This window comes from Arachis ipaensis, chromosome B9 (assembly GCF_059453495.1).
Source record: "Arachis ipaensis isolate K30076 ecotype BB chromosome B9, ASM5945349v1, whole genome shotgun sequence".
Classification (NCBI taxonomy): domain Eukaryota; kingdom Viridiplantae; phylum Streptophyta; class Magnoliopsida; order Fabales; family Fabaceae; genus Arachis; species Arachis ipaensis.
Window position 1 is genome coordinate 42,559,370 of NC_142444.1, and position 72,089 is coordinate 42,631,458.

Genomic DNA, 72,089 nt, shown 5'->3' on the forward strand with positions numbered 1-72,089 from the left:
AGGAAGTGGAGGTTCATCAGCTGATTTCAACTGAGCTCTATAAGATTGCTAACAAAAATTCAAAAGAGGCCAGGTTGGCTTATCCAAGCGTGATTTCTCTGCTCTGCAAGGACGCTGGAGTAAGGATGGGAATAACTGAATATATCCTAATTGAAAAGTCAATCACCAAAGCATCAATGGAGAGACAACAAGCACAGGAGGATCCTATCAAGAAGAGAGCACAGGAATTGCTCCCAGAGATTCCTCAAGCGGAATATTGGGAATATCTTGAGACGTCTGTCACCAAGATACAGGAAGCTATGGAGCAAATAATAAAACAACAGAAGGAACACAGTCAAATGCTGACCTATATGTTTAAAGAACAAGAGGAGCAGGGGCGTGACTTAAGGGAACTGAAGCGCCAAAAGTCTTCTCTTGTAGGACCAAGCATCCCAAGGATCAGAGGAACCCCCGTTCCCCCAGAATAAAGGTTGTTAACTTCCAATTTCTGCCTTAACTCTGTGACAGTGTCTTTATAAAAGTTTACCTTAGAAGTCATATAATAGTAATTAGTATCTATTTGATTTTATCTCCAATTAAGCTATAGTTTATTTTTCTCATCATCATTAAACATGAATAAAATAGTAGATCTCTTGAATAAGAAGCAATAAAATTTCGAGTTCAATAAAAGAAATTCTAATTGGTTAAATGTGGTGGCAATGCTTTCTATCTTCTGAATGAATGCTTGAACAGTGCATATGTCTTTTGAATTTGTTGTTTAAGACTGTTAAATATGTTGGCTCTTGAAAGAATGATGAACATGAGACATGTTATTGATAATCTGAAAAAATCATAAAAATGATTCTTGAAGCAAGAAAAAGCAGCAAAGAACAAAGCTTGCAAAATATATATATATAAAGAAAAAGCAAGCAGAAAAAGCCAATAACCCTTAAAACAAAAAGGCAAGGGCAATTGAAAAGGATCCCAAGGCTTTGAGCATCAGTGGATAGGAGGGCCTAAAGGACTAAAATCCTGGTCTAAGCGGCTAAACCAAGCTGTCCCTAACCATGTGCTTGTGGCGTGAAGGTGTCAAGTAAAAACTTGAGACTGAGCGGTTAAAGTCAAGGACCAAAGCAAAAAGAAGAGTGTGCTTAAGAACTCTGGACACCTCTAATTGGGGACTTTAGCAAAGCTGAGTCACAATCTGAAAAGGTTCACCCAGTTATGTGTCTGTGGCATTTATGTATCCGGTAGTAATACTGGAAAACAAAGTGCTTAGGGCCACGGCCAAGACTCATAAAGAAGCTGTGTTCAAGAATCATCACACTGAACTAAGAGAATCAATAACACTATCTGAATTCTGAGTTCCTATAGATGCCAATCACTCTGAGCTTCAATGGATAAAGTGAGATGCCAAAACTGTTCAGAAGCAAAAAGCTACTAGTCCCGCTCATCTAATTAGGATCTGAGCTTCAATCAAAAACTCTGAGATATTATTGCTTCTCAACCTATTAGTCTTCTATTTTATTTGTCTAGTTGTTTGAGGACAAGCAACAGTTTAAGTTTGGTGTTGTGATGAGCGGATATTTTATACGCTTTTTGGGGATAATTTCATATAGTTTTGAGTATGTTTTAGTTAGTTTTTAGTCTATTTTTATTAGTTTTTAGGAAAAATTCATATTTCTGGACTTTACTATGAGTTTTGTGTTTTTCTGTAATTTCAGGTATTTTTTTGGCTGAAATTGAAGGAGCTGAGCAAAAATCTGATTCAGGCTGAAAAAGGACTGCTGATGCTGTTGGATTCTGACCTCCCTGCACTCAAAGTGGATTTTCTGGAGCTACAGAACTCGAAATGGCGTGCTTCCAATTGCGTTGGAAAGTAGACATCCAGGGCTTTCCAGCAGTATATAATAGTCCATACTTTGCATAAGAATAGATGACGTAAACTGGCGTTCAACGCCAGTCCTCTGCCCAAGTCTGGCGTCCAGCGCCAGAAAAGGATCAAAAACTGGAGTTGAACGCCCAAACTGGCACAAAAACTGGCGTTCAACTCCACAAATGGTCTCTGCACGTGAATTGCTTAAGTCTCAGCCCCAGCACACACCAAGTGGGCCCCAGCACACAGAAGTGGGCCCCAGAAGTGAATTTCTGCATCATCCATCATAGTTTATCCAATTTTTGTAAACCTAGGCTACTAGTTTAGTATTTAAACAACTTTTAGAGACTTATTTTGTATCTCATGACATTTTCAGATCTAAACTTTGTATTCTCTGACGGCATGAGTCTCTAAACCCCATTGTTGGGGTGAGGAGCTCTGCTGTGTCTCGATGAATTAATGCAAGTATTTCTGTTTTCCATTCAAACACGCTTGTTCCTATCTAAGATGTTCATTCGCGCTTAACTGTGATGGAGGTGATGATCTGTGACATTCATCACCTTCCTCAAATCATGAACGTGTGCCTGACAACCACCTCCGTTCTATATACGATTGAATGAGTATCTCTTAGATTCCTTAATCAGAATCTCCATGGTATAAGCTAGAACTGATGGCGGCATTCATGAGAATCCGGAAAGTCTAAACCTTGTCTGTGGTATTCTGAGTAGGATTCAAGGATTGAATGACTGTGACGAGCTTCAAACTCCTGAAGGCGGGGCGTTAGTGACAGACGCAAAAGGATAGTAAATTCTATTCCAACCGGATCAAGAACCAACCGGTGATTAGCCGTGCTGTGACAGAGCGCGTGAGCGTAGTTTTCACTGGAAGGATGGAAGGTAGCCATTGACAACGGTGATCCACCAACACACAGCTTGCCATAGGAGGACGTGCGTGCGTGAACAAGAAGACAGAGGAAAGCAGAGATTCAGAAGACAAAGCATCTCCAAAACTCCAACATATTCTCCATTACTCCATAACAAGTAACCTTTAATCCATGCTTTATTGTTTATTTGCAATTCAACTGATAAACATAATTGACTTCCTGACTAAGATTTACAAGATAACCATAGATTGCTTCAACCCAACAATCTCCGTGGGATTCGACCCTTACTCACGTGAGGTATTACTTGGATGACCCAGTGCACTTGCTGGTCAGTGGTACGAGTTGTGAAAAGTGTGATTCACAATTCGTGCACCACGAGGCGCTATGAATTCTAAAAATAAAAACTTATATATATAATACAGTTGAATAAGATTTATTCTAGGAGCCTTTGAAGAAAAGTTAAAATCTAAAACGGTAAAATGAAAAGCGCAACACTCACGACATGTAAACGATAAACAGAAAAAGATAAGGGAAGCTAACATAGATATAACTGAAAGAGAGTTCCAAGGTACAAATATCAAAGCTCAAGACATGACTCGCGAAGATAAACCGGCCTGAGAACCTAAGTATATATATACATAAGAGAACTCAAAATAAGCCCAAAATACAAAGTTACAGAACCTATTTCTCCAAAATAACCTCTGAGAGGAAGTTAATACGTCAAATACATAAGCAGTGGAGAAAGAGTATCTACATATATACATATATCCCAAAATAAAGCCCCAAAGACAATGATCTCCACTATCAGAAACTTCCAGCATGCCTCAGCGAGGTGCCGCCTAACCTGCATCTGAAAACCACAAATATTGTATGGGATGTGAACCGGGGGTTCTCAGCATGGTAATGGTGTCGCATACATAATAAATAAGGTCCTGAAAAAGCCAGAGGCAATCCTAGAACGCCGACACTTAGATTATAAGACTTAAAGAATTAGAATGGAAACCATAAACAAGGGTGGTTTTCTAAGGTTCTTAAACTTAACCAAATTCTTACTAAAATCCTCAACTATCCTCTTGATCCTCCATCCTCTAAGACAGCATCAGAACAACACAGACAAACAAAGCAGACAAAGCAAACACAAGTAAAATACAAGAAATGCAAGTAGCAAGTATAACAGGTAAGCATAATAATCACATAGGCAAACCCAATTAATTCACAATCAAACAAAGCACACATATGCATATGATGTATGTCTATCCTACTGGCCGTTAGCTCACGTGTCGGTTAACTACCAGAACCCGACACATCCGGTAGCTAATTCGGATACTGTCTCTCGACTGCGCATCTCCAAGAGGCATAAAATCAGGGGATTAGTGCCCTACCACCTTCTCCTGGAAGCATACACTAGGGAAAATAAATCGGGGATTAGTGCCCTACCAGCTTCCACTAGTGAGGCCTGCCATACTAGTTGAGGAATTAGTGCCCTACCACCTTGCAGACAGAGAGAGAAAGAATGTAAGAGAATACGTCGGGGGATTAGTTCCCTACCACCTTCCTCACATCCCACAAAACACATTCACAATAAATGCGGGGGAATGAATTGAGGGACTAGCATCCTACCACCTTTTCCACTTCTTACAAAACACAATCACAAGGAATGTGGGGGAAAAATATCGAGGGATTACCGCCCTACCGCCTTCCCCGCATCCAATACATCAGTATCATCATTATTCCTTTACATTCATTCATTATAGCCATGGCATCACACATATTGCTCATGTATTCACATTTTTCATATATAAATCATCACTTTCCAACCTTACTTCACCCCCAAGATACCTCATTTTCCCTAGCTTCATCTCATTACTAGGCCTATTACTAAGATCTAGGGTTAAAAGAGTGAAAATAGAGGTTTAGATGTTCGAAATTGGGTTTTAAACACATAAAATCAAGTTTACTGAAAATAGAGGTCACGCGTACGCGTGGGTCACGAGTACGCGTGGGAGTGCATTACTGAAAGGTCACGCGTATGCAGGATGCCTAACTTGAAAGAGTTGGTCGCGTTGCGTGCAGGTGGTCGCGTACGCAAGACCTGCAGAATGCAAAAATGTTGAATGCTGCAGAATTTTCAGTTTTGCACTCCAAACTTCCAATGGCCATAACTTTTTCGTTTTAAAACATTTTTCATCCATTCTTAGAACAGTGTAAACTTCACGGACCAAATGTTCATAGGAAAAAAGTTTGAAACAATTTAGGGGTCTGGAAACCGAGTTATGGCTCACCAAAGTTCAGCCAAAAATCAGATTTTCACAAAAATACTCTAACCTCTATTTTCAACAATTCACCATTCAAAACCATTTTCCTATGCTCATAATCAACAACAAAATATACCATATCACAAAAACATAGCCCCACATCCTACCACAACCAATCATACCTCAATTTTAAACAATCTCATACATGAACTTCTCAATTAAACCAACAAGATCATCAATAATTCGTCACACACACACACACACACACACACACACACACACACACACACACACACACACACACACACACACACACACACACACACATATATACATATATATATATATATATATATATATATATATATATATATATATATATATATATATATATATATATATATATATTCATCCCCATCATCCTCATCATTCATCATTAAAATCATCATTCTTCAATACATTCTCACCACAATATCAATTGCCAAACTTCATATTCAACCCAAATCAACAATTATCGTCAAGGATACTAAACATTTAACACAATCATGCATTCCAATCTATCCTATGGCCATCTAGCCTAAGTTTTCACAACACATTATATATTAAATACGAGAAACAAAAACCATACCTTGGCGATTTTTCGATAAACCCGAAACACCTCAAGCATTTTCCACACCCCATGATATCAGCCTCAACTTTCAAAATATATCACTATAATTAGTCCCTAAACTCAAAATCCCAAGAATCCACAAGAGGGTTAGGGTTCTTACCTTGCCCATAGCTCAAATAAGTCAAACCCAACAAAACTCACGAGCTAATTCAAACCTAAACACCAAATCATAGAAAATTCAACATACTTTTACATTGAATTTTCAAAATTGGGAAGGAAGAAATTGAAACTGAGAAGTGGTTTCCATACCTAATCAATAACTGGCCTTTGTAGAGCTTGTCGCGTGGTCGCAAACGGTGTGGCGATTGGAGCTCCGAATCAAAAGTTATTTGGATTTGAATCTAATCAACAGTTTGTGTTTTGGAAGAGTATTTTTCCCCCTTTTCCTGAGTTTCCCAACGCGGAAATGATGATGAAGAAGGGAAATGAGCTGAAGCTCATTTTATTCATGGGTTTTTTTAGGGCTTTGGGCCTATTTTGGCTCTGGTTCAATCGGTTCGGCCCGTTTGGCCCAATTTTGGACCAAATTCTCTAAAATTAGTGTCAAAATTTTATTTTAATTAGCTCTATCTTATTAAACTATAAAATTCATATTTCTAACTTCTTTTATTAAAAATTAATTTATTGATTAATTAATCGCTGAATTTACGGGGTTTACAATTGCCTTTTTTTGTACCCCCCACAATGCTTTGTTGCAGCCATACCACGTTCTCATTCACCACTGGTGCTTCTACCTTCTTAGTCCATCTATTTTTATTTGGGTCTTTATCTAGTGCAACCCTTCTAGGAGACTCTACATTCTCCTCTACTACTCTTTGTCTCCTTTCAATATGAATTCTTCTTCCACCACCATTTCTACTTGTTTCCTCTTTGTTGCTCTTTGTGTTCTTTATATCGCCCCCTTCTGTACTTCGCTTCTCCAACAAAAATCTGTCTTCCTCTCAATACCATATTATTCATATCTGCAATAGCCTTTAAAGCTCCAGTTTTCGTAGTATATTGTATAAATGCAAACAAGTAGATCTGTTCATTCTTATTCTTTCGTGACAAATAGATATCTATAATTCTATCAGTCCATTTAAACATGCTAAAGATTTCTCGTTTTTATATATCTTCCGAAAGATTGTCTGCAAAAACTGAGAAAGAATCAAGCTCCAATCAATGATACTCCTCTTTGTTCCAAACCCTGGGATCTTTACCATGATGTTTTATGTTCCCAGCCCGATCTCCCTCTGTGTTTTTCCACCTCGCTCTCTCTCGCTTTCTCATCAGTTATGTTTACTCTTATAGTAATATTATCCTATAATTTATACTGGCCAACTTAATAATGAATATGTCAACTTAAATCAATTCTATAAACCAAAAATTAAATTAGCACAAATATATTAAATTTTCATACCTAATATCCAATGGAAACATGGGTATATTCCTGATGCTTGAGCTCTAAGAAACTTGTGGTATATTTAGGACACCAATAAAAAATATATCTGGCAGTATGTGTCATGTTGCGATGGGTCGCACTTAATAGAGTGTTATATTCATGCAAGAACAACCAAACTCTAAGATAGCTATCACTAACGATATCTATCAAAGTTAGCTAATAAAAGAGCTACCTCACACAGTGATAAATCCAGAAGTTTTAAGTTGTGGGGGCAAACATATAACATATAAGAATAACAAAAATTTTTACATAAATATATCGAAGTATGTATAATTAAATAATACAAAAATATTAAATATTTAATAATTTTTTATTATTCATATTAGTATATTATTCATATTTAAAATTTAATATTACTAAATATTAAAATACATATAATAATAGTAAGCGTGAAATTAGTATAGCAGATTGATTTTTTTTAACCAATAGATTTTTTATTTAGTGAAGCATGTCTTTTATAAATTATTTGTGATGAATGATATATTAGAAAAAAGGTGCACCAAATTTCTTATATATTTGTTATACATTTTATATATTACTTAATAATTATTCAATCATTTAATAAAAAATTAAATTTGATTTATAATAATAATAATAATAATAATAATAATAATAATAATAATAATAATAATAATAATAATAATAATAATAATAAAGAAGTTGGATAGACAGGTAGATAGATAGATAGAAGTACAAAATTTTTTATTAACAAATTTTTTAAATAAATTTTATTCAACTTATGTTTGAGAATTAATCACCAAAATACAAATGTAGTTTATTAGTAAATATTGAAGTTGAGTAAAAAAATATAAACTTCAACTAAAATAAATTTATTATTATCACAATGTTCTATTTCTTATTAAATTAGTTTAATATATAGGGTCTTGATAATATCCTAAAGATATATTTTAAAAATAAACTATGATAAGTGTATGCCAAAATTAACTATTAGTATAAAATATATATTAAAATAAAAAATACATACTAAAAATGAATTAAATTATACATATATTTATACACAATACACTAGTAGATGATTTTAGTGTACATAGCATTTTTGTTTAAGAAAAATATAAATTTTGTTACTAAAAGTAATTAAAAAGATAAGCTATTTTATAGTTTCAATGTATTGAATACATTAAAAAATTTAAAAATTTTATTGTTACATTTTTAAAATGTTCTTTAAAATATAAAATAGTTAAATTCATTAAATAAAATAATTTTTTGACAAAAAATTTAATAAAATAAATTTTATTTTTAAACGGGGACAAACACAATTTTATAATGGGCACATGTATATATGAATGTATACTTTTTTGTACATTTTAAAAATGCTAATGGGGCACTTGTCTCCACAAACTCAAATGTGGATCCATCCTGTTCGGCATGAATAAGATTATTTGAATTGTCCATCATAAAGTAACCCAATTAGCATCATGATGTAGCATCTTGTATATTGCCACAAAATATACGCATCAACTCAAAAAATAAGATGTTAAACTTTATCTCTAAACTATGTCAACTTGATAATGAACACCTCCTTCTTTCATATGGTTACATGAAAGACCTGGCATTAAGTAGGTCCTCTACCCATGGCCATGTCAGATGTTGGTGCCATGTTTAAGAATCTCTCGTGCACCTTCAACTAGCTCTTCATTAGTATATAGGTTGAGGTGAGTGACAATGCACTCACTCCAAGATAAATAAAAGATACGAATTTGCAAGCTCTATCGTCTAACAAATGCAGAGATCACGATATTATCAAACAAGAAATCCTTGAACTACAGTATATGGCCAAAATTGGCCTTCCTAAGAAGGCACTTCTAGTGGAGCAAGAATATAGTTAACACGCCTAAGTAGCAACAGACAAGGTGTTTACTGTGATAAAATAAAATTAGTAAAATTCAAACAAAACAAAATAAAACTATTTTTTTTAATTTATTTCCCATTATAATCTCTTTCGTCAGTCTATTGATATCTACAAGTGAACCATAAAATTTTCTTTTTAAAGAAAAGTCACAAAAATTAAGAGAAAACTATAAACTCACAAAAAATTCACTAAAAATCAAGATTTTTAACTAATGCTTGTTCTGATCTCATTTGTAGCAATATATAACGGACTTTAACATTTACATCATTCACATTGTGATCTAGATATATATACACACTTACAATGATATACCCATTTACAATGTAACATTACAAGAAAAATGCTGAGTACCGTCGAATTTACTATTAGAAAAAGAATTAAAATCTGACGGTAATTAAATTACTGTCGGATTTACCATCGAAATAAATCAGACGGTATAAACCTCGCCGGTAAATGGTTACCATCAGATTTTTTTTTGTCCAACGGTAATTACCGTCGAATTCTGTGACAAAATATAGTTAGTACGAAAACGAAATTTGATGAACGGTACTGGCAAAATATTTCTGACGGTAACGTTGGTACCAAGTCATACATCACCCGCCAACTTATTTACATTAATTATATTCAGATTTTAAATTTTCTTTCTTTGGTTCACCATCCTACTCTTCCGAGGTAGTTTCCTGATTATCATCGAACTCGTCTACCTCTTCTTCGTCACCATCGACCCCGTCTTCTTCTTGAAGATCGTCGTCCACTGCTAGAAGTGCGTCGACATCTATTCCAACGTCAATGATGTCATCATCCATAACAGCGGACCTAAGGGTGATTGGCTCACTGGTATCAACCACCATTTTTGTAGGAAATGGGTCGTCAATCTGGTAAGGTTCTTGACCCTCTGTCCTATCATTAGAATCGATGCGGCCTCTTGACTTAGGCTTAACCATAACCACCCAACTAGACTTACATGAACTCGGATAAGGCAAATAGTATACATGTCGTGCATTTTGAGGTAGAATAAAAGGATCGTAGTGTCTATATTTCCTTGTTACATTAACTTCAGTGATATTGTAGCCCTTGTGCTTTCATGTTTTTTATCACGAACTTGGATCATACCATTCACATTTAAACATGCACACCTTGTAAGTAGTACGAAAGAAATACTTTAATTCAATTATGTTGTGCAACACACCAACCAATCTGAGTGACCCCTGCCTGAATACCCGCGAACCCAAACTCTGGTGTTATCTTTTTTCTTTCTAATTGATCATTGTAAGGCATGAAATTGATATCCATTAACAGTGTACATCAGATAGCTAGTGCCCTTATTCATTGGACCCTAACTATGTGCAACTAATTCTGAATTTGTTGTATCAGTTAGCTGCATGCTGACATATTCTCTGAACCAACGTGAAAAATTGTTCAATGAGTTATTAGAATTTACCTCTTGGAATAACCAATATGATTCATCATAGGATAAAGAAGTTTTAATTAGATTAAGAAGTTAGTATCTTACTAATTGCAGTCTTTACCAAGACTTAAAAAACTCACATGAGGTAGGGTAAAATTTGGTCACAGTTAAGCAACACATGCAGATGTGCAGCATCGATTTCATTCTGCTCTAACCAGTAGTCACTGTTCGCACCCATTGCAGCTCCTTCCAAAAAAAAAAGATTCGGTATGTTGTTTCACTTGACGAGGATTCTCCCCTCTCATCGTTCCTTGCAACCTTTGTTCTATGTAACTCAACATGAGACTGAAAATAGAATGAGCAAAATGTAGATTTTTTTTAGCTAGAAATGCTTCGCAGATGCTGCCCTCAATCTGAGCTCTATTCTTCATGGTGCGCTTGAATGAACCAATCATCCTCTCAAATGGGTACATCTACCTAAATTGGACCAACCCACAGTTTCTTTCTTCATACGATAGGTGGACTGCTAAGTGTCATAATGTCAAAATAGGGTGGAGGGAATATCCTCTCTAGCTTACAAAGTATGATGGAAAAGTTCTTGTCCATGATTATGAGGTCATTAATGCTAAGTTTTGTAGCACATAACTCCCTAAAGAACTCACTTATTTTTGTGAGGGGTTTCCAGATGTTGGTTGAAAGTTCTCTAAACGCGAAAGGAAGCAAAGACTTCATGAAGACGTGACAATCATGACTCTTTAACCCAGCAAGTCTACCATGTGACACGTTTGCACACCTGCCCAAGTTAGAAGCATAACCATCAGGAAACCTTAACCCTCTAATCCACTAACAAACATTTAGTCTCTGCTCCTTCGTTAGAGAGAACACCGCCTTTGATTTATCCCACTGCCCATTATCAAATCTCTTTAAGTTCAGATCTGGCCACTTGCAAATGTCCACCAAGTCTATCCTAGCCTTATCGTTGTCCTTTGTTCGCTCATCGTCCATTACTGTGTACATGATATTATCAAACACGTTTTTTTCAATGTGCATCACATCAAGACAATGTCGAACCAAATTATCTTTCCAATAAGGCAACTCCTAAAATATACTCTGTTTAGTCCAATTATGCTCCTGGGCATATCCCAGAAATCTGAAACCTGTCCCATTATCGACGATCCTTGGGATTCTATGGACACATTGCCAAACTTGCCTACCATCCAACCTCACAGGATCCTCTTCGTGTTCAGTTTATTCTTTTTGAATGAGTTCCTGTTGCGCCGAAAAGGATGATCAAAGTCGAGGAATCTTTGATGGCAATCAAACCATGAATTCTTACCGCCATTCGGCAACCAGAATGCCTTCATATCCTCCATACATATGGGGCATGCCATTCCACCCTGAGTGGACCAACCTGACAACATGTCGTATGCAGGAAATTCGTTAATGGTCCACATCAACGCAGCCCGCAGTTGGAAGTTTGTCTTCATCGAAATATCATACGTTTCTACACCATCAATCCACAACTCCTTTAACTCATCCACCAAGGGCTACAAGAAGACATCTATTTTGGCCTTAGGATTGCTAGAACCAGGTATGATGCAAGTTAGGAACATGTATGGGTCCTTCATGCACATTTCGGGACTCAAGTTATAAGGCGTCACGACTACAGGCCAATAAGAGTACATGTTATCGAAATTGGAATTCGATGCAAACCCGTCAGAGCATAAAGCTAGTCTAACATTTCTGGGATCTCTCGCAAATATAGGATGGACCCAATCAAAATGCTTCCATGCTTCTCTGTGTGATGGATGCGTCATGATTTCATCATCTCTCTTGTTGTTACTATGTCAGGTCATGTGAGGGGACGAACTCATCGATGCATACAATCATTTCAGCATAGGGATTAAGGGCAAGTAGTGCATCCATTTCATTGGAATTCTCTTTAACCAGCATTTACCGATCTGTTCTCTCTCGACTTGGAACCTCGGTGATGTACAAAATCTATATTCAATTAGGACTGCATCTGTCTTGTAGTACAACATACAACCATTCAGACAACAATCAATTTTTACCGCATTTAGACCCAAATTTGAAACTAGCTTCTTTGTTTCGTAGTGATTTCGGAAGATGCCAATGGACCCAACAAGTACTAGTTCGTTGCAAAGGGTAGCCCACTTATTGAAGGACAAGTCCGAATGAACGCACCCCTTGTACAAACGTTTCGCAGGAGATTCTAACATATGATAAAATGTCTTCGCTTCCGAGTTAGGCTCTTCTTCAGCCTCTTCCAATTCTGTAATATCTGTTACATCATACACCATCTTGCTGTATCTCTCTTGGTTAGCCTCCCAACTCATTTTATCCATTTTTAGGTTTCTCACCACCCGAAACCTCCTTGATTGACAACCGAACCTATTCAAATTAGAGGCAGGCCGATTAATTCCCTATTCGTCCACTTTTCCGTGTTTCGTCCAAATCTAATAACCATCTTTGAACCCATTACGGTAGAGGTGAAGCGTTATGTGCGCAGGTCCTAACCACTTAGTCAACCGACACTTTTGACACGGACACCTAGATACCCCTTCAGACCTAAACAATTCCATGCTCAAGATATGCACGACAAACGCGTCAACCCCTTCAAAGAATTTAGACTTTAAACCCCCCGACCACCGTTATCCCTCTCATACATCCATAAACGATGACTTGGAATCATATTAAAACACACATCCTATAATTCAACGAACAACACAAATTATTCAATTTTTTAGAAAATTTGGTAGAGGCTATCCTGTAATTAGACTCTCCCGCCGAATACAATTATTTTTTTCTGACAAACCAAACATGTTTTAAACAATTTGAACAGCAATTCGACAGAATTTCTCCTTGATTCAAAGACATCCATGAAATAAATATAACATGTTTCACATAAAAAATAGCTACAGGCATAAATTATAACGTACACGCATTCAACAAAATATGAAATCATAACCATTCTAGTGCGCAGCCTCTTATAACTCAACAATTTTTCAACAAACAAGGGTTTCGAGAAGGTGCTACTACGCAACCTTCTCTGACTTTCATCTTAAAACTCTATTCTAGGAAAAGTAATTCCAACTTAAAATTTAAAAAAAAATCATTATATTCAGAGATTAAAAAAAACTAACCTAGAAGATTACTGCAAAAACAACCAAAAAAAAAAAAGCAAACTCCAACTGATCTCAGAGAGAATAGCACCGTTCTTATAAAAGAACAATGTATTAAATTCACAAGCTGAAACTAAATCAGAAACAAATTTGAAAGAATAAGTAAAATTTATTAGTCCAATTAATTATAACCTAATTCTAATTTCACCAAACTAACTAGAAACATGTCAAAAATAAGCATCATAAGTTTAATGCAATTGAAAGAAAACTCATTCATTAAACTCCACTAAAACCTTCCAACAACTCAAGCACTCTTAATCTCACCTTATTTAATCTGCTCTAACATTATTTTATTTTTACATCCATTAAATTAACACAACAAACTCTAATCACCCACTTTGTTAAACAAATTTAACCACCGATTTAAATTAAACCCTAACAAAATGATAAAGCCACAAATTAATATGTGAAAATGAAATAACCATACCAACAATCAATTCGATGATAGTGGCTGCATGGTCTCTTTAACGTGGTGGTGACAAAGGCGGCAGCGACGGTGACGTGAACGGCAACCACGGCGGAAGCTGTCACAAATACAATAGCAGAATCGATGGCGATGTGCAGCGGCGGCTTCAGTGGGTACTCCAGGCAGTGGAGACGACGACGACGAGGACTTCTCGACGGCGATAGAGAGAGCACACCAGAAGAGAGATAAAGAAGAAAGAGAGAGGGTTTGGACAAGTGAAGAAGAGGGGTTCCGCATTTGAATTTTAAGCAACATTTATCGTCGTATTTTTCCGACAATAAATCACCAAAACGACACGTTATATTAAACTGTTATATACCGGCAGATTATCGCTAGAAAATCCGATGGTAACATTGGTGCCGTTGAGTCTTATTTTTGCGCCAACAATTACCAGCGGTTTTTGCGACGGAAAATATATTCCGACGATAACCTTTTCTAGCGACGAATTTCTCTTCCTTTCCGTCAGAGAATCTGCCGGTACAACTCGACCCTAAATCCAACGGTAATTTCGACGGTACTCAACATTTTTCTTGCATTGTAAACGAGATATGTATCAAAATAACATTACTTGTCTCATTTATATTATAAAGAAAATATGTGTATATTTTTCTCGTCCCACAATAAACAAAATATGTGTATACATTTTTTGGTTCCACCTATAAATGAGATGTGTAATGTAAGCGAAAATGAAAATTTTCCCACATTTTCATATATTGATAATTATTAAATTTATTTTAAAAATGTCATGCATCTTTTTTTTAACTAAAATGGCCCATCCTATATTCTTCCGACTCGAATAAGTCATGTCAGCGAATAAGCCGTAGTTGAGACAACATATGTCCCTCTCCTTACTAAAGAGGTCTTAGGTTCGAACAATATCTAATGTAAGTTGACCAAAAAGAATAAATCATGTCTTACTAATTTAACTTGCTCGTCTGTTCAAGTCAATCGAGCTTACTTAGGAGTTGAACTCATTTTGATGATTCTCCTAAATAAGGTTGTTGGACTATGGGTTGACCTATATATAAGCTTTAAAGATATGGAGTAGACCCAATACTGACTTCTTGACCTCATTCTGTATCCTAATCCTAATAACTAATTGGTAATTACATTTCATTTTCCATCTTTGTCTTTCACACTTTTCATTAGCATGTTTTGTTGAAAGATGTTATTTGACATCAAATTACGAGTTTAAATGTACGTATTTTATATAATTTATAGTTTCATCAATCCATTCTTTCACGGGTGTTATTAAGGGTGTTCATGAGTCGAATAAATTAGATTTATTTTCGTCTGAACCCGACCTTAAATATATACCGAATTTTTTTTGGATCGTAACCTAACTCTACCTGATGAAACCTCATCACTTTCGAGCCACAGTAATATCATATTAAATTATATTATCTTAGACTTAAACTAAATTATATATATCAAGATAATAACATATATATATATATATATATATATATATATCTAGAATACTAATAAATGCGATATATTAGATACTCACAAATAGCAATATAAAGAAGATATCATTATTCATTAAATATTATTATCTTGATATATATATATTCTAATATATTAATAAAATATAATATTAGAATTATTAATATAGAAAATATTACTTTTTATGAATATATATAAAATTTTAGTAAACAATTTCTACTTAGTCTATTTAGTACTTAGTCTATTTATAAAGTAGAACATTTTTATCAGTCTCTTTTTTTTATTTAATGAATAATGATATCTTCTTTATATTGCTATTTTCGATTATTCCAATAATAAAATTTCGAAAGCAAAAACATAAATGTACTCCTATGAATGTGGAAAATCTAACAGAAACAAATTAATAGATGATTTTCGATAGGGATTCAAAAAAATGAAGCCCTTCTATATTCATCTGTAATTATGAATTGAATCTTTATGAATGACTAACGAAATTGAATCAAGAAAACTCTAAAAGAAAAGAATGGTTCCAAAGATGAAAAAAACCTAATGGATTTTAAATTTATGCAAAATTCTTTTCTTTCAATTTCAAATTTCTAAAATGTCCAAGATATGTTTTACATCTTCTATCCGAAAATCTTCTATTTTCATAAAGTTTTCGTGACTGGTATTAAAAAGGTCCAATAATGTATGTATATTGGACCTTCTGAGACAATTATAGATCCTGGGAGACAATTCTAATTGGTCAATAAAAAAAGATTTAAATTCTATCTCTTTTTTGTTTTTTCTTAGTTTAGCCAATGTATCATGAAAAGTGAAACCGGGTAAAGTAACTTCGATTTCTTCGATGCAGTCTCATTATTGTATATTTCTAGCCCAAGTGTATCTTATTTTTATTACGAATTATTTTTCTTGGTTAACAATAGTTGTACTTTTACCAATAGCCGGGGGTTCCTTAATATTTTTATTTCCTCATCGAGGAAATAAGGTAATTAAGTGGTATACAATTTGCATATGTTTAATCGATCTGCTGATAACAGCCTATGCATTTTGTTATCATTTCCAATTGGATGATCCATTAATCCAACTAACAGAAAATTATAAATGGATTAATTTTTTTTATTTTTACTGGAGATTCGGAATAGATGGACTCTCTATAGGACCATCTCCTCTGAGATAAATCATATTGATAATGACTCTTTAACAACCAATTTGTCCATTGATTCATTAAAAAATTGGGGGAGGGGTTCTTGGATATAAATTTAAAATCAAATATTCTTTGTATTCCAAAAAAAATAATCTTTTATTTCATTCTTAAGAAAAGGAGATTTTCGATGATATGCAAAAACATATTTTAACTTATATATGTTAATAACTTGGGTTTCAGTATGCTTTATATACTGCTTTTGGGCAACCCTCTCAACAACTAAGAGATCCATTCGAAGAAACCGAGATAATATATAAGCCTGATCCATGCAGCAACATAAAATTAAATATATTCCGTTTGAATTGGAATTTTCTCCATCATGATTATGATTCTAAATATTGTGAAAAAATGATTACAATAATTAGCCTGGGACAATTTATTTGTGAAAATGTATGTCTATCTCAAACAAAAAATGGACTAGAACTAAAATTAAAATCGGGACAAGTTTTAATTGTTAAAATGGATTCCAGATCCCACGAGTGAATAGAAAGTTAGATCTACATTAGATCTCACCTGAATCGCCCCATCTATCCTCCTGAGGAGAAGTTTGGTTTCAAACTCCGGTTCGAACAGGAGAAGTATGCCATGCTAATGTGCCTTGGATGATCCACATCTCAGGGTCAGGCACCGATGAGCACATTGAACTATCCATGTGGCTGAGAGCCCTCACATTCCAGGCACAACGACGCAATTATCAGGGGCGTGCTCTACCACTGAGCTAATAGCCCGTCGTGTGGGCCTCCCGCTGAGGCCCGCTATGCCAAAAGCGAGAAAAACTCCATCCCTCTCTTTCTTTCTTTTTTTCGCCCCCGTATGGCAACATGGGGCGAAAAAAAAGAAAGAGCTCCTATCAACTTGTTCCAACCTAGGATAATAAGCTCATGAGTTTAGTCTTACTTCACCTCCGAGAAACGAAAGAAAACTTCCATCTCCAAATTTAACTCAGACGTAGCTATCCACTCTCAGGTTGGGCAGTAAGGGTCGGAGAAGGGCAATCACTCATTCTTAAAACCAGCATTCTTAAGACCAAAGAGTCGGGCGGAAAGGGGGCTCTCCGTTCCCGGTTCTCCTGTAGCTGGATCCTCCGAAACCACAAGAATCCTTAGTTAGAATGGGATTCCAACTTAGTACCTTTTGAGATTTTGAGAAGAGTTGCTCTTTGGAGAGCACAGTACGATGAAAGTTGTAAGCTGTGTTCCGGGGGGGAGTTATTATCTATCGTTGGCCTCTATGGTAGAATCGATTTCTTCATGTTACAGAGGAAATTTTTAGCAAATAGTGAGTTCGTTAAACTTTCTGTGATACAAACATGAAGTTCCTTTTTTATTTTTATTCAAGCGTAAATAAATAAAAAAAGAATTAATTTAATTTGAATAAAGGATATCACTCTTGACAAAGAAAAGGTTGGTCCATCTTTTTTTTTATTTACGCATCCTATTTTTTCTATTTTTTTTTGAAGGGGGGAGGGGGTTACTAACTCAATGGTAGAGTACTCGACTTTTAAGTGCGACTCCATTTTTTACACATTTTTATCAACAATTTGCTTGTGTAGGCGGAGATCCTGTATTTTCTGAATCTTTGTGCAAGGAATTACAAAAAAAAAAATTTTCACCAACGATGTGAATTAGGAAGGATTGGTCGACGAAATCTGATTTTAAGTGATTTCAAAGAAATAGAAAAATTCCGAAATTTCTTTGTATTTGTATGTAGTAAAAGCGCTTTCTTTTTATTTTTTTATTATGATTAACGATATACTATTATCAACATTTGTATCACAATCTTTTTTTCATATCCACAACTCGGATACTGATGGTACACTCAAATATAATACAAATCGAATAATAAAAGGATTTGTCAGTGGAAAAAACGTAAGAATGAGGAAACAATGAGATGGTCCTGATTTTTCTTGTCTATCAAAAAATCTCAATATTTTCCACTATCACCCCCAATAAACCAAACTCTGCCTTACGTAAAGTTGCCAGAGTACACTTAACCTCTGGATTAGAAATCACTGCTTATATACCCGGTATTAGTTCAAACTCTTCGATACTGGGTAAAAGATCCACCCCTTTTTCATTTATTAAGATTGTCTCTTTATGAGTATTGTAATTGGAATAGTCTTATTACTCAAAAAAAACTTATTTTGACTTTTTCAAAAAGTAATCCAAGATTTTTCTTGTTTCTATATAATTTTTATGTATGTGAACACGAATCCATCTTTCTTTTTTTACGTAAAAAATCCTCTTTTTTATGATTAAACTCTTTTAGCGTTCTTTTTGAGCGAAGAATGGAAAGATAGAAATAAAATGACTACAATTTTAGGTATTCACTTAATCTTGTTAGGCATAGGTGCTTTTCTTCTAGTATTCAAGGCTCTTTATTTTGGGGGTATATATGATACCTGGGCTCCGGGAGGGGGGATGTAAGAAAAATTACCAACTTGACCCTTAGTCCAAGTATTATATTTGGTTTACTAAAATCACCTTTTGGAGGAGAGGGATGGATTGTTAGTATGGACGATTTGGAAGATATAATTGGGGGCATGTATGGTTGGGTTCGATTTGTATACTTGGTATTCACTTAATCTTGTTAGGCATAGGTGCTTTTCTTTTAGTATTCAAGGCTCTTTATTTTGGGGGTATATATGATACCTGGGCTCCGGGAGGGGGGATGTAAGAAAAATTACCAAATATGGAGGCTGACGCCAACCCAGTGCCGGAAGTTCAAGGAAGTTGGTGACCTGATGACAGGGGAGCCGGTGACCGAAGCCCCGGTGAACGGCGGCCGTAACTATAACGGTCCTAAGGTAGCAAAATTTCTTGTCGGGTAAGTTTCGACCCGCACGAAAGGCGTAACGATCTAGGCACTGTCTCGGAGAGAGGCTCGGTGAAATAGACATGTCTGTGAAGATGCGGACTACCTCCACCTGGACAGAAAGACCCTATGAAGCTTCACTGTTCCCTGGGATTGGCTTTGAGATTTTTCTGCGCGGCTTAGGTGGAGGGCGAAGAAGACCCCCCTTTTTTACTACTTTGAAATATTCGAAGATATTAGAAGTATTGTGCAAAGATTTAAATAATTTTATTTATATGTTCACTCTTTTTTTTATTAACTGAAGCCTTTACAAAAGAGATAAAACCGACGAATAAGAAACAAAACTCATTACGAAAAAAAAATATTTTATCTTTTATTCTTTTTTATGGAATATACACATCAATCTTTAGAGATCATACCTTTCATTCCGCTTCCAGTTCCTATGTTGATAGGGGCGGGGTGTAAAATATATCTTTTCTCACCATCCCCATAGATTATGAGACAGATGTATGCATTTCGATTAGGGTCGTATTCTATGGTTACGATTCTACCATATATGTCTTTTTCATTCTGGCGAAAATCGATTTTACGGTATAGACGCTTATGACCTCCCCCTCTATGCCCTGCGGTAATGATTCCTCTGGCATTACGGCCTTTACCACAACGATGTTATCCATAGATCAAATTATTTCGTGGATTGGATTTGACTTGACTGTCTACGGCTCCATTGCGTGTGCTCGGGGTAGAAGTTTTGTATAAATGTATCGCCATGCTATTAAGTATTTTGATTTAAATTCATTTCTTTCTAAGAGGTGGAATAGAATAACCCGGTTGAAGCGTAATGATCATACGTCTGTAATGCATTGTATGTCCCATAATAGGTCGCATTCTTCATACTTTTGTATTACCTCTTCTTACTGCTGTATTTATGTTAATGCACTTTTCAATGATACGTAAGCAAGGCATCTCCGGTCCTTTATAGAGAATATGGATCCTAGATATTTCTAATCAATCATTTTTTATTTTGGGGAGGAACAAAAGTATTTCATTGCTACAAATATGGATTATTAAAAAAATAAGACATGTATTTGGATATTTCCCTGCAACTTAAGACTTAACAAAATTAGCGTCTTATTTTTTTATTTGACATACACGAATAGTTGAGAGGGATTCTCCGAAGAAAAAACGGATTATGGGAGTGTGTGACTTGAACTACAGCCTGGCAAATAGACATCCATAGGAATTAGCTTATCAACTCCCCGAACAGTACTATAAGAATCGGTACTGAACATACCCCCTGTAATTGTACAGGCTCCCATAGCAATAACATATTTTGGTTCGGGCATTTGCTCATATAATCTAACTAAAGAAGGAGCCATTTTCATAGTTACTGTGCCCGCTGTTAAAATAAGGTCTGCCTGCCTAGGACTAGATCGCGGTACCAGTCCATAACGATCAAAGTCGAATCGTGATCCTATTAATGAAGCAAATTCAATGAAGCAACAACTGGTACCATAGAGAAGCGGCCATAAACTGGATAGTCTTGACCAATTTGAAAGATCATTTAATGTAGTTGAAATAACTGAATTTTGGGTTGTTCGATCAAGTAAGGGAAACTCAATGGAATTCATAACTGTCTAAATATTTTTTTTTATCTAAATATTCAAGAATTAAGACCATTCTAATGCCCCTTTTCGCCATGCATAAACTGAACCAACAATTAGGATAAGCACAAAAATTAAGTTCATGGATTCAATTTAACCTAGGTATCCATAGAGCAATAAATGATTTTTATATCTGAAACTCATTAGAAAAGAAGGGAAATCTACGAGAAAAAAAAAATCATTATATAAATGAGAAAAGCCTCCAAGGTCCCATCCCCAAAATGCTAGGAGGTGTTTGGAAATGGTTGAAGTAGTTGAATAGGAGGATCACTATGACTATAGCTCTTGGTAAATTTACCAAAGATGAAAATGATTTATTTGATATTATGGATGACTGGTTACGGAGGGACCGTTTTGTTTTTGTGGGTTGGTCCGGTCTGTTGCTCTTTCCTTGCGCCTATTTTGCTTGATAACAAAGCAAAGTAAGTTGATCAGTTAATTAAATAGAAATAATAAAATAATAAATCGGAGTTAGTACTCTAGTTTGTACCATCCAAACAATTCAATTGTTTAACGTACTCCGAATGGGATAAGAAAATTCCGAATACGTATACGTATTTATTCCCTTTCTTCTATTAATTGAAGAAATAATTTGAAAATAAATCAGCAAGTACAAAAATGAGTAATAACCCCTAGTAGAGACTGGTACGATTCAATTCTACATTTTGTTCGTTTGGGTTTGATTGTGTCGTAGCTCTATAATTCAGATTAGGTTTATCGTTGGATGAATTGCATTGCTGATATTGATCCCAAAAAAGAAACAGTGGGTACTGCTAGTCCGTGAACAGCCAACCATCGTACTGTAAAAATTGGATAGGTCCTATCTATCGCTCGTTGGATCAAATCGTTTTTGTTTACATGTTTTGTAATTATAAGAAAGAAATTCTTTTTTATTTGCTTGGAATGATGATTCATATCTAGAAATATATGAGTCTTTCTTATCTTTAATGGATTGATATGAAAAAAGATCATATTCATATTGTGTGTTTTTTTTTAATGAGCCTAATTGTTGGTTTTTGTAAGGAATTGATCTAGTTTTTTCATATGAATCACATTTTTTTAAATCTTTATTTTGAATGACATGACGTCTTCTCCATATTACTATATCTCTAGAGTCAATAATTTTATATGAGGAACTACTGAACTCAATCACTTGCTGCCGTTACTCTTCAGTTTTCTGTTGAGGTCTATCCTGTGGAGGTACTCAAATTGGATCAGTGATCGATTTCTAGGTTTCGCCGTAAACCTAATTAGTTGCTTCCAATTACGTAAATCAATAGTTCAAACCGCACTCAAAGGTAGGGCATTTCCCATTTTAATAGGAACTTCTGTACCAGAAACAATAGTATCTCCAATTATAGCCCCTCTGGGGTGTTAAATATATCTTTTCTCACCATCCCCATAATGTATGAGACAGATGTATGCATTTCGATTAGGGTCGTATTCTATGGTTACGATTCTACCATATATGTCTTTTTCATTCCGGCGAAAATCGATTTTACGGTATAGATGCTTATGACCTCCCCCTCTATGCCCTGCGGTAATGATTCCTCTGGCATTATGGCAATCGCCTGAATCTTAAGACGTTCTTCGAACCAATCATAGACTTCATTGAGATAGGTAAACCAAAGGAACTCCCCTTCTGAGAACCGTATATGAGAATTTTATCTCGTACGGCTCAAACAGAAAAACCCAATACTGGTTGTAACAGAAACGGATATGTTAAATAATAAAAAATTTTAAACTTCTTAATTTAATCCTATTATTCCAAATCTTATTTGAAGATAAGAAAAATATATAAATCCTTAAATTGATCTGTGTAGGGTTATAATGCCAAAATCTCAAGTCGGCGCACTCGTCTTTATCTTGATCTTTACAGGCCTCTTGAATATTCTATTTACTTCATTTTTTCTTTGATTTTTTTGTAGAATGCGACTTTTTTAGTAAACAATTTCTACTTAGTCTATTTAGTACTTAGTCTATTTATAAAGTAGAACATTTTTATTAGTCTTTTTTTTTATTAATGAATAATGATATCTTCTTTATATTGCTACCTCCGGGCCCAAATAACTCAATTTTCTACCATGAACTATTTGGGTCATGGATTGGTTCGATCCAGAACTTAAGATAATGGGATTTTTGGCGCAATCGCCCGGGAATTGAGACAGTTAAATTTCACTAAAGGACGAGGAGGGATTCGAACCTCCGACACTGTGGTTCGTAGCCACGTGCTCTAATCCTCTAAGCTACATGCCCATCCCATCTCCACTTCTTCCCCATACTACGAGAGAAAGGGAAAATGTGAAAACTACCATTAAAGCAGCGAGGCGAACTGCTAGTTTTCGGATACGAGATATCCATCCTAGTCATTATGGACGCATTTGTCCAATTGATACGTCTGAAGGAATCAATGTTGGACTTATTGGATCTCTAGCTATTCATGGGAGAATTGGAATAATCGAAAATAGCAATATAAAGAAGATATCATTATTCATTAAATAAAAAAAGACCGATAAAAATGTTATACTTTATAAATAGACTAAGGACTAAATAGACTAAATAAAAATTGTTTACTAAAATTATATATATATATATATATATATATATATATATATATATATATATATATATATATATATATCAAGACAACATACATAAGCTAAACTAAAATTAAAATGATTATAATTTTCAAATAAGATAGAAACTTACTTGAATTCCATAATTTTATTTTCAAACAAAACATACCTTGAAAATGTTCATCGTTCTCTAAACATTTTATTTATATTTTTTATTTTGAATTCAACCGGACTGGACCTGGTGACCCAAACACTGATCTGAACCTAGTTGAATAATTTACCCAGGTCGATTTTTTAAGTTTTGATTTTGACCAAGTCATAATAAAATCAGGTCAAACTTGACCAAAATTGATCAAACCCAAACCGGGTCTTCGGCCGAACTGGACAATGAACACCCTTAAATGAAATTCAGATTTCCAGCAAAATAATTTTTATGACCACATATGCGGCTTAGTCATTACAAAAGGTTCCAGTATGATTCAGCATGTTAAAGATACAAAATCGATCATTAAGTCCAATTATCTCTAGTAGTGAAACATTGCAACCTCAGTATTGAAGGATTCTAAACATCAAGCATGAATTTAAGAATTGAAGAATTTCAAACACCATATTATTTGAAACAATGCATATGAACCCCAACTCAGGGACATGCGTATGCAACAAAAATTACAAAATCAGACTCACTAGACGCCTGCGTCAGTTTTTCATTGTTTCCCTTCCCTTAATACCATGTCAACTTTCATTTTCAAACAGCTAAAACCATTCCCTATCGAAAAATCAGAAACTGGATAGCTAGACTGAAGGGAAACATAAACCTAGGCAGGAGGCGGCGCATTGTGTGCTTCACTTGAGCTCTTTTTCGACTTGTGCTTTGATTTCTTCTCTCGCTTCTTTCCCCTGTAAAGCAATCCAAAATTATACAGCATGAAATATCTCAAACACATTTTGCAGTGAGGTTTAGAAGTAAATGACTAGCTTGCAATTCAACATAAGGGTTAAGGAAGTACTCGTCATGAGAGCTTTGACCCCAACAAGACTTCAGTTTCCTATTGATATGCTTCAATTCTTTATCTGAAGGAAATTTGTATTTCATAACCTGGATATTTAGATGCAAGCAACATTGGCTCCATATTCAAATGACAAATATTCAACTTAGTGACAAATATTCAAATGAGACACAATACCAAAGAATCAATTGTGTTAAGTGCTTCAATAAGCTCGGACATTGTATGTGTGGAGTTTTGACGAGAAAATAAACTGCTCAGATAACTGCAGTAGTAGAAAAGCGTATAAACCAATACATTAATTTTCATCAAAGAATACTACAAGATAATATCCAAGACAAATTCTGTCTCAGAATCAAATTTTGCAGAGAAAAAATGTGAAGGGATAAGGTACCTGTCAAAGTCAATAACTTGATGGAGTGCAACTGAACTGCGCAAAGCAGCTAAAGCCAACTGCATTAAAAGACTCGATCATATAGATATTAAGATTGGAGGCAAAAAGGTTTATAACTAATTTGAACTAGAAGGTTGGAACTAGATTGGCGATAAACTGTAGAGGGTGTTTGGTTTGTTGCCTTGTTCTATTTGTAGACAAAATATTTGAGAAACATAGCATTGTTTTCTGTTAACCAGTCTCTCCAAAACATCAATTAATTTGAATACATCAGTAGCGTTTCATAAAATGAAATTCATTAATTCGTGTCACAACACAGTAGATACAATTCGGAGTTCTGAAAGTTACATAATATTGTTAGACTACCTGCGCAGGAGGAAATAAAAGTGGTGCATCTGTAAGCATCATTTTATCAATTTCCAATCTAGCTGTGTCTTGTAATCTCTACACATCACGAGAAAAAGCAAGTTATTTCGGATTTTCAACATCCTGGAATTCACTCAATAAAACAACAGTTAAACAGATAAAACTGTAGCTCTGAAAATCTGTCATAGGATTATGGCGTATGGTGTAGCGGGAAATGGCTGAAATGGTGGATGGACTGAAAATCTATCAATATTAGCAACTTTCTACTCATAAAGCATCAATTAATTCAGCAAATTCAACAAATAAACACAATATTAAGTCACCAAAAACATAAGAGATGATGAGTAGTGACCCTATGTAAATTGAAATAAAGGATAAAGAATACAGGTTCAGAACTTCAAACTGAATGGAAGAGAGGAACAAACCAGAAAAACCAAAATATTCAAAAAAAAAAGGAAAAGAAAAAAAGGATAAGATAAAGTAATGTTTTTGTAAAGCTAGGGAAGGAAAAGTTGGAAATGAAAACCACCTAGCGTGGAGGAGGAGGGCCAACTGCTGGCAGCAGCAATGCTGCGGTGCGAGATGCTGCAACGGCTTCTTCGTCGAGCAGCAGATGGCGCCTCCAGCAGCAGAGAGAACAACGAAGAGGGAAAACAGAGGAGGAGGAGGAGGAGGAGCGCAGCACACAGCAGTAACGCTATTGGCAGTTCTTCCAGATGCGAAGAGGTAGGGAGTCCGACAGAGAGGGAAGAGATTTTTGGGTTGGTGAGGGAACCAGAGGCTAAAAAGCTAGTGTCTGAGAATTTGAGCTCTCTAACTTGGCTATTATGGTTTCCTAAATGACCAAAATAACCATCAAATGCAAAAAGAAAAAATTACACCCAAGCCTCCCATTTCCGCCATTCACATTGCGGACCACCATAGCGTAATGGCGGTGGCCCCAAAATCCGCCACGTCATTTCCCCATGGCACCATGATAACCACAATTTCAAAACACTGATCACAATGTATTCTTGCATGAGTAAATGTATAAAATAATGATTTCCCCCTTAAGAAAAAAAGAAAAAATATGGAAATCATCTCAGACCAGTATTTTGGATAGTAGGAGTAGTACCTTCAACATTTGAAGCTGGTCCTCGCTAGCATTGCAAAAGTCCTTTCATCATTGCCATTGATCACAAATTCCAGCATAAAATAAGATCAGTAGTAAAATCCAATGATAATAGCAGACTATAAAAATCATGCCATTCAATATGATGTAAAAAAAACAGACAATTTAATTTAAAATTCCACTCATTGACCAACCAAAGCATACCTCCATATCATCCATAAAACCTTCAAGTGAACGATATGGTGCATAAACAATAAGATCAAATTCCAAACTCTACAAAACAAGTATTTCATATCATCAAAGAATAAAAGTTAAGATAATAATAAAAAGATACATAGATTAGATATGTTAAGCCTATCCATGCCTGATAAACTATCATCTCATTATTGAGAATCATTTGATGATCCTGTGAGATCCCTTTACCAAGCTCCTCAGCAGAGACATGGTTTTCTTCTATCTTACAAGCAGCATATATGCAGGTCAACCTATAAAAAATTCAGTCCAAGTTATTGACAGGCTAACATGTAATAAAAACATTTAACTAAAAAACAAAATCAAAGATTTAAAGCCAGGCAATCAGCTCTATCTTGATAATAACATTGCTTGGTTTGGGTGGAGGCTGGTGTCAGATGAAGGTGAGGGTGAAGAGAGATGGTGAGGGATGGAGAAGGTATAACAAGAACATATATTTTTTCCTCCCTCTTTTGGTGGTTGCTTCCAAGGACTTGATTACAAAACTTTAGCGATTCAAAATCACGGACCTAATTACAAATAAACCACAGGAACCAACCAAATAACTAAACCTTGAAAAACAATTAAAATTTACAAATACAACCCTGGCTTGGATGAACTGTAATACAGCGAGCTGCACAAGTAATCAATCAAACAATTACAACGAAAGTAGGATTTTACGCACAAGTCCCCTAGAATAAAAAAAAGAAAGGTTTTCGTTTGAAGCCTAAGACTTCTAAATTCCCAATAAACTGAATGCATGAAAAATCTTATAAGGCTTCCACCTTTTTTTTTTAATCATTTAGCAAAACTCTTATAAATAATATGTAACTGTTCATCTTTAGTCCAAACTCCAAAGGTCATCTTATAGGAATCTGAGCAGTCAAAATTGGGCCTCTGCTGTACAGCGCCTGACGACAACAGGATATAGGTATTAGGGAAAGGAATTTCAACAAAAAAAAAAAACTGTGCAGAAGGAACTAGGAAACTTCAGGGACTCTAGGACACCCTCTGCTCTTGTAGATCCAGAACACCAATGAATGCACACCGTTTTCTAGGTATATTACTCTATTTCTTTGTACTCTGAACCAGTTATCACCTATATAGACTGAGACAAATCACAAACCTTACATTATATGTTTTGGCTGATGTTCCATTACTGACCAGTGCAGGTAGAACCTTTTAAAATAGATAAGGGCCGTTGCCTACATATCATAATGTTTACAAAATTAGTTCATAAACACAGACTGTTTATAAAATCTGGAAACTGAAGAGGAGCTTGCATACCTGGATCTTATGAGGGAAGTGGAAATTTTTACAAACTTCTTGTAGCTTGTTTTCATAAAACACTTTTATAGATTGTTCTTCTTCAATACTAAGAGGTTTTGACCGAGAATGCTTTTCAGCTGACAGAAAATAATACCCTTCTTAACAGTTAGAAATTTTAAATAAACTATCACGAGCAACACAAAGCATTTTCCAAAGCAATTGAAAATTAGAAGACAGAGCATTATCAACATCCTAAGAAAGGAATGAGTGAATTCTCCTGAAATCACATTTACCATTATCCTTCGCAGAATTCTGAGGTTCAGGATATGACATTGTCCCATCACTATCTACTTCCATCAGAGTTGCTCCACACTATTAAGAAAATTTAATAGCCATCATTAACCAGATATAAACTTAAAACTGTTCAATGAAACGTTATTTATGTAGGAAATAAAATAAAACAAAAAACAATAATCCCCGCATGATTAGACCACAAACATCCAAAAATGAAAAATGTAGACCCCCATGCTTTCTGATTGAAAAGTTTGCAAATTAAAAATATTTTTATAAGAACAGCAAAAGCGAAAAAGAAAAGAAAAAAAAAGGGGGGGGGGGGGGGGGGGATTCACAAGCACATTATAGAAGTGTACATACCTTCTCTAAAGTTTGTATGGCTCTCTGACTAGCATCTCTATATTTTTCAACCTAAGACAAAAACAGATATACTTGAACCATAAACCACACATAATACAGGAGAAAATAGAATTTCATCAAACTTTTGCATCAATTGCACAAAAAAGTAAATTGCACATTTAAGAATTAAAATTCAACCTACTCAGCAATTTACAAATCTAAAATTATCTCCATGTAAAGCATAATATGAGCTTATCCAGAAAATAAATCATCATTCAGTGGTGAAGGAACATAAGAGACTATGCCTCATGAGTCATGATTTATAGTTTCTTTTTCAAAGAAGTCCTTACAGCCAGAAAAGAAACATAGATGAATAGAAATGATAGAAAGAAACAAGTACCAACTGTTGAGGAGTGAAGATCCACTTGGCACGGTGGGTAGAGGTCAGAAAATCCGCCATGTCCAATCAGAAAACTGTTGGCCAAATGCTCTAGTATGCACATTTATGATATTAGTAAGCACATTTATAAGGGGAAAAAACCATAAATTACGTTAGTGATGGACAAAAACATCAATGAAAGAAACAGTAGCCATGATTTTCCCTAAGAACGGCATCTGGGTTCAAGTGTAACAATGGTTCCTTGATGTACTGATCATTATAAATGTGTTTGCATAAATAAAGAATTTTAAAATTTGAGAGAATTTTAAATGCTATTAAATTTAATTCATCAATTGAACTTGCTTCATTTACAAAGTTCCATTTTCCAAAAATTAAACCTAGTAAATATAAACAAGGAGAAAACTATAAAATTCAAAGAACTCATATTCCTTGGAGGCATTTCATCAAACACCTTCATTACACAAAAACATTCCTTCCTCACAATCCCTTCACGCTACATCTTTGAACTATCAATCATTCCCCTTGATCAAACCAAGAACCATCATACTTTTGTACCAATTCGAGGGAGTTCACATACGGCATATTCAAAGAGCTTTCTTTATTAAGCAGAAGAGTGAGAGAAATACCTCAGACTCCTCCAGAGATGTCGGTTTCAGAAGTAGCAGCAAAGATGATGAAGGAGCTGGTCACGGAGAAATAGGGGTGAAATTGCAATATTGCATTTTTGCAAGCACCGATTGTTTGAAAGCTCAAAGTATTCCGGGATGAGGGCGAGTCAGATAGCGCACTTCAGTGCAACACTTGTTTAGGGAGCGTCACTGTAATGCTGAAAAGCGTGTATATTTCCTAATTAAAATGAATTTAGTTAGCATATAATATTGACAAGCGCAAGATGGGCAATAATAAAATGTATATGAACAATGATCCTAATTTATAATTATCAATTTAGGCTAGTGGGCAATTCACATAAACAACATAGAATTGTGTACTGAAAGAGTTAAAGTACACAGCTGACCTCTAAAATTTTTCTTTGGCACATTTTTCTTTGAAACTTAACATTTAACATTGTTTTAATGCTTTTGCACTTTCCCTAAACGTATGTTCCCGTTTCCCACCCTTTTTACATTTCAGGTTAATCATAGTGACACATTTTGCATGATCCAAAAGAAAGTGTTCTTCACTATGAAGTCCAAGTGCAGAACAAAACAGCACCATCTTTCCATTCCCAAAGAAAATAAAAGGGAAAGGAATAGAAAAGAAGGAAAACACAATATATTGTTTGATATGAATAACTCATTTAAGGGGGAGAAAGGGTCAAAAATAGAAAATTAACCCAAACCGTAACCTAACACTGAAATGAAAAGAAGTTTCTGTATAAAAGAAATAATGATAAAGATTAATCCAGAACAACCTTAAATTACTTGCAGCATGTTGTTGTCTCCTTCGAAGACCCAATTTTTAACCCAGCGCGCAAGCGTCGGTAGAGAACTCGGCTCCGGCTGCGATGGCAAGAGGTAGTCGATCGGCAGTGGCACAAGACAGTTGCGTTAGTAGCTCGTACGTTTTATAAGCATGAAGGTGTGGAAAAAGGCAGAATTTTACATAAAAGTACTAATATTTTGACCAGGGTTGCAAACGGGCATGCTCGCCCGCCCCGCCTAAGTCCGCCAGGGCGGGCCGGCCCGCCTCGTCTGACTGAACGGGCTTCTTTACTCTTTTTGGGTTACAAACAGGCATGTTCACCCGCCCCGCCTCACCTAAGAATGCGGGGCTGGCGGCCCGCTCCTTCTAACAGAAGGGCTGTAAACACTAACCCTCCCCGCCACGCCCCGCCCTGACCTGACTTGCCTAAGCCCGCCAGAGCGCCCCGTCTAACTGAACTGGCTGCAAACACTAGTCCGCCCCGCCAAGAATGCTTCTTTACTCTTTTTGGGTTGCAAACCAGCATGCCCGCCCGCCCCAATCCGTCTAAGCCCGCCCGGACGGGCCAACCCACCCCGTCTAACTGAACGGCTGCAAACACTAGCCCGCCCGCGCAAGAATGCTTCTTTACTCTTTTTGGGTTGCAAACGGGCATGCTCGCCATCCCCGGCCGTCTAATCCAGCCGGAAAGGCGGCCGCCCCGTCTAACTGATGGGCTGTACACACTAGCCCGCCCCGCCAAGAATGCTTCTTCTCTTTCGTTTTTTTTTTCGGGTTGCAAAGAAAAAAATTACAAACTTTATAGAACAAAAGCAGCACAGCAGATTAGCAGAAACGAGGCACAACAGAGAGAACAGCCGATGAGGGAAGAGAATTACCTGAACTGACGCGGTTGTCGGTGGAAGCACCAGGGGAAGGATCGGCGAGCACGGGGTGGAGACTGGAGAGAGCAGGAGAACGAGTCAGTGGAGCAGAGGATGAGGGACCATTGGTGCCATTGCCACCCTAATTTTGATACAATAGAATATGAAATGAAAAATTAATTTTTTTTTTTTTATTTTGAACAATTACCTGGTCCCTCAAGTTTTTATAGTAAGACATTTTAGTCCTTTATATCCAAAAATATACATAACAATCTTTAATATTTATTTTTGTTAAATAATATAGTTTTTTTTGTTAGTTACCCCGGTTTTACCTTAAATGAAATAAAGACCACTTTAATCTATTTATCTATCTATCTATTCTATTATATAAAAATCGGATGTCTGCACTTAATGATGAAGCTGACGTGGTATGTTTTGGAGAGTATTTTTTAATTTAATTGTTTTAATTCATTCAATACAATTTATTGTACGAATTTAATTATATCAATTAATTGATTTGATTAGATATTTAAATATTAATATAATTAATATAATTTATTATAATTTATATTACTTAATTAATTATACTACATTAATTATAATTCATTATATTAGTGAATTAGTCTTTGGATTTATAAAGTCTAAAATAAAATAAATAAATTATTATTTATTATAATTAAATTTATTTATATACTACATATGAATCTATTCTATCTATCTATTCTATTATATAAAAATCGGATGTCTGCACTTAATGATGAAGCTGACGTGGCATGTTTCGGAGAATCTTTTCCAATTTAATTGTTTTAATTCATTCAATACAATTTATTTTACTGATTTAATTATATCAACTAATTGATTTGATTAGATATTTAAATATTAATAAAATTAATATAATTTATTATAATTTATATTACTTAATTAATTATACTACATTAATTATAATTCATTATATTAGTGAATTAGTCTTCTCATTTATAAAGTCTAAAATAAAATAAATAAATTGTTATTTATTATAATTAAATTTATTTATATACTACATATGAATTAACATTAATTTATAATACATAAAATTTGTGGATTGTGATAAAAACGTAAATCAGACAAAAAAAACGCATACAATTATAGAAGAATTAAATCTATCATCTTTATTTATTTTTAACCATCGTTTTAATTTAGATTTTAATTTTTTTTAAAATCAGTGATAGTGGAATTTTATTGATGCTAGATAAAATTATAGAAGAATCTACGAAGCAGCATAAGTTATTGCTCTTTCAACAAATCATACCACATGTAAAAATAAATTAATTTAAATAAATCAAATTTGAATATATATATATATATATATATATATATATATATATATAAATTAAATTGAATAAATTCGATTTAGACAAATACGTAATAAATTGAATTCATAAGGTTCGAATTACATGCAACTTCTGAATAATTATAATGATATGGGTATTGTATATAAAAATTAATACAAAAATAATTTAAATTATGTAAATATTTTTTTTATTTATGAACTATTAAAAATGAACGAAAAAATGTTGTATGAAATTTTAATTTTTTTGTATGGGGTGTTATATAAGGTTGCGTTTGTTTACAGAGACAGGACACTAAGACAAGGACACTGAGACACAAAATCGTGTTTGGCAGAGGAGACATGGACAGAGACAATGTGTCCAGAGACACTGAATTAGTGTATTTTGTGTCCATCCTGACAGGAAGGACACGGAGACACTAACAAGGGACACAACTTATTTTTTATTTTTTCTTTCATTATTCTTGTTAATTTTTCATAATTATATTTTGTATTGTTATATTTTTCATCTCAAATTTTTTGAATGAAAAAAAATGAGAATAAATTGAATTTTCATAATTTGTTCTAGTTTATCACCAAACAGAATACAAGAACACAAAATTTTGTGTCTCTATCAGTGTCTTATCCTGTCCTGTTCTCAGTGTCTTGTCCTGTCATGTTCTTAGAAACAAACGCAGCCTAAAATACTAATCTCATTATAATTATTTATTAAAACAGAGTACAACTAAGATTTTACTAACAAAATTAAATATTAGGGTTAAGTACTAAAATCGTCCCTAAGGTCTGGGGTGAAAATCAAAATCGTCCCCGACCTTTTTTGGTTATTAAAATCATCCTCAACGTTACAAAACGTTATAAAATCGTCCTTTTCCACTTCAATTTTATTTTTTTACCATATTACCCTTCATTATTAATAAAAATAATTAAAAATAATATTAAAAAATTAAAACAAATCCCACCCCAACACCCCCCTCCCCTCCCCCCTCCGCCCTCCGCCCTCCCTCACTCCCTCCCGCCTCCCCCCTCCCTCACCTTCCCGTAACCCCCTCGGCCCACTCCCTCACTCCCCACCCCTCAACCCTCACCCCCTCCGCCCTCCGCCCTCCCTCACTCCCTCCCGTAACCCCCCTCCCTCACCCTCCCGTAACCCCCTTGGCCCACCCCTCAACCCTCACCCCCTCCGCCCTCCCTTACTCCCTCCCGCCTCCCCCCTCCCTCACCCTCCCGTAACCCCCACAGCCCACTCCCTCACCCCCACCCCTCATCCCTCACCCATCACCCCACTCCCGACTCCCTTCACTCCCTCACCCTATCAGCCCACTCTCTCACCCCCTCACCTCCTCACCCTCCCGTAACCCCCTCACCCCACTCCCGTAACCCCCTCCCCCAGAACCCACCACCAAATTCAGCAACAACAATTCCAAATTTAAGCAACAAAACTTAGCAAAAAATCAGAATAATCAAAACTCAGCAACAATAATCAACAAATTCAGCAACAACAATTCCAAATTTAAGCCAAATCACAAAAAATTAAATTATAGATATTCCATAACAAATTTCACAAAAAATTTAGAAATTATACAACAAAAATTCAGTTCACAGAAGAAGAAGAAGAAGAAGCAGAACAATGGCGGATCACAGGTGGCAGGGCGGCGGTGCAACGGTGGCAGCGGCAGCGAAGAGCGGCGGCGTCCATGAAGACCGGTGGCGGCGGCGAGGACCCTTCCCCTTCCCCCTCTTCTTCCCGAAACCCCCCTCCCCCCTCTTCTCCCTTCGCGTTCCCTTCTCCCTTTCCCCGAGGAGCAGAGCGGCAGTGGCAGCGAAGAGCGGCGGCGGTAATGAAGACCGATGGCGGGGGCGAGGAGAGAAGAAGAAGAAGAAGAAGAAGAAGAAGGTGGTGGTGGTGCGGTGCGGCAGGGCGGCAAGGCGGCGGGCGGCGGTGCAGTGGTGCAGCGGTCCCTTTCTCTCCCCCCTCCCCTTTTTTCTCGTCCCCCCTTTCTTTCTCTCCCCACCCCCAGCCCCCTTCTCTGTATCTATCCTTTCTTTCCTTTATTTTTTTTATTTTATATTTATTTTATTTTATAACTATATTTATTTTATTTTATAATTTTTTAATGAGGGGTAGTTTGGTAATAAAAAAATAAAATTGGTAAAAAGGATGATTTTAAAGCGTTTTTTAACGTTGAGGATGATTTTAATAACGAAAAAAGGTCGGGGACGATTTTGATTTTGACCCAAGACGTTAGGGACGATTTCATTACTTAACCCTAAATATTATATTTTTATAAAATTTTAAAATTTTTTATTGTAAACACTTTTTGTGATTATTATAAATATCTATCTATTCTATTATATAAAAATCGGATGTCTGCACTTAATGATGAAGCTGACATGGCATACTTCGAAGAGTGTTTCCCAATTTAATTGTTTTAATTCATTCAATACAATTTATTGTACTGATTTAATTATATCAACTAATTGATTTGATTAGATATTTAAATATTAATATAATTAATATAATTTATTATAATTTATATTACTTAATTAATTAATATAATGCAGAGTTAACAATGTCAAATGATGAGATTAAGCAGTTGTGCTTAATGGATATAGACAAGATCTTACATTCCTCTGGTAAAACCTTAAAAGACTATCTTCCTATGCCTTTAGCAACTGAAGTAGAATTTTCCTGGTTAACCGAAAGGGTTATTAGGGAAAAGCTAAACTTTAACAAGGATGATTTAAAGAAAAATGCCTCAGACATGTTAGCCAGCGCAATACCTGAGGTGAGATATGCATTCGATAAAATTGTTACAGCTGTGTATTGTGATGAATGGGAGATTTTTCTTTGTGTATGGTCATGGGGGTGCTGGAAAAACATTTCTCTGGAACCTTATGTCTGTTGAGATTCGCTCAAGGGGTGATATAGTGTTAAACGTTGCTTCGAGTGGTATTGCATCTTTACTTCTTCCCAATGGAAGAACGGCACACTCAAGGTTCAAAATACCGCTGAATATAACTGAGGATTCTGTATGTAACATCAAACCTAGTTCCCCTCAAGCAATATTGCTGTTGATAGCCAAACTTATAATTTGGGATGGGGCTCCAATGATTAGTAGGTACTGCTATGAAGCACTTGATAAATGCTTGGGTGATATCATGAGGTGTTCTCCAACATATAGCAAAGATTTGCCCTTTGGAGGAAAAGTGGTTATACTAGGTGGAGACTTTAGACAAATTCTTCCTGTCATTCTACGAAGATCGAGACAACATATCGTTCATTCAACCATGAATTCGTCTTGTCTTTGGAAGTTTTGTCAAGTGCTCAAACTAACAAAAAATATGAGATTCTCTATAGAGACGACTGCTTCAGATCAAGATGAGACAGAGCAATTTGGTGAGTGGGTATTGAAAGTTGGTGATGGTCTAATAGGTGACAATATGGATGGTGAATCTGAGATATGTCTTCCAGGAGATATTGTTATTCCTTCTTCGGACCAGGCATTTGATGAGTTGGTTCATTTTTCTTATCCAAATATTTTGGAAAACATGTCCTCAATGGATTTTTTCAAAGTAAGAACTATACTGGCTCCCACACTAGACATCGTTGAAGAGGTCAACAACCATTTGATGGCTATCATTCCTAGAGGGGAAAATTAGATCTTAGTTCGGATTCCATTTGTATGGATGAAGGGAATATGGAGAGTCAACTAGATCTCTATAGTCCTGAATTACTGAATAGCATAAATTGTTCTGGTTTGCCTCCACATAAATTAATACTTAAGGTTGGTGTTCCGGCGATGTTACTGAGGAATATTGACCAATCCAGTGGTCTTTGTAATGGTATAAGGCTACAAGTTAGAAAGCTTGGAAATCATGTCATAGAATGTGAAGTCTTAACGGGTAACAATGTTGGTCATATTGCTTTGATTCCAAGAATGAATATTGTACCAACAAATGAAACCGTCCCAGTTAGATTCCAACAAAGACAATTTTCCATAATAGTATCGTTTGCCATGACAATTAATAAGTCTCAGGGACAAACTTTATCTCATGTTGGATTGTACTTGCCCAAACCAATTTTTACACATGGCCAACTATATGTGGCACTTTCAAGAGTTAAGAGTAAGAGATGTTTAAAAGTTTTATTTATAAATCACGTAGGAATGTCTGCAAATTCAACCATCAATGTTATTTATAGAGAAGTCTTTGAAAAAATAGTATTCTAATGTAAATATTTTAATTTTATTTTAAATTCTGTATCAGTGTATAATTATTTTACTTTAAAAAATATAAAATAATTATTACTCACTTTTTTTAAGTTAAACTTTGATTTTGATAATAATTTTATAAATTTTTTAAAATAATTATTATTTTGTATTTTTGTTTTAAATATCGAAGCATATAATTTTTTTTTTACTTTTATAAATTTTTCCGTGCTCATCACGGGTTCATACACTAGTAAAGACACTAAAAATATCATTTTTAAAGATATTTACATGTGTCATATTATTATTAAATATTTTTATTGAACCGGTTAATAATTTATTTTTTAATAAACCAAAAAAAATTAGTTTATTATAGCAACAATAATAAACCCAATTGTCCTTATTATAATTATTAGATCCGGTTTGATCCGATCAATTTACACAATCTGAACTGAATCATGTTTAAATTTTTTGGTAAAAAGACAAATATATCCCTGACTTTTTATTTTGCGGACATTTAAATTCTTAAAAATTTAAAAATACAATTAGGTCTCCAGAAAAAAAATCTAACCTTATCTCATTGTCCCTGCCCAAACCCAAATCCAACCCCAATCTCTCACTAATCTCTCAAGCTGACCCGAAAAAGAAAAAAGCTTAGCCATAACGTCTCTTTCCTCTCCCTTTTCTTACTGAAGCTCGAGCTTTCATCTCTTTTCTCACTGGCTCAATCTCAAGCTCTCTCCCTCTCTTGTTTTCGGTCAAGCACTTAAGGTCCTCGTCGCTCTCTGTGTCATCAATCGTCACCATCTTGTTAGTCATCACCGTCTCGCACTCAGTCGCACTTGCATGCAAAGTTGTCGAACTCGCGAGTCTAAGTAAACTCGTGGAGCTGACCTAGACTCGACTCGCGAGTTAACTCGTAGACTCGTACGAGTTCACCTGTTATGAAGTTTATATATATATAATTCATACATAATGTATATTTACTCAATTCTAACCCTTCAAAATTAATAATATCAATCTTAAAGCACATTATAAATTATAGTAGCATACATTATAACAAATATTTTAAAATACACATTCAAATCCTCTATAATTATTCTTATACAAATACAACATAGAACACAAAAAATTAAAAATTCTAAATCTGTAATACTAAATCTTTAATTGAACATTGAACAATATCAAATAATCAAATTAACTCTAAACAAAATAATTAATTACTAATCAGCCATGAATGGATGAATCATCTGGCCATCTAACATAAACGATAAGCAATAGGCTAAAATTAGAAGCAATAAAATTTAAAAAGAAAAAAAACTAAATCAAGAAGCAAATGCTCAAAAAGAGGGCAAAAGGCATACAAAAAATAGAGGATACAAAAGAAAAGAAGGGGCAAAGTCCCAACAACAGCAGATCGAAGACAAGGGTGCAGCAGATAGTGGTGATGAGGGTGCAGCAGCAGCACGAAATGACGGCGACAAAGAGTCATGGATTTTACAACGGCGCAAACCAGAACAGAGATAGGACTGTAGGAGAAGTAGTCGTACCGTGAACGGTGATAGCATGATGGAGTTGCGGATAGTGGAGATGTGAAGAAATATAAAGTAGAGGACAACATAGGTAAAATTCACAAAGACAATGGTGCAAATCAGAGCAGAGGTAGTAGACACAGGTGAACAGCGGCAGCTCGACGGGGAACAGTGACTGCGACAGAACATGGAGAAAGTGAGACTTGAGAGAAACAATGCTGATGAGTGAGTTGTGAGTGAGTTTTCTTTCATTCTTTAGGAGTGTTATCGTAACCCTAGTAAAAAAAATATTTTTTTTTTGGTTTCAAAATGGCGCTTTTTTTAGCAAAAATGAAGAAAAACATAAACTCACTAACTCGGTCCTAAACTCACGAGTTTGTCCGAGTTTGACCGAGTCTAGCCGAGTTTACTCAGGATAGAGTCTATGTCCGAGTTAACTCGTTTCCATATCTAAACTCGTAAACTCATACGAGTTTACGAGTTAACTCGAGAGTTTAACAACAATGCTTGCATGCCTTCCCCGAGCTTGTCGTCACTGGCAAAAGAAGCAGCTGGTAGGAGTTACTAGAGCCACCGGCACAGAACGTGCAACACATCGATCCACTATTGCATACAGAGGCGGATGCGATGGCATTGATGTAGGTATGGCAGAGGCTGGAGGAGGAGCAGTTAAGCGGCGACATAAGAAGCGTTTGGGTGCAATTGAGGTAAACAATGGTATTGGAGCTTGTGATGTTGAAAGGGAGGGTACTGTTGAGCTGGATCCCTTGGTGAACCTTATCGGTGGTGACACACGTGTTCGGCAGGAGCGACACAGGACAGATGATGAGACGTTGGGACTGAGGGTTTATGGACTCGATCGGGTAAGAGTTGTTGAGCTTGTCGAAGACGAGAGTGTTAGAGGTACATCGGATCTTGTAGGCGGGGTCGCCACAGGTTGGGGTGGTGCTTAGTGGGAATGGGACGATGGCATTGCTGCACTGGGGGCATGGGGTTGCTGGTATCACGTGAGATGAAAAGAAGGGATAATAAAAGGAAGAGGAGGAGGTTGGTTGGGGATAAGAGCAGGAGATATGCCTGTTTTGCATTGGCAAAGAGCTGCTAGTTATGGGCAGACTAGAATATTTGGCATTTTGCAGTTTGTTGCTACACAATCAACACCAGCTCCTTGTCCTACTGCTCAGGTGATTGATTTTGATTATGTATTATTGTTTGTTGTTGTGTTTGAACATGGCCTAACTTCGCTAGAATTTCAGTGAAATAAAATATAAAAATAATATGACATTTCCTTTGTTTGTGTCCTGGGACGCAAGTTTAGAGAAAAAAGTATCTCCAAAAAGTGAGAATTTGGCTGCAGCTTCTGCTGACAACATAAATGCAAAGCCTGAATCCAAGCTTATTGACAGACAGGTAATACTTTAATAGTCAGTTTTGTAGGAAGCTTCTCTGTATTTTGAAATTACATTTAGGTGAATAGATAATTACTAATTAAGTATTTGGATTGGAATCATGACACTGGCCGTTGGTTGGAAAATTTAGTCATTCTTCTGCATCTAGTAATTACTGATGGATGGCATAAGTTAGTTTGAATTAGTAATAGAAGCAGCAGATATCAACAAGCCCTTATTAGCACAAGAAATGAAAATACGAACCATTTTATAATAGAAAATTTTCACACAAACATAACTTGTTAGTGGATATACCTTGTTAGTTGTTAGTGGATATCTAATAACCTTCATTCTTCAAATGTATTCAGTTTTATTCTCTATTTGTTATTTTGCAGAGATGAAGTTGTTTGTCATTGTATTTCCTATTAGCTTTGGGTACTTTGGTGCATTTAAAGTACTAGCAAACCAATTATTTAGATTAAATATCTCTAAACTTTTTTCCTGTTTAAAAAAAATCTCTCTTATAGGTGAAGGTCTTCTTTGCCATTCCTAAAACTATTGCAGCAAAAATTGAGTTGCCAGATGGAGTTGTACTTCAAGGTGTATTTTCTCCATGGAAACAAACTATGACCCTCTATGAGGTTTGTCCTTCAACAAATTTGATACTTTATTTGAGGGGAAAAATTCAATCATGAAAGTTGGAAATTTCTTGAGCTAACTATTTACTATCAGATAACTATAATTGCAATTTACAAAGAAATCCCTAGTTGTATAAAATGATTTATGTTGTATGTATGTATATTGTTGTAAACTCATGCAATACATTGTGGATGGATTTGACTGTTACTTCGCATATCCCCCATCTTTTATCAGATTAGTATTTCTTCTGGGACTGCTACTTAGCATTGTTCTTGATTTCCATGTTGATGATGCAGTTTCTCAGCTCTGCTTTGAAACAACCAGGTTTGAAGTTTGAGCTAATGCATCTGGTAGTAGTCTGACAGCAGACAATTCCTCAGTTCACTAAAGCAGGGAAGAACAGTAAAACATTGGAGGATGAGGACTTGATACCTTCAACTCTAATTAACTATCAGTTTAGTGTTTCAAGGCACTTGGTACCTTCAGCTCTAATTAAGTTCTTAAGTGGAGGCATTTTCTTTATAAGTTTTCCCAGCTATCACTTGCCAGCATCTGCCTTTCAGGCCACCTTTTCTTCTTTTGTTTTTTTCCTCAACAAATGGGCTTTCTCACCTTTCATCTGTAGTTTTTGGGCCCCAACTAATCAACTATGGCCTATTACCAATGCATGTAATAAAAAATATAATTTGATATACCAAATGAAAAAATTCATAATTTAAGCTTAGTTCTGGAAAAAAAGAAAAGCAGAATATGTTATAACTTTAACCTATTTTAACATGTTTGGTGTCTTTTGTGATGTTTATGTTTGCTGTGTTGTTACCTTATTATTTAGTAACGCGTCTTATTTTATGGCATCTTGAAGCTTGGAAAGGGTGTTGCCAAGGCACTGTCGACGATGATATGCGAAGCTGTTGTGCATAGGATAACAACAGTTGTATCAGAGTTTGTGAAAATGGTTAGTTCCTCATCAAAAAGTGAGAGTGACGGTGTAAAGATTTCGAAGAGTGCTCTAGCTGTTACACCACCATCGGACACTTTGAAACGCTTACTTGACGCCAACTCCTCAATGTGTTTGGGTGACGAACCAGTCACGAAGAAGAGGACTCTGAGGTGCAAGGGAAGAAAGCGTGGACTACCGGTCTCCGAAGTTAAGGTTTTTTATTTTTTAAATAACAAAATTTAAATACTACTAAGATAGCATTTGATGAAATTAATACACAATATATGATGTTATAGTTCACAAAGTTGCATTTACTGTGCGTCTTCCTATAAATGCTCCATTGGTTGTAGGATCGACAATTCCACATTTCTTCTTTTGAACCACATTGTATGTCTTTTGTCTCTTCAAATAATAATAACAATAAAAAATCATTGGGTAAGTTACTAAGTTTGCAATGAGTACCCTGAAAGAGTCATCCATTTCCTTCCCTTCGAAACCTAACTCACAAATAAAAAACAACCCTTGATAGTATACATCGAATGTTCCCCTTTATGTGCAATTAATACAGGAATAGTATTGTCAAATATAACTTATTTCAAGCCAGACCTATGATTTAAAAGTAGATAATGGTGTCAATTCCTGTTGGAAAACTTAATCTTTTCTTCCTAGCAAAATATATCCCAATCCATATTGTTAATCATGTTTAAATAATGAATAGCTTTTAAGAACTTTGTAAATGTCTTACTCTATTACCCTGTTATACATACTAACATACAACCATAAGACAACGCTGCATATTGGGAAGTTGGTGAAGGACACATCAGCCAAGCTAGTGATATGGATCACCATGTTGTTTATTTTTTAATGTTGTCTAATTTTATTTTAATTGTATTTCATGTATTGAACCATATTATAGTTTTTAAAGTTGCATGGTCCAACTAATTAAAAAATTGATTTAAAAACATAAAATAAAATCTGCTCCTCATATTCTCCTCTCTTTCCCACTAGATATGAGGTCCGAGCTTCACCAATGAGAGCTTTAGGCTTGTGAGTACCAGATTTTTTTCTACTCATCATATTGTGCCTGTTAGTGACATTTGAAGGCTGATTAGAATCCTGATTAGTACTAGGGAGTTAAATTTCAATTGCTGATATGGGAATTTAATTTGTTGATGTGGTGAAAAGCTGATTAGTTGAGAGAATTGTATTGAAAAATAAGTAACAACAATGCTTAAAATAATTATCATATTTTTTGAATTTGCGAAAAGAATTGTATTTTGGGAAAAAGGTTTCTCCGGGTCGTCCATGGCTTTACTATAACAATTACAATCCAAACATGGATGGGTATGACATGCCACATGTAAGTGTGCTTAAATTTTAGGATAACACTAGTATTAGAAAAATTGTTTATTTTTTATATGAAAAAAAAGTATCTGGCTGATTTTGTGTGTATACTTTGATTAAATAATTAACGTTTGACATTGTTTTTATTGTGTTTGGACCTTTTATTTCGGCCAACTAAAGAGATAAATTTTTTTTATAAAGAACTGGTCATTGCTACTTACATCTTTGGAAACGATTTGGATCCAGAGTAAGTAAAATTAATTTATTTCTCATTTTAATTGCTAATTTGTCATGTAATTATTTTTTTAACCTTTTCTAATACCATAGTATAATATTTTGATTTTATGATTTTAAGAAAGTGCTTGTTCCAAACGATTATTGTCGTGGCACACGCAAGACTCTTCTAACTATTATGCCTGGCAAGCCAATAATTGGTGATGTAAGAATTATTTCTGCAGTATTTATTTATTGTGCTTGCAAAATTATCAAATTTGGATTAGTGCAGCATAACCATGATTGTTTATACTCCATAGGTCCTTATCTTAGTTTGTTTGATACTCACCAAAGGGTCATTTGGGCCAAGAGGAAATAAATATGGCAACCAATGGTATTTGCCACTGATATTTTCCATAAGTTTATTGGTAGTTCGAAATTTAGTCCTCAATATTAATATATCTTTTCAGATAGACTAGAAATATAATAAGATTCCTCACTTAGTTCAATATTCAATGTAGCAAATTATTTTACGCCCAAAAACAGAACTATTTTGGCACAATGAAATACATCAAGGATAACTTCATAGGAGACCTTGGCGGTTTACACAAGGTTCGTTAATTTCAGTGAACATTCAATTAATTAGTACAATAATATTTCATGGCTGTTTTTGGTAAAAATGATCTTCTGAATGTTGTTGTAGATTTTTGTGCCAATTTACCTGAATGGTCATTAGTTTCTTATAGTGGTTGACTTGCTTCATGAGACCGTGTGATATCTGAACTCGTTCAAACATTGCACATTGATGCGAGAGTGTAAGAGTGTTATTGACAATGTGTTAAATTACCTTAAGAAGTTTTTATCCGACAATAGCTTTTAAGAAACATCTTCATTTAGAAACCTTCAATTTTCTAAGTATAAATTCAATGATGCAGTTATCCCGCAACAATCTACCAAATCGTAAGTTAAAAAATACGAATTTTTAAAGTACATATTCAATTTTTTGGCTGTTTGTTCTTTTATTATATTTCTTTGTTAATGTGTGCCTTAAATTGTGGCGAAGGAATGACCGTGGTATTTAGGTCACTCAATGGATGGTCTTCAGTCACTATTGGAGACCCGATAAGACATGGGTAAGAAAAATGTCATTATTAATGAAGTTATGTTTATTCCATTATCCAATACCATTGTTAATGTCTGTTAGGTTGTCAATGATTACTCAAAGATGCGACTGGCTATGGATTTGGTGAATGACGAGCATAACACAAAACGGGATATGATAAAGGAGCTTGCTGTTACTGACTAGAATAAAAAGATGCAGCAATCTATCCTTCAGACTTATGATTTTATAATGCTTGTTATTAGTAGTTATGGATTGAATTAGACCATTTTAATTTTCTTTGAAATACAATCTATTTTTATATTTTGCACTTATTTCTTTTGAACTATTTAGATACATGTTGATCTTTATATTTATAATGATTTATACATTATTTTTTGGACTATTTAGATATATGTTGATTTTTTTATTCATAATTATTTATACATTATTTCTTATGCCCATGCTATTTTATTTCTGACATTATGGCTTTGTGATGCCACATGATTTTCTTGCAGCAATTGTTTCATTTTTATTGCTTAACTGGTTATACTTTAATCCGAATTTGGTTAAAAAAATGATTGGATGCTTAGCTTTATTGTAATAAAGTGAAAAAATCATGCCTCCTTTCGGCTCTTCAAAGCTTAAATATGATTGCTCCAAATAAATAAACAATAACAACATATACACACCTCTTTCGATTATGAGGAAGGAAGACATACCAAAAAGCTATTCAATTCTCATTTATACTTTACTTCGCGCATCTATCTTGAAGATGAACACACACCTCTTTCTAGCACAATGATAATCAAATTATACCAAATTTCTCTTATAATATGTTTTCTTTTCTTGCTTTACACAACCTATATTTATGAGAGTTCGTTCTTATTCCTAAGCAAAGTGAACTATGTTTTAATACTTGGTTTCACTTAATTATGTGCCTCTATTTAGTACTGGATTCTTTTTATTTTCAAGAAAATCTTCGGATTATGAAGCTTACCCTATATATATATATATATATATGGTAACCACATCAACGTAAAATCATACCCTGTTTGAGAAAAATTATTCCAATTCCAAGCAGAGTTTGAAAAATGAAAAAAAAAAGAAAGAAAAGAATTGATAGATAGATGATGACTGCGCATCATGTTATGTTTTTCTATGCTTTTTCATATTAAAAATTAGTTTATAATGCCCAATTATTGAGTATTTATTGTGCTTAAGTTGAATATTACTTTGATTGCTTGAGTTAATAAATTTTATAGGAAATGGTGGAAAAAGAAGCAATAAAAGCACTAATAGAGGAAGCACACTCCCAAGGTGGCAAAAGAGTTGGAAACAAACTCAAAGAGAAGCAAAAGAGAATTTGCAACCCTGACCTCTTCACACTTCAAAAAGAATAACTCGAGATACAAAGCTCCAAATGAGGTGATCTCATTGCCATTGGAAAGTAGACTTCCATAGCTTTCCAAACATATATAATACTTTATGGTGGACACTGGATTTGAGGGTATAAATTGCTATTCGTTTAGCTTCACAATTTCAGCGTAAAACAAATCCCTGCACTTCGCCAAACTGACCTCTTCACCTTCAAAAAGATCATAACTTGGGCTAGAGAAGTCCAAATGATATGCTTTTAGCGGCGTTGGAAAGCTGAGATCCAGAGCTTTCCAATGATATATAATAGTCTATAGTGGTGATTCATTTTTGGGATGCAATAGACCAATCATTTAGCGAGTAAGGTTTCCCAAACCTTCAAAAGCCCAAAATGCCACTTCAATGACACTCCACATTGAGCCACTTCCAAATACTCCCATTCCTTCATTTATTCTTCAATGTTTCAAGCTCCCATGAAGAGAATTAAAATTTCACAAGTCCAAGTCAAGCCACAATTAACAATCAATCAAGGCCACAAGAATCATCTAGAAGTAATTAGGAAATTTGCATTTGATTTTAATTTCATTTGAATTTGTAATTTAGGTAGCTTATAAATAGGACTTTAGCTTCATCATTTTACACACACAATGGAGGGGTGGAGGTGACTCCACTGCCCTTTCACTCTCATTCTCTTCTCTTTTTCCATTTCTTTCATATACACTTTTGTAAATATTTAGTTATGAGCTTCTAATTTCCAACATTGGGAAAGAGAGCTCTATTGCTATTTGATGGATTAATTTGTTTTTATTCTTCTTCTTCTCTTCATTTCTCTTTGATTTACTTGAAGGATTTTTGTTCTTCATGCTTAGTATTCAATTATCTTGGAAAAGAGATTGAATGCAAATTAGGTTTCATGGGAACCTTGGAAGAGGAAACATGAAACCATGCTTGAAAATTCTTCTCACACTTGAGTAGATTTGGGTATGGATGGGATATTGTGACATTTAATCTATCCATTATTTGGGTCTAGAAAAGTGTGTGGTATAATTAGGGACCATTCTTCATCTCTTCTCATGAGCAATTAGACCAAGGAATTGGCTATTGATCAAGATTGGGGATATTGAGTTACCAAAGAATTGGGACTCAATCACTCATGATTGCCAAGAGGTCAATGAGTTGCATGATTGAAGATGAGATAAAATCAATTGATCCTAAGAATGCAATATCTCTTGATCCCAATGTTAATTTCATTCTTAATTCTTGTTATTTACTTTTTGTCTTTAATTCTTGTTATTTACTTATGCACATTTATGGCTTTCTTTATTTTTGCACATTTATGCCTTCCAAGTGTTTGTAGAAATGCTTCACTTGGTTTTACTTTCTAGTCATTTACTTTCTTACACTTTACTTTCTTGTACTTTCCATTCGTTGCAATTTACATTCTTGCACTTTGATTTTTAGCACTTTAATTTCTTGTCATTTACTTTTCTTGCACTTTATTGCTTTCCTTTACTTTCATGTCATTTACTTTTCTTGTTGCTTATCACTCAAAATTGAATTGTCTAACTAGAATAATTAATCAACTATTGCTTGCTTAATCCATTAATCCTCGTGGGATCGACCTCACTCTTGTGAGTTATTACTTGACGACAATTCGGTATACTTGCCGAAGGAATTTTTGTAGTGATATATTAATTCCACGTATCAATAGACAGATAGATAGATATCAGAAAACTATACGGTAAAATCAAGAAAAACGGCTGAATCAAGGATCATAAATTACTTAATGTTCATCAATGCTTCCAACCCTATTTTCCTTGGCCTCAATTGAACATCTTTTGTAAGGTTTGAAGTCGGTTCGACGAGTCTTGAGCTTTCCTTGTCCAAGTCATATGGTTAGCAGTCCCTCTTCCTCATTATTCTCTATACATGGCATCATTTTCTGAATACCCTAAAAAATAGAACTGCATTTCTTGCTCTCTTGGCCTTCATCCTTGATATCTATGGTTTGCTTGTTATCCCTGATGCTGTCCATTTCCTGATCCTTGTTTAGCAAATCGGGCAGAGGCGAAAAGCTTTGTGGCAACACCTCTCTGGCAAAGAGAGCCTGAAAGGCCAGTCGCCCCTGGTAATTAAGGTTTCATAAGAAAAAGCAACGCATGATTGCATTGTATTAAAATAATTTCATGAAAAGAAAATGTGATACAATGTTACCTCTTCGGAGACCTCTTTCCAAGAATCAGTAAGGTTGCTAACACTCCTACTACGACGATTACTAGATTCAATGGCTAAATTGTTAGCATCAGCTATTTCAGGCACTTCCTTCCCTTGCTCATCCTTCTCTAATGCATCAGTCTCCAATTCGCTGCTAGAGGTTGTGTTGGAACCACATGAGGATTGATCGACTGATTTTCTATCTTTTGCTTTGTTGGAATCAATGCGCTCGGATATTTCTTTATTCAACTCTTGATCAGTAGCCTTGGCCGGCCAATATCTGTTAAAGATTATTTTTTTGTTAACAAAAGAGAGAATTTCATTAATGTATTGAGGCCAAAAGAAAGCACTTGCAAGTAAAATCAATTTTTTTCTATTGAACCTTGTGAATGGTGTAATAGGGAGCCCACACAGGCTGAATAGCTTTAAATTTGTCAAAAAACTCAGATAGAAATGCAGAGAGATATCCAGTTCCAATTTTTTGCTGACAGGCAGAGAGACCGGCAACAATGGCTGACATTTTATCCTTCAATTTATCATTCTGTGTGCTCGCCCATATTAGAGCTGATGCACTTAAGTAATGCCCTGCAGGAGTGTTAAAAACACGTTATTATTAGACCAACATTGATCAGGAGAAAGAAATCCAATACTACATTGTCAAGATCCAAAAAGTGAAACAATGAACGTGTGAGGGGAAAATGGTATTCTTTTACAGATAAGAAGCATGCGATAAGTAATTAATCTGGTAGGTTGTAACAATCAGCTCCACAATTTTTTGTTCAAATTTCCCACTTATATTACAAGTACCCAAGGAGTAAATCCATGTAAGCTTTCTGTGCTTTGTTTTAGTTGGATAAAATTCCTTGAAAACTTCAACGCACTTGATCTAAAAATATTAAGAGAGGGAAGCTGTTACTTGTAGACCAAAATCTACTTAATCCAAGTGTACCAAGTACTTGGCACCATGTTATATAAGATGCTTATATGAAGAATATGTAGATTACCATTTTCGTTGGAAGATTGAGATCAAAAGATTTGTAACTGGGCCAGAAGCCATTAGTCAGAACTGTAACTGTCAAGTCTATTCCAGGGTCCACATTAGGATTATTGCTTAAATACTCCTCAAAGCTAGTTTGATTCTCCTTTGCCAGTGTCAAGTTTGTAACCTGGTGGAAGCAAAAAGCAACATAATTTTTAGTTGACCAGCCAAAAAGAGATAAACATGGTATATGTAAAGAACCTATCATTCCTTCCATCTTTGATGTAAACTGTCCACCACATTGTTGCTTCAATTTGGCCTTCATGATCATCGTTGGCACTCGTAAAAAAGAAGTCTTCAAGTAAGCTTCTTCCTGAAAGTAAGCAATTATAATGAAACAATTGCGAAAGAAGAACAACATCAAATTAACCTAGGTAATAACAAAAACTGAAGAAGCCAAGAGCACAAAATAGGTTCGAGCAGAGAACATACCCGTCTATAAATAAGCAGAGAACATACCCGTCAAAAGAGCATCACCTTCAATAAATAGAAAAGCATTTCCAGACCTCATCAACAATATCATTGCCAATCCCTGACATAGAAAATAGAGCCAACCGATCTTCATATGCACTGACAGCAACAAAACAACCACTGCAAAAAGTCAAACATAAGAATTGAAAATATTCGCAATAGTTTACACACTTTGCATTTGTCCATTTTAACATGGTGCATTATATTTTGAAAGCACATTATTATCCAGATTCCAGATAACTAGAAAACTATACATCCATTCTATTAATAACAGATATCACTTATATTAGTAAGTGAAACCATATGGAATAAATAAGACAGTAGCATATATATATATATATATATATATATATATATATACCAGATAAAATATTACTTAGAATCAACTGCTAGCAATCTTTCAGGGAGACCAATTGAACAAATCTCAGTACTTAAAATCCATGAATTTCAATGAGTTCCTTAATACAGATAGACCAGTTTTGCCAAAGCCTATAAACATTATTGGTTGTTTGGGTGGATTGGTCTATTAATACACCTTCCATTTTAAATTCAAATAAACACTTTAATCTTTTCTCAAATCATCATAAGAGACCCTTTTGAATGTTAGAATGAATAAGAATAAACAATAATCTGATATGGGCTATTTACATTTTCCTTTTGCAATTAAAAAGTCTTCAAACAGAAACCTGAACAACTGAGTATATGAACTTCAAAAAATAGAGCAAATTCTAACTTAGTCAGGTTAACTATATAAATCAACAACTATTGAATCCTTATGCACATTTCAGTAGAGTCTAGTGTCTATTTATTAAATTTACCCATAAGAAAATATCTAAAAATTTAATAATAAAAATTTTATATCAACCTCAATGCACTACTATTTGAAATTCAAAAATTTAAACAACATCTTAAAATATACTCTCATCACACTATAGAAGTATATGGTACTGCATCCCATTAAACTTTGAAATTTGTCCTTGTTGTACAACCTGTTCTCCACTGTACAAATAAATTTGAGAGAAAAAGAAAGGACTTTAGCGAATCATAATGTGATATCAAATAATTTAAAAATTACTAAACAGTAAGAATTAACAATGCAATAATTAATTTCTTATTATTCATACCTGTAATAGCCACTGATGACTTCCATATGGTAGGATGGGAGCCCTATGGCTATTAATCAATCCTAAATCACCTAGCCCAAATCCTAGCTGTACAGATGCATTTACTTTTGTATTTGGCACTGCTGATGTCCCTTAAGAAGCCATAGGGTCCTTGGGAAGCTCCTATGAAAAAAATGATACATACAATCAACATTGCTATCAAGTATAACTATAACATAGAATTTACAAGTTTATTTTAATTCAAGTAACCACTATGGCAATATTGTATCTTACTGACCTCTTCTGTACCAAAGCTAGTTTGTGTGTCAATACTAGTCTTATCACCCGAATCGTCACCGTCATTTCTCACAAGACAATTCTTCTTCATATGACCAGCACGGTTGCATTTAGTGCATCTCCGTTTACCTCTCTCTCTTTTTTTTTCCCTTGGGTGCACCTTTTGTCTTGACTATTGAAAGGTCACCAACAGGGTCGGCATGGGAGAATCACTTGTTTGTCTTTTCAAGAAAGATTTTTGCTCTAGTGTTTTAGTCCAACGACAGACTTCATTCATAGTGTCATGGAAAGAAGGATCATCTTGAGCTCCTAAGAATACCATCCACGTAACTGCCACTGAAAATGCGCCATAACGCATTAAAAGTTCTCTTTCTCTGTCTTGTGCAGTGCCCCTAGCAAAATTTTCATCCAGCTACTTTTTGGTATCCTTCGACCATCTTTTCAAAAGAAGACTATCTGACAACTTCTGTAAACCTACCATTTTCATGGCACAAAACATATGGCTGCAAGGAATGCCTTCACTACTTGATGAGCGGATAATTTATACGCTTTTTGACATTGTTTTTAGTATGTTTTTAGTAGGATCTAGTTACTTTTAGGGATATTTTCATTAGTTTTTATGTTAAATTCACATTTCTGGACTTTACTATGAGTTTGTGTGTTTTTCTGTGATTTCAGGTATTTTCTGGCTGAAATTGAGGGACTTGAGCAAAAATCAGATTCAGAGGTTGAAGAAGGACTGCTGATGCTGTTGGATTCTGACCTCCCTGCACTTAAAGTAGATTTTCTGGAGCTACAGAACTCGAAATGGCGTGCTTCCAATTGCGTTGGAAAGTAGACATCCAGGGATTTCCAGAAATATATAATAGTCCATACTTTGGCCAAGAATAGATGACACAAACTGGCGTTCAACGCCAGCTCTCTGCCCAATTCTGGCGGCCAGCGCCAGAAAAGGATCCAAAACCAGAGTTGAACGCCCAAACTGGCACAAATGCTGGCGTTCAACTCCAAGAAGGACCTCTACACGTGCAACACTCAAGCTCAGCCCAAGCACATACCAAGTGGGCCCCGGAAGTGGATTTATGCATCAATTACTTACTTCTGTAAACCATATTAGCTAGTTTACTATAAATAGGACATTTAACTATTGTATTAGATATCTTTTGATCCTGGATTGTATCTTTTGATCACTTTTAGATCTCTAGACCTCCATGGGAGGCTGGCCACTCGGCCATCCTTACCCTCTATTCACTTATGTATTTTCAACGGTAGAATTTCTACACTCCATAGATTAAGGTGTGGAGCTCTGCTGTTCCTCAAAGATTAATGCAAAGTACTACTGTTTTCTATTCAATTCTTCTTATTTCGCTTCTAAGATATTCATTCGCACTTCAACCTGAATGTGATGAACGTGACAATCATCATCATTCCCTATGAACGTGTGCCTGACAACCACTCCCGTTCTACATTAGATTGAATGAGTATCTCTTAGATCTCTTAATCGGAATCTTCGCGGTGTAAGCTAGAATGATGGCGGCATTCAAGAGAATCCGGAAGGTCTAAACCTTGTCTGTGGTATTCCGAGTAGGATTCAATGATTGAATGACTGTGACGAGCTTCAAACTCGCGATTGCCGGGCGTAGTGACAGACGCAAAAGGATAGTAAATCCTATTCCAGCATGATCGAGAACCAACAGATGAATAGCCGTGCTGTGACAGGGTGCGTTGACCATTTTCACTGAGAGGATAGGATGAAACCATTGACAAGGGTGATGCCTCTAGACGATTAGCCGTGCCGTGACAGGGCATTTGGATCATTTTCCCGAGAGAAGACCGAAAGTAGCCATTGACAATGGTGATGTATCACATAAAGCCAGCCATAGAAAGGAGTAAGACTGATTGGATGAAGATAGCAGGAAAGCAGAGGTTCAGAGGAACGAAAGCATCTCTATTCGCTTATCTGAAATTCTCACCAATGAATTACATAAGTATTTCTATCCCTATTTTATTAATTATTTTTGAAAAGCCCATTACTATTTTATATCCGCCTGACTGAGATTTACAAGGTGACCATAGCTTGCTTCATACCAACAATCTCTGTGGGATTCGACCCTTACTCACGTAAGGTATTACTTGGACGACCCAGTGCACTTGTTGGTTAGTTGTGCGAAGTTGTGAACCATGGTATTGGCATCATGTGTTTGGCGCCATTACCAGGGAAAGAAAGAGCAATGAATTTTACATAATAAAAGTGTAATCACAATTTCTGCGCACCAAGTTTTTGGCGCCGTTGCCGGGGATTGTTCGAGTTTGGACAACTGACGGTTCATCCTGTTGCTCAGATTAGGTAATTTTCTTTTTTGTTTTGTTTTCAAAAATTTTCCAAAAATCTTTCAAAAGTGTTTTCTTTTGTTTTCGAAAAAAAAAATTTATTCAAAATTTTTAAAGAATGAATCCTAGTGTTTCATGAAGCATGTGAAGCCTGGCTGGCTGTAAAGCCATGTCTAAATTCTTTTGGACTGAGGCTTCCACTCATAAGTATATGAAGTTGGATGAAATATCAGCTGTTGTATACATGAGAGGTATCTATGTTTGCTGAAGCTTGGCTGGCCATTGGCCATGTCTAGTGTTTTGGACCGGAGCTTTCATTGAAAGCTTGGCTGGCTAGTGAGCCATGTCTAATTCCTGGACTGAAGCCGTAGACTAAGAATGCAAGATTCCTGGAATTCAGATTAAAAATTTTGGAATCCTTATTTTCCTTTTTCAATTAATTTTCGAAAAATCCAAAAAAATTAGAAAATCATAAAAATAAAAAAAAATATTTTTCTGTTTCTTGTTTGAGTCTTGAGTCATGTTATAAGTTTGGTGTCAATTGCATGTGCATCTTGCATTTTTTTTCGAAAATTTCATGCATTCATATTGTTCTTCATGATCTTCAAGTTGTTCTTGATAAGTCTTCTTGTTTGGTCTTTGCATTTGCATGTTTTGTGTCTTTTCTTGTTTTTCATATGCATTCTTGAATTCTTAGTGTCTAAGCATTAAAGAATTCTAAGTTTGGTGTCTTGCATGTTTTCTTTGCATTAAAAATTTTTCAAAAATATGTTCTTGATGTTCATCATGATCTTCATAGTGTTCTTGGTGTTCATCTTGACATTCATAGCATTCTTGCATGCATCACATGTTTTGATCTAAAATTCTCATGCATTGCATAATTTTCATGTTTTTCTCTCTCATAATAAAAAATTCAAAAATCAAAAAAATATCTTTCCCTCTTTTCTCTCATAATTTCGAAAATTAGATTTGACTTTTTCAAAACTTTTTAAAATTTAGTTGTTTTTATGAGTCAAATCAAATTTTCAATTTAAAAATCTCATCTTTTTCAAAATCTTTTTCAAAAATCAAATCTTTTTCAAATTTCTTAGTTATTTTCGAAAATTCTAAAAACATTTTTCAAAAATATTTTTCTTATATCAAATTTTCGAAAATAACATCACCAATTAATGTTTTGATTCAAAAATTTCAAGTTTGTTACTTACTTGTTAAGAAAGTTTCAAACTTTAAGTTCTAGAATCATATCTTGTGATTTCTTGTGAATCAAGTCATTAATTGTGATTTTAAAAAAAAATCAAATCTTTTTCAAAAACTAATTTCAATCATATCTTTTCAAAAATATCTTCTTATCTTATCTTTTTCAAAAATTTGATTTCAAAATATCTTTTCTAACTCCCTAACTTCTTATCCTTTCAAATTTGTTTCAACTAACTAACTAACTTTTTGTTTGTTTCTTATCTTTTTCAAAACCACCTAACTAACTCTCTCTCTCTCTAATTTTCGAAAATATCTCCTCTCTTTTTCAAAATTTCTTTTTAATTAATTAATTATTTTAAATTTTAATTTTAATTTTCGAAAATTACTAACATTTTTCAAAAACTATTTTCGAAAATCACTAACTCTTTTTTCAAAAATAATTTTCGAAAATTCTCTTCTCTCTCATCTCCTTCTATTTGTTTATTCATCTACTAACATCTCTCCCTCACTCACAAAAAAAAAAGAGGATCTCTATTATTATTATTTTTCTATGCCCTCTTCTTTGTCATATGAGCAGGAGCAAGGACAAGAACATTCTTGTGGAAGCAGATCCAGAACCTGAAAGGACTCTGAAAAGGAAACTAAGAGAAGCTAAAATACAACAATCCAGAGATAATCTTTCAGAAATTTTCGAACAGGAAGAGGAGATGGCAGCCAAAAATAATAATAATGAAAGGAGGATGCTTGGTGACTTTACTGCACCTAATTCCAATTAACATGGAAGAAGCATCTCCATTCCTGCCATTGGAGCAAACAACTTTGAGCTGAAACCTCAATTAGTTTCTCTGATGCAGCAAAACTGCAAGTTTCATGGACTTCCATCTGAAGATCCTTTTCAGTTCTTAACTGAATTCTTGCAGATATGTGATACTGTTAAGACTAATGGAGTAGATCCTGAAGTCTACAGGCTCATGCTTTTCCCTTTTGCTATAAGAGACAGAGCTAGAATATGGTTGGATTCTCAACCTAAAGACAGCCTGAACTCTTGGGATAAGCTGGTCAAGGCTTTCCTAGCCAAGTTCTTTCCTCTTCAAAAGCTGAGCAAGCTTAGAGTGGATGTTCAAACCTTCAGACAGAAAGAAGGTGAATCCCTCTATGAAGCTTGGGAGAGATACAAAGGACTGACCAAAAAGTGTCCTTCTGACATGCTTTCAGAATGGACCATCCTGGATATATTCTATGATGGTCTGTCTGAGTTATCTAAGATGTCATTGGATACCTCTGCAGGTGGATCCATTCACCTAAAGAAAATGCCTGCAGAAGCTCAAGAACTCATTGACATGGTTGCAAATAACCAGTTCATGTACACTTCTGAAAGGAATCCTGTGAATAATGGGACGCCTATGAAGAAGGGAGTTCTTGAAATTGATACTCTGAATGCCATATTGGCTCAGAACAAAATATTGACTCAACAAGTCAATATGATCTCTCAGAGTCTGAATGGAGTGCAAGCTGCATCCAACAGTACTCAAGAGGCTTCTTATGAAGAAGAAGCTTATGATCCTGAGAACCCTGCAATAGCAGAGGTGAATTACTTAGGTGAACCTTATGGAAACACCTATAACTCATCATGGAGAAATCATCCAAATTTCTCATGAAGGATCAAAAGCCTCAACAAGGCTTTAATAATGGTGGAAGAAACAGGTTTAGCAATAGCAAGCCTTTTCCATCATCCACTCAGCAACAGACAGAGAATTCTGAGCAGAATCCATCTAGCTTAGCAAACTTAGTCTCTGATCTATCCAAGGCCACTGTAAGTTTCATGAATGAAACAAGGTCTTCCATTAGAAATTTGGAAGCACAAGTGGGCCAGCTGAGTAAAAGGATCACTGAAATCCCTCCTAGCACTCTCCCAAGCAATACAAAAGAAAATCCAAAAGGAGAGTGCAAGGCCATTGACATAACCAAAATGGCCGAACCCAATGAGGGAGAGGAGGACGTGAATCCCAAGGAGGAAGACCTCCTGGGACGTCCAGTGATCAATAAGGAGCTTCCCTCTGAGGAACCAAAGGACTCTGAGGCTCATCTAGAGACCATAGAGATTTCATTGAACCTCCTTATGCCCTTCATGAGCTCTGATGAGTATTCCTCTTCTGAAGAGAATGAGGATGTTACTAAAGAGCAAACTGCCAAGTTTCTTGGTGTAATCATGAAGCTGAATGCCAAATTATTTGGCATTGATACTTGGGAAGTTGAACCTCCCCTGTTCATCAATGAACTAAGTGATCTGGATCAACTGACATTGCCTCAGAAGAGACAGGATCCTGGAAAGTTCATAATACCTTGTACTATAGGCACCATGATCTTCAAGGCTCTGTGTGACCTTGGTTCAGGGATAAACCTCATGCCCCTCTCTGTAATAGAGAAACTGGGAATCTATGGGGTGCAAGCTGCTAAATTCTCATTAGAGATGGCAGACAATTCAAGAAAATAGGCTTATGGACAAGTAGAGGACGTGTTAGTAAAGGTTGAAGGCCTTTACATCCCTGCTGCTTTCATAGTCCTGGATACTGGAAAGGAAGAGGATGAATCCATCATCCTAGGAAGACCTTTCCTAGCCACAGCAAGAGCTGTGATTGATGTGGACAGAGGAGAATTAATCCTTCAATTGAATGAGGACAACCTTGTGTTTACAACTCAAGGATCTCTCTCTGCATCCATGGAGAGGAAGCAGAAAAAGCTTCTCTTAAAGCAGAGTCAACCAAAGCCCCCACAGTCAAACTCTAAGTTTGGTGTTGGGAGGCCACAACCAAACTCTAAGTTTGGTGTTGAACTCTCATATCCAAACTCTAAGTTTGGTGTAGGAGAGTCTCAACAATGCTCTGAACATCTGTGAGGCTCCATGAGAGCCCACTGTCAAGCTATTGACATTAAAGAAGCGCTTGTTGGGAGGCAACCCAATTTTTTATTTATCTAACTATATTTTTCTTAGTTATATGTCTTTATAGGTTCATGATCATGTGGAGTCACAAAATAAACAAAAAAATTAAAAACGAAATAAAAAACAGCAGAAGAAAAATCACACCCTGGAGGAAGCATCTGTCTGGCGTTCAACGCCAGAACAGAGTATGGTTCTGGTGCTGAACGCCCAAAAAGGGCAGCATCCTGGCACTGAACGCCCAGAACAAGCATGGTTCTGGCGTTCAACGCCAGAAATGGCTAGTAAATGGGCGTTGAACGCCCAAAATGGGCACCAACCTGGTGCTGAACGCCCAGAGTTGTGTGCAAGGGCATTTTGCATGCCTAAATTGGTGCAGGGATGTAAATGCCTTGACACCTCAAGATCTGTGGACCCCACAGGATCCCCACCTACCTTTGCTCACTTCTTCTCACCTCTCTTTCACACAATCCCATAAACACCTTTCCCCAAAAACCCTTCACCAATCACCTCAATCTCTCTTCCCCATCAACTCTTCACCACTCACATCCATCCACTCTTCCCCATAAACCTACCTCACAAACTCCACCTACCTTCAAAATTCAAAACCAATTTCCCACCCAAACCCACCCTAAATGACCGAACCTTAACCCCCTCCCTCCCCTATATATAGCCCTCCATTCTTCCTCATATTCACACAACACAACCCTCTCCTCTCTACTTGGCCGAAACACACTTCATCCCTCTTCTCCATATTTTCTTCTTCTTCTTCCTCTATTCTTTCTTTTATTGCTCGAGGGCGAGCAATATTCTAAGTTTGGTGTGGTAAAAGCATAAGCTTTTTGTTTTTCCATTACCATTGATGGCACCTAAGACCGGAGAATCCTCTAGAAAGGGGAAAGGGAAGACAAAAGCTTCCACCTCCGAGTCATGGGAGATGGAAAGGTTCATCTCCAAAGCCCATCAAGACCACTTCTATGATGTTGTGGCCAAGAAGAAGGTGATCCCTGAAGTCCCTTTCAAACTCAAAAGAAATGAGTATCCGGAGATCCGACATGAAATTCAAAGAAGAGGTTAGGAAGTTCTAACAAATCCCATCCAACAAGTCGGCATCCTAATGGTTCAAAAGTTCTATGCCAATGCATGGATCACCAAGAACCATGATCAAAGTAAGAACCCGGATCCAAAGAACTACGTTACAATGGTTCGGGGGAAATACTTAGATTTTAGTCCGGAAAATGTGAGGTTGGCGTTTAACTTGCCTATGATGCAAGGAGATGAATGCCCCTACACTAGAAGGGTCAACTTTAATCAAAGGTTGGACCAAGTCCTTATGGACATATGTGTGGAAGGAGCTCAATGGAAGATTGACTCCAAAGGCAAGCCGGTTCAACTAAGAAGATTGGACCTCAAGCCTGTGGCTAGAGGATGGTTGGAATTCATCTAATGCTCCATCATCCCCACTAGCAACCGATCTGAAGTTACTGTGGATCGAGTCATCATGATTCATAGCATCATGATTGGAGAGGAAATAGAAGTTCATGAAGTCATCTCTAATGAACTCTACAAAATAGCCGAAAAGTCATCCCCCATGGCAAGGCTAGCTTTTCCTCACCTTATTTGCCATCTATGTTACTCAGCTGGAGCTTTCATAGAAGGAGACATTCCTATTAAGGAAGAGAAGCCCATCACTAAGAAAAAGATGGAGCAAGCAAGAGAGCCCATTCATGGAGCTCAAGAGGCGCAGGAAGCTCATCACCATGAGATCCCGGAAATGCCTCAGATGCATCTTCCTCCACAAAACTATTGGGAGAAAATCAACACCTCCCTAGGAGAATTAAGTGCCAACATGGGACAATTAAGGGTGGAACATCAAGAGCACTCCATCATGCTTCATGAAATAAGAGAAGATCAAAAAGCAATGAGGGAGGAGCAACAAAGACAAGGAAGAGACATAGAAGAGCTCAAGGACATCATTGGTTCCTTAAGAAGGAAACGCCACCATCACTAAGGTGGACTCATTCCTTGTTCTTACTTTCTCTGTTTTTTGTTTTCTATATTATGTGCTTATCTATGTTTGTGTCTTCATTACATGATCATTAGTAGTTAGTAACATTGTCTTAAAGTTATGAATGTCCTATGAATCCATCACCTCTCTTAAATAAAAAATGTTTTAATTCAAAAGAACAAGAAGTACATGAGTTTTGAATTTATCCTTGAACTTAGCTTAATTATATTGATGTGGTGACAATGCTTCTTGTTTTCTGAATGTATGCTTGAACAGTGCATATGTCTTTTGAAGTTGTTGTTTAAGAATGTTAAATATGTTGGCTCTTGAAAGAATGATGACTAGGAGACATGTTATTTGATAATCTAAAAAATCATAAAAATGATTCTTGAAGCAAGAAAAAGCAGCAAAGAACAAAGCTTGCAGAAAAAAAATAGAAATAGCGAAAAAAAATAGAAAAAGAAAAGCAAGCAGAAAAAGCCAAAAGCTCTTAAAACCAAGAGGCAAGAGCAAAAAGCCAATAACCCTTAAAACCAAAAGGCAAGGGTAAATAAAAAGGATCCCAAGGCTTTGAGCATCAGTGGATAGGAGGGCCTAAAGGAATAAAATCCTGGTCTAAGCGGCTAAACCGAGCTGTCCCTAACCATGTGCTTGTGGCGTGTAGGTGTCAAGTGAAAACTTGAGACTGAGCAGTTAAAGTTAAGGTCCAAAGCAAAAAAAAAGAGTCTGCTTAAGAACCCTGGACACCTCTAATTGGGGACTTTAGCAAAGCTGAGTCACAATCTGAAAAGGTTCACCCAATTATGTGTCTGTGGCATTTATGTATCCGGTGGTAATCTGGAAAACAAAGTGCTTAGGGCCACGGCCAAGACTCATAAAATAGCTGTGTTCAAGAATCATCATACTGAACTAGGAGAATCAATAACACTATCTGAACTCTGAGTTCCTATAGATGCCAATCATTCTGAACCTCCATGGATAAAGTGAGATGCCAAAACTATTCAAGAGGCAAAAAGCTATAAGTCCCGCTCATATGATTGAAGCTATGTTTCATTGATGGTTTGGAATTCATAGTATATTCTCTTCTTTTTATCCTACTTGATTTTCAGTTGCTTGGGGACAAGCAACAATTTAAGTTTGGTGTTGTGATGAGCGGATAATTTATACGCTTTTTGACGTTGTTTTTAGTATGTTTTTAGTAGGATCTAGTTACTTTTAGGGATGTTTTCATTAGTTTTTATGTTAAATTCACATTTCTAGACTTTACTATGAGTTTGTGTGTTTTTCTGTGATTTCAGGTATTTTCTGGCTGAAATTGAGGGACTTGAGCAAAAATCAGATTCAGAGGTTGAAGAAGGACTGCTGATGTTGTTGGATTCTGACCTCCCTGCACTGAAAGTGGATTTTCTGGAGCTACAGAACTCGAAATGGCGTGCTTCTAATTGCGTTGAAAAGTAGACATCCAGGGCTTTCCAGCAATATATAATAGTCCATACTTTGGCCAAGAATAGACGACGCAAACTGGCGTTCAACGCTAGCTCTCTGCCCAATTCTGGCGCCCAGCGCCAGAAAAGGATCCAAAACCAGAGTTGAACGCCCAAACTGGCACAAATGCTGGCGTTCAACTCCAAGAAGGACCTCTACACGTGCAACACTCAAGCTCAGCCCAAGCACATACCAAGTGGGCCCCGGAAGTGGATTTATGCATCAATTACTTACTTCTATAAACCATAGTAGCTAGTTTATTATAAATAGGACATTTCACTATTGTATTAGATATCTTTTGATCCTGGATTGTATCTTTTGATCACTTTTAGATCTCTAGACCTCCATAGGAGGCTGGCCACTCGGCCATGCTTACCTTCTATTCACTTATATATTTTCAACGGTAGAGTTTCTACACTCCATAGATTAAGGTGTGGAGCTCTGCTGTTCCTCAAAGATTAATGCAAAGTACTACTATTTTCTATTCAATTCTTCTTATTTCGCTTCTAAGATATTCATTCGCACTTCAACCTGAATGTGATGAACGTGACAATCATCATCATTCCCTATGAACGCGTGCCTGACAACCACTCCCGTTCTACATTAGATTGAATGAGTATCTCTTAGATCTCTTAATCGGAATCTTCACGGTGTAAGCTAGAATGATGGCAGCATTCAAGAGAATCCGGAAGGTCTAAACCTTGTCTGTGGTATTTCGAGTAGGATTCAATGATTGAATGACTGTGACGAGCTTCAAACTCGCGATTGCCGGGCGTAGTGACAGACGCAAAAGGATAGTAAATCCTATTCCAGCATGATCGAGAACCGACAGATGAATAGCCGTGCCGTGACAGGGTGCGTTGACCATTTTCACTGAGAGGATAGGATGAAACCATTGACAAGGGTGATGCCTCCAGACGATTAGCCGTGCCGTGACAGGGCATTTGGATCATTTTCCCGAGAGAAGACCGAAAGTAGCCATTGACAATGGTGATGTATCACATAAAGCCAGCCATGGAAAGGAGTAAGACTGATTGGATGAAGATAGCAGGAAAGCAGAGGTTCAGAGGAACGAAAGCATCTCTATCCGCTTATCTGAAATTCTCACCAATGAATTACATAAGTATTTCTATCCCTATTTTATTAATTATTTTCGAAAAGCCCATTACTATTTTATATCCGCCTGACTGAGATTTACAAGGTGACCATAGCTTGCTTCATACCAACAATCTCTGTGGGATTCGACCCTTACTCACGTAAGGTATTACTTGGACGACCCAGTGCACTTGCTGGTTAGTTGTGCGAAGTTGTGAACCATGGTATTGGCATCATGTGTTTGGCGCCATTACCAGGGAAAGAAAGAGCAATGAATTTTACATAATAAAAGTGTAATCACAATTTCTGTGCACCACTACTCCACTGACTACATTCACACTCCATATGGTCAGTATTGTGATCATAAAGTACGTTGTATATATGTTGCCTCCTATCACACTCTTTAACTTTTAACACAACAGTAGTTGATATATTTTTCTCATTTATTATATCTAATGCGACCACTCATTGAATCTCCTTTTTTACTTCTCCAAGAATCTTCCTTGTGTAAAAATTTGCAGCAGAAAGCTCTAATGCTTCTAACCCAGTAGTTGGAATGGGCTCCCCATACACCGTCTTAAATTGAGAAAATAATTCATTGTGTTTATAGTCCCTAAGAGCATGCTCAAGATTTTGGACCAACTCTAGAAGACTTTGGCGATTGCAAATAAACCTCTTGATGAAGTTGTTTATCGCCTCACACCTTGATGTTGTTCTAAATCTAGCACAAAATTTATCCCTTAAGTAAGCTCTTGCCCAACTTTTTCTCTTTTCATATTCATTTAGAACCCAATCATTTTCCTCCAACCCATATTTTTTTATCATATTCTCCCAATATTCTTCAAATTCATCCGGATGCCATGGAACATACAAACATCTTCTGAAGTCGTTGGAAAAATTTTTATTTTTTATGTTTGCCGTTATATTCTTCTAAATGTGCAAACCACATAGTCGGTGAGTTGCATCTAGGAAGATTTTTTGAATTGCTGCCTTCATTGCCTCATCACCGTCTGTGACCACAACTCTGGAAAACTTGTTCAGCATGACTTCTAGAAATTTTTGCAACAACCACATGTATATTTTCGTTCGTTCGTCCTCTACCAAGGCAAAGCCAAATATACATATTTGGCGGTGATGGTTACAACCCGAGAAGATTACCAAAGGCCTTCTGTACTTATTCTTCCGGTAGGTTGTATCGAATGCAAGCACATCTCCAAAGCACTGATAATCGGCCCTACAATTGCCGTTTGCCCAAAATAAATTTCCCAGCCGACCTTCATCAGTAGCACTATACCTTGCCATAGCCATGGGGTCGACATCGGCTTTTCCAAGTAGATAGCTAATCATCGCATTGGAATCCCTACCAATGAGCTTTGCACGACGAGTTATTTGAATGTGGTTATTCAGGTCCTTCTTTGTGAACCTGACATGGTATAACCATCGGCTTGGCCTACCATTAGTCCCATTATTTTAGAGGTTAGAAGACCATGATCATGCATGGTGTTTGCCTGAGCCTTTTGTGCCTTAGTCAACCCTCAGTGGTTTGGAATTAGGTGTATCAAGCATTGTGGGACAAGATTGTGATTGTGCTTCTCGACTAATTTTTTAACCCTCCAAGTCAAAGTTTTTGTGTCAAAATACAACGCAAGCATGGCTTCACAACCAGTGCGAGTCAGCGCTCTATGCTTCCTCTTCCTATTCGAATTAGATATGTATTTCTCGGCTCTCTTTCCTTCCTTGTTGAAAAAAATGCCTTCTGCATTGTGTTCCATCTTTTTCACGTGCTATATCACACTTGAAAGCCTTTGCATGACTAGTAGTAGTATTTTATTACTTTTCGAGTTAAGTTATTTATTTTGATCTTTTATGCTTATTTTGAAAGATGTCTCATGTATTGCTCACTGAGCTAGAAAAACCAAAAGAAAAAGAAAAGAAGTAGTAAAATGCATGACACTTAAGTTATATGTTATGAGTTATTATGATTACTTTGATGTGGTGATATTGTCTATGATTCTGAATGTATGAACAGAACAGTGCATATTTGATAGTGAAGTTAAGAATGTTGATTCTTGAGGTATAGGAACTTAGAAAAATATTACGGATTCTCTAACTCAGTGAGAAATTGATCCTTGAAGCAAAACAAACAGCAATAATAATAATAATAATAAAAAGCAAGGTCCAAGGCTCTGAGCATCAATGGTTAGGAAGGTAAAAAATGATTAAAAGCTCAAAGAGTTGTTTTCCTAACCATATACTTATGGTGTGAATGTGTCAAGTAATCCTTGAGGCAAAGCACTAAGAGTCGAGACCAAATGCAAATACAGAGTATGCCAAAGGATCTGAGCACCACTGTCTGGGAGAAATAAAAAGAAATAAAAAGAAAAATTAGAACTCAAAAGAATTCCCCAGTTAAGTGCTCGCTTGTGGTGTTATTGTATCAAGTTAAGCTTGAAGACAAAACATTTAGAGTCACAGCTAGGCTCAAGGTGCAAAGCACCAAAGAAAAGATAAGAAAAAACTGTGTTCAAGGATCAATCAGAGCTTCAAGAGGAAGAGAGTCCATAATATCGTACGGGTTCTAGTTATGAGAGATATCAACAATTCTAGGCTTCAAAGGATAGTGAGACGCTGAACCTATTCAGAATTAGAGTACCATAAGCCCCACTCAGTAATTGAACATGAGCTTAAACGAACACTCAGGTCTTAGGCATTTTCTCTTCTCTTCTCAGTCCTATATTGTTTTTAGTTGCTTGAGGACAAGCAACAATTCAAGTTTGGTGTTATAATGTGTGAGCATCTTATACCCGTTTTTTGCTTATTTTCTAGTTAAATTTAGTTAGAATTTAGTGAGTTTCGTTATATTTTAGTGTTAAAATCTTCTTTGGATACTACTTTGAGTTGTTTTGGTATTTTTATTATTTCAGGTGAAATTCGAGCCAATTTGGCAGAGTTTTGGGCAAAAAGAGGAAGAAAGTGGATGTTGTCAACCCTGACCTCCATGCGCTCCCACGCGCCTAACTTGAGCTACAAAGGCCTAATTAATGCAATTCCAACGTTGTTCGAAAGCTAACTTTTAGAGCTTTCCATCGATATCTAATAGTTTATACTTTTCTTCTGGAATCACTGCCTTGAAGGGCGCTAAACGCTGAGCTTGGCGTTTAGTTCCCAGGAAAACAGAACCAGCCCCCAAGCCACTGACAATTCCGGTGCTGAACGCTAGAAGTGCGGGTCAACCTCACCCAAGGGAGCATTTTTTTATGGGATTTAGCTTTTAATTATTATCTTATCTTTTATTTTTGTTATTTTTATTTACAAACAAAATCCTTTAGATTTAGAATTTAATATTTTATTTTAGTTTTAAATCAAATTAGGTTAGATATAAAAGGGAAAAGATTCACCCTTTAGGGGGATCTTCTCACTTCTGCACTTTCATAATTTTCAGAACCCTTGTTTTCTCTGTAAGTCATGAGCTACTAAACCTCCTTGGTTAAGGTTAGGAGATCTATTTATTTCTATGGATTGAGACTATTACTTTCTATTTTAATTAATGTATTGATTTAGTTTTAAGGATTACTTTCATTCTTCATTTTATGAATCTGGGTGGAACGAAAGTATGACCCTTATTCTAGATGCGTTCTTGTGACCCTTGAAAGAGGTCTTTCACCTGAACACAGCTTGAAAGTAAATTCCTCCTAAATTGCTAATTACTTGAACTACTCGGGATACGTGACATATAATCCTCTTAGCTTTGGGTAATTAGGATTTTTGTGGCCATAAACTAGATTTGAACTTAACCCTCTAATCGGAATCAAGTGACCAAGACATTGGCCGTTGATGAAGGTTAGAGGAGACTAAATTACTAAGACATTAGGGTTTGGTCAATTACAGTTTGCCATGAAATGAATCTTACATGATTAAAATAGTTAGTAAGAAAACTTAATCCGAAAAAGTAAACATATCCGATACCTTAACTGTTTTCTCTTATTGATTTCGCACCAATTCTCTTATTTGCTTCCTTTACTCTTGAGTTACTTTTAATGCTATTTCAATTCACCAAACCAAATTTTCTATTTGCCTAACTAAACCAATCAGTTGACCATTGTTGTTCAGCCATCAGTCCTCGTGGGATCGACCCTCACTCACCTAAGGTATTATTTGGACGACTTGGTGCACTTGTCGGTTTAGTTGTGGACATTCTAAAATTTCGCACCAACTGCCCATCAAAATTAAATTCTTTATTTTATCATCTAAATTTTACTTGTGCTTATACTTCCATAATTCCTTAAAAGCTATTAGTTGTAATTAAATTACATCCTTTGAAATCGTCACTAAAGATTACGAATCATGAAGTAGCATAAATTATAACTTATAAGCCTATTATAGTTCAATGGATATCCAGATTTTGTCCATCAAAGATGATCTATTCGAGACATTCATGAAGGAGAGTATTGGACCCTGCAGAGCTGGAGTTGACTTCTGACAAACTGCACAGGTTGTTAGTTACACACATTATCCCTCTTTTTCTATACTAAAAAAATCATATATGTATACAACTTAAAGGAACAAATTGTTTACTATTTTTTATGTTGATGCTCTGTATACAATATTTGTAAAAGAAAAACAATGCATCAATGAAAAGAAAATTTCAGTTTCTTATTGAAATTTACACCAGTGAATGTAGGATGATAATTTTTCTAATCCTGATGGTTCAATGACTCAATCTACTCTCAGCTACCTTTTTCTTAAATTATTATTATTATTATTATTATTATTATTATTATTATTATTAAATGATGTTTTGAAGCTTTATTTTGTATCGTCACGGTAAATCTATTCAGTGTTTATTACTAGCATTCTGCTTGGATATTGCTATCTTAGCAACTTTCTTTAAACTTCCTGCACAGAATGTTATTGGCTTTCAGCGAGAGGGCAAAGGATCAGAAGTTTCCAGAAAATGCTTCAGATCAAGAAATGCTCAAGATAGTCATGTCTAGGTAACATAGATGTTTCCTTGCCTATAATTGGAATATGTCACATTTAGAACTATCTCAAAATATGGTCGTAATATAATGGTAAGGTTTTTGTGAACTATGAAAGAGATATATGATTTGTCCATGTGCAAGGAAATGATATTTTGACCAGGACAATGCTGGAGCTGGACCAAATTCTACGAGCAAATGAAATTAACTTTGCAATTCTAGCTGCATTACCTGCTTTCATTCTCTCTCTCTTACTCATCATGTTAGTGCGTGCATGGTTGAAATAGGTGATCCCCCTTTTCTCTCTTCTTTCTCTTAATAGTTTGAACAAAAGCACAAACCTATGTCTTAGTTCTAAGCTCTTGCAAAAGCTAATATGCGCTCCAAACTGAAAAGTCCTCTTACAAAATGCCTAATAATAATAATGAATTTTGATAGTAAAATGTTCTAGTATTATCATGATTGTTTAATGTACAATAAAATAGAAAAAAGAAATCATGAATTCCCCACTTGGTCTAAAATCTAATTTCTAGTTTAATTGAACCAGTTGATATAGCTTTTGACATACTGCAGCTTCATCAAAATGGTAGAGTTGCTTTGATTACACTCTGCACAGATTTTCTAAAAGCTTCTTACTCCTTTGTATGATTCTTAAAACCAGTATGTGGGAACTAACAAAATTTTATGTATTCATATATCGTATATTTGGCATGATTTTCAATATACATTGAGTGAATCATATATGGTGAGCTGCATACCAAGAATGCTTTTTGGTATGTTTCTAACTGCTTACACAAACTACATAAGCTAATTCTACTTTAACTTCTATATCCACCATCCATCAAAAACCCAATTATGAAACCTCTAAATTTAGACATTACTTAAAAAATTCATTGGATGATTAAAATTATTGGCTGAATGCACAGATGATATTTATATGTTATTGTTATATCAGAAGCAGATGAATCAGAATCTATCCCTAACTCCCAAAACAAAACGACAAGTCCCAACTAAAGGATTTCTAGAAATAACCACACCAAGCCCATCAACCCTTAAAGCAGAAATTGATAAATTAAAATCAAGTTATGAAGAGAAACTGCAACATACCAAGAGGAATTATGGCCAAAGGAGGCCGAGACGACTGTGAGCAGAATGAAGGCATGGAACTGACTGCTAGACAGTGACGAGATAAGGAGTGACAAAGACAAATCCTGGGACCTGCTACGTTTGCCGCCAACGATGACAATGGCAGGAAAGGTGCACGATCGCGACTGAGTGCTAGACTGGAGACAGTAAGAGATACCCATTCCAAGAGAGCGACGATGAGGTTGAGTGCGACACCAAAGTCTGTGAGAGAGACCGAAGTTGGGAGAGGGAGAGAACTTGGGCGGGAGAGCACGTAGTGAGCCACAGAGCTCGAGCTTGACATTGAGGGAGGATATTTAGGATTGCTGAATGGCGTCGTTCTTGGATTTGAAAAAAAAAAAGAATGATCCAATCTGATTATGTAAGTGGGCCGGATTGAACCGGATCTGATAGTTATGGCATGGACAATTAGGTTTATTGAAGTTATTATAAAAGACCGGTTTTCTGGTTTTAATCTTCAAATCATTAAACCGGTTTATTAAATACATCCAGTCATAGTTTGACACCTAAGCATCCTTAAAAAAAAATGTTTTACAGCAACTTGATGGGAGTATTCTGCCAAGTGAAATATTAACTCGCAGATATAACTTATAAGTATCCACATATGTATTTTAGACAAATAAATTTATATAGTGAAATATAAAATAGTTTCCAAAATTTTTTAAAAATCTCAAAACATTTTTTAAAAATTTTAAAATAATATTTTCAAATATTTTTAATCTTTTTCAAAAATTATCGTCTTATAATATTTTTGTTGATAAAAAATAAAATATTATTAAAAATGTAAGATCCAAAACTTTTAAAAAAGGGCTATCATGAGCTAATTTTAAATTCAATATTTTTGTAGTTTTAATTTCAGAAATTTATTTATTAAAGATAATTAAAGCAAGTTTCGATTAATTGAATTTGAAATAAATTAAGATTATTATCCAATTTTACAATTATTGAATTATTTTCTATATTTAAATTATAAAGTTGGTAGTTATGAAATAATAAGAATTTTATATGATTTGGACTAAATAATTAATATTTTAAAATATTAATACTAGTATTTTGGGAAAATAAAGAATTTAATTATATTATTTCTAATTATTGGATTTAAACATTTTATTCAAAATAATTTGTGAAATTGATGAACAAATAGTATTTTTATACATTATTATTGTTGGATTAAAATTTATTTCTAATTATTATATTATCTCTACTTTTATTTGAAATTACAAAACTATCCTTAAACCTAATTTTACTAAAACCCTAATTCCCAAATTGGGAGCTCCCAGGGCAACCACCGGCAAGATTCAGAGAGAGAAGCTTGAGGAGAGGGAGAGATCGACGGAGGGAGGGTTTCTGTTTGTGCGTCCGTGCCTCCCCGCCTCAGATCCGTCGCCGTCTCCACTGCCTTTCACCGCCGCTGATGTCGTCCGTCGCCGTCGCTTGCCATTTGGAGCGCCTGCATCGCTGTTTCCACCGTTCTGCTCACCGGGTGTGGCGCAGGTGTTGCTGGAACCACCATCAGGGCTGCCGCTACTCGGTGTAGTTGTTCTTCCCTTGTTGCGGTAGGCGTTTTCATTTCGGAATGCCCTTTCATTTCGGAAAGCCCTTTTAGTCAGTATTCTGTTATGTTTAGTTAAAGACTCTGAGGCTTGGTAACATAGGTTCGAGTTCTGATTGTTGCATGTCACTTTTAAGTTATTGTGGTTGCTGAGAAAATGGTTTGGAGCTGAGGATTGCAGTTGCCGTCGATCTCGGGTTGAGGCGAAAGGGACTCTGTGAGGCGTTTGGGCTATGGTTTCGCGTATTGAGGTAGGGGCCTTTTCAGAAAAAGCATATTTTATATACTGAAATTATTATATATGGATATTATGTGGTAAAATTATAGCCTTGAGTGATTGTATAAGTCTTATGTGATGTTAGTTGTCTTGGATGAATATGAATGCTTGTGTGACTGGATTATTATTCGGTTTTGTAAAGCAGATTGTTATTGAAGTGCTTCTTTAAAATTTTTTCTTAAAAAGTTGTTGAAATCAAGTTTAATCTGTTGTAAAGGAATGGAGTCCGAAATTGTTTTTCTTGAAAGATGAGAATGATATGATTTTTCGGAATCGGTCTGATTTGAAATTGATTTAGTTTTGAACCCGTGGAAGGGGTTGTGGAGTGGTTTGGTTGGGACCCGAAAAAGGTGGCAGAGTCCAAGTTTTAGGGGAGGGGCTGCCGAAATTTCTATAAAAACCTTAGACTTTGTTTGAAAAGTTATTTAGAAAGGCTTGGGATTTGAGAAATTGTATTATTTGATTATTAAGAAAATAGTTATGTTTTCGAGTTTCCTTTATTTGAGAAAAATATATGTCTTGAGTTCGATCTACTTAGAAAGGAATTACTTTGCCATTTTGAATCACTGAAGAAAAGTTCTATGTTCTAATATTGATTTTTAATATAAGAAGGGCTTATGCTTTTAGTTAGACTTAAGGATTTCGTTTAGTGGAGCTTTTAGTGATTCTGAAGAAAATTAGATTCTTGATTGAATAATTACGTTTGTGACATTTTAGAAGAAGTCAGAGAATTGGTTTTAAGGAGGAACCTAAAAGTGGTTTTGATTTAAATGAATCGGTTTCGTTTCAAGTGAATTGGCTTTGGATTGGGTTGGGACTTCTGACTTTATATGATCCGGTTTTATAATAAACTCTGTTTTTATTTATTTAAACCAAGAATCTATGATTTTAAGAGTTTCAATGAATTTTTAAGAAATTGAGATAGGTTGTCCTTCCCTAAAGTCTTGAGACTCTGCTGAGAAATTTCTATTACCAAATTCAGTTATGGGATGATTGATTTTTGGAGCTTTCATAAGAGATTTTTAATTTGGCCTAGTTGCCAAATTGTTTGGAAGTTTTAGAAGAATGTTGTGGAAATGTGGCTTGTTTTGAAAGAGGAAATTTCTTTTGAGAAAGATAGCTTATAAGCTAGAAGTGATTTGAGAAAGCGGATTTTGAAGTTAAGACTGAGATGAATTGAATTTGATTTTCAAAGAAAAGTGCTTTGGGAAAAGATTTATGGCTTGAATGATTTTATGAGTTCTATTATGTTGGATGGTGCAAGTGTTATTATGTTATGAGCCGGAATGGCTGTATATGATAATGAATTATAACTGTTTGTGGAATATGTTATGAGCCAGAATGGCTATATATGATAATGAATCATGGCTGGTTGTGGAATATATTATGAGCCGGATGGCTGAACATGAATATGAATGGTTATTGAATTGATAAAGTTATTGTTGAACTTCCAATTATCTGAGATACGAGTTTTCCTGGGTAGAAGCAGTGGCTAGCCACCACGTGCTCCAGGTTGAGATTCGATACTCTGCTGACCCTATGTCGTAAGTATGGCCGGATACTGTGAAAGTTCCGGATGAGCTTGCCCCCGTGAATATACACGACAGAGGGTGTTGGATGTGAATTATGATTATGACTGTGAATAACTCGAGTTGTGGATGCACGACAGAGGAACAGTCCAATGGTTAGCTACCAGGATTTGTCGGGCTGGCTTTATAACCGACAGATGAGACTCATCAGCCACTAGGACAGGCATTCATCATATGCATCTATGTGACATTGTTTGGGGTGTGCATATTGTACTTGATTTGCCTATGTGATTAATTGTGTGTAACTGTTAATTGTTCTACTTGATGTAACTACTTGTCTGTGCTTGAGTTTTTCCTATTTGTGCTTGCGACTAAAATTCTATTGGATTGTGGTGGATTGGCTGTTGTTTGGACTATTTGGGCCTAGGGCCGTGGTTGATCATGAGGTGGGCCGAAGGCCACTTTTGGTTGATGTTTCTGATTTAGAAAAGTATGAAAAACTAATCTGGTTCAGCATAGATGAACTTTTGAAAGGCTTTTGAATTTCTAAGAAATGAACAGTTTTCTCTTTCAGAAAAGATTTCAGATACTTCCTTTTTTGTAAACCGTTGTTTTTGAAAAGATACATAAGGCGGTTTTTAATCACTGTAACGGTTTTACCTTCACGTATCCTATTATAGTAATTCTCAAAAACCCTCTGCTGAGAACCCTTTCGAGGATGATGTTCTCACCCCCCTACAAATTTCCATTTTCAGGATATGGACGCAGAAGTCACGAAGAGTTTATCTAGTTGTTGTCGTAATGTTTTGCATTGCTTTAGTTATTATTTATTGTTCCCTCGCCTTTATCTATATACATTCTGTAAGAGGGATAGGAATTGTATTAGTTAATGCTTGTAAAATTATTTAAT

At 35.7% G+C, this 72,089-nt stretch overlaps 4 protein-coding genes, 1 non-coding gene and 2 pseudogenes across 7 annotated transcripts; 2 read left to right on the top strand and 5 right to left on the bottom strand.

Annotated features, from left to right (window-relative positions):
- Nucleotides 1-24,186: 24,186 nt before the first annotated feature.
- Nucleotides 24,187-31,669, bottom strand: CYCH;1 (cyclin H;1). Of its 3 annotated transcripts, XM_016319078.3 has the most exons (16): nucleotides 31,467-31,669; nucleotides 30,578-30,665; nucleotides 29,793-30,012; nucleotides 29,167-29,256; nucleotides 28,788-28,838; nucleotides 28,427-28,505; nucleotides 28,152-28,270; nucleotides 27,996-28,069; nucleotides 26,998-27,118; nucleotides 26,838-26,906; nucleotides 26,637-26,678; nucleotides 25,523-25,600; nucleotides 25,157-25,215; nucleotides 24,943-25,027; nucleotides 24,766-24,854; nucleotides 24,187-24,655 (listed from the first exon to the last, which is right to left on the bottom strand). In XM_016319078.3, exons 4-16 carry the CDS (start codon nucleotides 29,224-29,226, stop codon nucleotides 24,574-24,576), a joined length of 1,008 nt encoding a protein of 335 aa, XP_016174564.1. In that variant the 5' UTR covers nucleotides 29,227-29,256; nucleotides 29,793-30,012; nucleotides 30,578-30,665; nucleotides 31,467-31,669; the 3' UTR covers nucleotides 24,187-24,573. The 3 variants fall into 3 exon arrangements, with proteins under 3 accessions (XP_016174564.1, XP_016174566.1, XP_088354568.1); XM_016319080.3 differs by lacking the exon at nucleotides 30,578-30,665 and having other exon boundaries at nucleotides 31,467-31,624; XM_088498442.1 differs by lacking the exon at nucleotides 31,467-31,669 and having other exon boundaries at nucleotides 30,578-31,364.
- A 2,736-nt stretch (nucleotides 31,670-34,405) lies between these two features.
- Nucleotides 34,406-36,438, top strand: LOC107615522 (uncharacterized). Its single transcript, XM_088498938.1, has 4 exons — nucleotides 34,406-34,482; nucleotides 34,585-34,733; nucleotides 35,341-35,483; nucleotides 35,596-36,438. The coding sequence occupies exons 1-4, from the start codon at nucleotides 34,406-34,408 to the stop codon at nucleotides 36,436-36,438; spliced, it is 1,212 nt and encodes a 403-aa protein (XP_088355064.1).
- Nucleotides 36,439-36,461: 23 nt separating this feature from the next.
- Nucleotides 36,462-37,007, top strand: LOC148544453 (uncharacterized). Its single transcript, XM_088498939.1, has one exon. The coding sequence runs from the start codon at nucleotides 36,462-36,464 to the stop codon at nucleotides 37,005-37,007; it is 546 nt and encodes a 181-aa protein (XP_088355065.1).
- A 2,005-nt stretch (nucleotides 37,008-39,012) lies between these two features.
- On the bottom strand, nucleotides 39,013-39,650 carry LOC148544454 (wall-associated receptor kinase-like 20 pseudogene; annotated as a pseudogene).
- A 7,651-nt stretch (nucleotides 39,651-47,301) lies between these two features.
- On the bottom strand, nucleotides 47,302-53,256 carry LOC110266827 (protein LATE ELONGATED HYPOCOTYL pseudogene; annotated as a pseudogene).
- Nucleotides 53,257-55,273: 2,017 nt separating this feature from the next.
- Nucleotides 55,274-55,381, bottom strand: LOC148544455 (small nucleolar RNA R71). Its single transcript, XR_015901993.1, has one exon. It is a non-coding gene; the product is annotated as a small nucleolar RNA R71 (small nucleolar RNA).
- A 6,780-nt stretch (nucleotides 55,382-62,161) lies between these two features.
- On the bottom strand, nucleotides 62,162-63,043 carry LOC107615521 (protein FAR1-RELATED SEQUENCE 9-like). The gene is made up of 2 exons (XM_016317578.1): nucleotides 62,641-63,043; nucleotides 62,162-62,535 (listed from the first exon to the last, which is right to left on the bottom strand). Exons 1-2 carry the CDS (start codon nucleotides 63,041-63,043, stop codon nucleotides 62,162-62,164), a joined length of 777 nt encoding a protein of 258 aa, XP_016173064.1.
- Between the last annotated feature and the right edge of the window lie 9,046 nt (nucleotides 63,044-72,089).

Excerpts from the sequence above, each read along its gene's own strand:
- LOC148544453 (XM_088498939.1), top strand. The coding sequence starts at position 36,462 with ATGGATGAAGGGAATATGGAGAGTCAACTAGATCTCTATAGTCCTGAA.
- LOC107615522 (XM_088498938.1), top strand. The coding sequence starts at position 34,406 with ATGGCGGATCACAGGTGGCAGGGCGGCGGTGCAACGGTGGCAGCGGCA. Across the intron at positions 34,734-35,340 it reads GGCGGTGCAGTGGTGCAGCG|AGTTAACAATGTCAAATGAT; the intron begins GTCCCTTTCTCT and ends AATATAATGCAG. Across the intron at positions 35,484-35,595 it reads TTTCCTGGTTAACCGAAAGG|CTGTGTATTGTGATGAATGG; the intron begins GTTATTAGGGAA and ends AAATTGTTACAG.
- LOC107615521 (XM_016317578.1), bottom strand. The coding sequence starts at position 63,043 with ATGATTAGCTATCTACTTGGAAAAGCCGATGTCGACCCCATGGCTATG. Across the intron at positions 62,536-62,640 it reads TGCAACTCACCGACTATGTG|AATATTGGGAGAATATGATA; the intron begins GTTTGCACATTT and ends ATGAATTTGAAG.